Genomic DNA, 58,018 nt, shown 5'->3' on the forward strand with positions numbered 1-58,018 from the left:
ATCCTTAATCCACAAGAATGCTGTCAAACAATTCCTCAGCAGTAGACCTGTCCCAAGGAAACCATATCCTCCTCCTCTTCCTCCTCCTCCTGCTCCTCTTCCTCCTCCCCCTCCTCTTCCTCCCCCTCCTCTTCCCCCTCCTCCTCTTCCCCCTCCTCCTCCCCCTCCTCTTCCCCCTCCTCCTCTCCCTCCTCCTTATCTACTTCCTCTTCCTCCTCCTCTTTCTTCCAAAGACGTCTTATACAGCAAGAGGTTAGAGATATATTCAAGGCTGGCTATGCTCAGGATTCAGGAAGACCTGTCACTCCTTCTCTGTTGCTGCACACTTTAGACTCTTGTCTCTTGTCTCTTGTCTCTTGTCTCTTGTCTCTTGTCTCTTGTCTCTAGACTCTTGTTTCTTGTCTCTTGTCTCTTGTCTCTTGTCTCTTGTCTCTTGTCTCTAGACTCTTGTCTCTTGTCTCTAGACTCTAGACTCTAGACTCTTGTCTCTTGTCTCTTGTCTCTTGTCTCTTGTCTCTTGTCTCTTGTCTCTAGACTCTTGTCTCTTGTCTCTAGACTCTTGTCTCTTGTCTCTTGTCTCTAGACTCTTGTCTCTTGTCTCCAGAATCTTGTTTCTTGTCACTAAACTCTTGTCTCTTGTGTCTTGTCTCTTGTCTCTAGACTCTTGTCTCTTGTCTCTTGTCTCTAGACTCTTGTTTCTTGTTTCTAGACTCTTGTTTCTTGTCTCTAGACTCTTGTCTCTGGTTTCTTGTCTCTAGACTCTTGTCTCTTTTCTCTTGTCTCTTGTCTCTTGTCTCTTGTCTCTAGTTTCTTGTCTCCAGACTCTTGTTTCTTGTCTCTTGTCTCTAGACTCTTGTCTCTTGTCTCTTGTCTCTAGACTCTTGTCTCGAGACTCTTGATTCTCTTGTATCTTGTCTCTAGACTCTTGTCTCTTGTCTCTTGTCTCTAGACTCTTGTCTCTTGTCTCTTGTCTCTAGACTCTTGTCTCTTGTCTCCAGAATCTTGTTTCTTGTCACTAAACTCTTGTCTCTTGTGTCTTGTCTCTTGTCTCTTTTCTCTTGTCTCTTGTCTCTTGTCTCTTGTCTCTAGTTTCTTGTCTCCAGACTCTTGTTTCTTGTCTCTTGTCTCTAGACTCTTGTCTCTTGTCTCTTGTCTCTAGACTCTTGTCTCGAGACTCTTGATTCTCTTGTCTCTTGTCTCTTGTCTCTAGACTCTTGTCTCTTGTCTCTTGTCTCTTGTCTCTAGACTCTTGTCTCTTGTCTCTTGTCTCTTGTCTCTTGACAAAATGTTGGGTCTTTGTGCTGGCTAAGTATAACTAAATGAAGTTTTTTACTTTGCATACAGCATTCACATTTTAGTCATTTAGCAGACGCTCTTATCCAGAGCGACTTACATTTAGTGAGTGCATACTTTATTTTTTTCATTCCCCCGTGGGAATCGAACCCGCAACCCTGCCGTTGCAAACGCCATGCTCTACCAACTGAGCTACATCGCCGCCAGCCATTCCCTCCCCTACCCTGGACGACGCTGGGCCAATTGTGCGCCGCCCCATGGGTCTCCCGGTCGTGGCCGGCTACGACAGAGCCTGGATCCTACATCCTCTCTGCATACGCTTCCCCCATTTTTAATGATCCCACAATGACATAGTTTAGGGTTATAGGGTTAGGGTTGTAGGGTTATAAAGTTAGGGTTATAGGGTTATATGTAAACTTCTACTTTCTAGGATTTTTTGAGAGTTTTCTTTGGTGGGGGGAAGGGGGAAGAGGGGAGGGAGGCCACTTGTGGACAGGGTGTAGAGTTGGCTAATGAGATAGTAAATAATAATATGCCATTTAGCAGACATACATTTTTGTGTATGGGTGGTCCCGGGGATCGAACCCACTACCCTGGCGTTACAAGCGCCGTGCTCTACCAATTGAGCTACAGAGAACCACGAATCAGTGGTTTGAGGCAGGCTAACTCAGGGCTAACTCCATTTATCCCAAATGAATTGTTTGTTTGTGATGTTTTGTGATAGCATTTTTAACAAGGATGTATAGATTTTTGTAATAGATTTGAATTTGTATCCTTCAAAATGTATGGAATTTCAATTTCATATACAGTATATAAACTCAGCAAAAAAAGAAACGTCCTCTCACTGTCAACTGCGTTTATTTTCATCAAAGTTAACATGTGTAAATATTTGTATGAACATAACAAGATTCAACAACTGAGACATGAACTGAACAAGTTCCACAGACATGTGACTAACATAAATTGAATAATGTGTCCCTGAACAAAAGTAACAGTCAGTATCTGGTGTGGCCACCTGCTGCATTAAGTGCTGCAGTGCATCTCCTCCTCATGGACTGTCCCAGATTCGCCAGTTCTTGCTGTGAGATGTTACCCCACTCTTCCACCAAGAAACCTGAAAGTTCCCGGACATTTCTGGCCCTAGCTCTCACCCTCCGATCCAACAGGTCCCAGACGTGCTCAATGGGATTGAGATCCGGGCTCTTCGCTGGACATGGCAGAACACAGACATTCCTGTCTTGCAGGAAATCACGCACAGAACGAGCAGTATGGCTGGTGGCATTGTCATGTTGGAGGGTCATGTCAGGATGAGCCTGCAGGAAGGGTACCACATGAGGGAGGAGGATGTCTTCCCTGTAAGGCACAGCGTTGAGATTCCCTGCAATGACAACAAGCTCAGTCCGATGATGCTGTGACACGCTGCCCCAGACCATGACGGACCCTCCACCTCGATCCCGCTCCAGAGTACAGGCCTCGGTGTAACGCTCAATCCTTCGACGATAAACGCAAATCCGACCATCACCCCTGGTGAGACAAAACCGCGATTCGTCAGTGAAGAGCACGTTTTGCCAGTCCTGTCTGGTCCAGCGACGGTGGGTTTGTGCCCATAGGTGACATTGTTGCCTTACAACAGGCCTACAAGCCCTCAGTCCAGCCTCTCTCAGCCTTTTGCGGACAGTCTGAGCACTGATGGAAGGATTGTGCGTTCCTGGTGTAACTCGGGCAGTTGTTGTTGCCATCCTGTACCTGTCCCGCAGGTGTGATGTTCGGATGTACCGATCCTGTGCAGGTGTTGTTACACGTGGTCTGCCACTGTGAGGACGATCAGCTGTCCATCCTGTCTCCCTGTAGCTCTGTCTTAGGCGTCTCACAGTACGGACATAGCAATTTATTGCCCTGGCCACATCTGCAGTCCTCATGCCTCCTTGCAGCATGCCTAAGGCACGTTCACGCAGATGAGCAGGGACCCTGGGCATCTTTCTTTTGGTGTTTTTCATAGTCAGTAGAAAGGCCTCTTTAGTGTCCTAAGTTTTCATAACTGTGACCTTAATTGCCTACCGTCTGTAAGCTGTTAGTGTCTTAACGACCGTTCCACAGGTGCATGTTCATTAATTGTTTATGGTTCACTGAACAAGCATGGGAAACAGTGTTTAAACCCTTTACAATGAAGATCTGTGAAGTTATTTGGAATTTTACGAATTATCTTTGAAAGACAGGATCCTGAAAAAGGGATGTTTCTTTATTTGCAAGAGTTTATATATTAAGTATAATATTTTTTTTGTGTCTGAGCTCCAAGTTAAGGGCCATTGAAATCAAGTTCCCTCCCTCTTGGAAAGATTTCGTCATCATCCCCTTCATTCGAGGAAGACAACTGATTAGACCTTAATGAAAAAAAAAAATGGTGTTAAAAAATGGTAATGTTAAAACACCTATCACATTACACATTTAGTAATGACAGAATGCATTTGAGACTTCACGCACAATTACATTTGCGTGTGACTTAAAGCAGAAATTGCTCTGCCATTTCCTGGTTGCTAAAATTCGAATAGTTAGCCTAATTTCTGTTTATGTGACAAAACAAGCATAGAGAATGTAGAGAATCATTGTACCATCTAAACCTCTGTGAAATATATTTTCAATAACCCAAAATATTGTATTTTCTGCTGTTTGAAGCTGGTGTACAAAACTGAAAGTAAAATGCAAACATCTAGCAACCCAAAGGTTGCATGTTCAAATCTCATCACAGTCAACTTCAGTATTTTAGCAACTACTTAATACTTTTTAGCTACTTTGCATTTTTAGTCATTTAGCAGACGCTCTTATCCAGAGCAATCAGGGATAAGTGCCTTGCTCAAGGGCACATCGACAGATTTTTCACCTAGTCAGCTCAGGGATTAGAACCAGCGACCTTTCGGTTACTGGCACAATGTTCTTAACCACTAATCTACCTGCCGCCTGTTAGCACGTTAGCTAACCCTTCCCCTAACCTTAACTCTTTAACCTAACGCCTAACCCTAACCTTAACCCTAACCCTAACCCTAACCTTAACCCCTAACCTAGCTAACATTAGCCACCTAGCTATCGTTAGCCTTAGCCACATAGCTAACATGAGCCACAACAAATTGAAAATATGTAACATATCCTACATTTAGCAAATTCGTAACATATTGTACGAATTACAATTCAAGCATATTATACGAATTGTAATTCGTAACATATCATACCAAATGGATGATGGACATCTACAAATTAATACATACCGTACGAAATGTAATATATCATACTAATTGGAGTGTGCCGGATTTACCTTTACTATGTTACGTCTAGTCTGAGACCAGGTTGGATGTGTGTGCATCAGGGACGAGAGACAGATTCAGTTGCTCCCAGTATGTGTTTAGGAATTACACACATTGCAACTATGTACCTTTCCAACTTGAGATCCAGGGACCTTGTTTGATAAAGAGGCTGATTTCATTGTTGTTTTGACTGAATGAACGCGCCTTGACTGACAGATTGTTTATCACTCAATGTACTCAGACTACTAGATAGGAATGACTTTGGAAAAGGTAAAATAAAAACATAAATTATACTTGTGTGGGCTTGCATGACTATGCTCGTGGGTACCGGAAATCCCCAAAAGTCCCCACAAGGATAGTAAATCATATGGTGTGTATGTGTGAGTGTGTGATTGCCAAATTGATCGTTCAGATAAATGCAGTCCAAGAGTTTTGGAGTTTGGTTTTTTGTATTGCTTGTTTTGACCTGTAGTTGCTCACTATAATTCATTCTGTAACTTCAAGACATTCTCTCACTATGTCTTTTTCTCTCTCTCTCTCACTCTCTCTCTCTCTCTCTCTCTCTCTCTCTCTCTCTCTCTCTCTCTCTCTCTCTCTCTCGCTCTGTCTTTCTCTCTCTCTTTGTCTCTCTCCCTCTCTCTCTTTGTCTCTCTCCCTTCATCCCTCCCTCCTTCCCTCCCTCTCTCCCTCCCCCTCCTCCCCCCTCTCTCTCCCTCTCTCCCCCTCTCAGAGTTGCATTGGAGGAACAGTTCCAGTGTGTTCTGGGACCGGGGTGTGAGTGGGGGTTACCAGGCCCTTCTGCTGGATGAGGACCGTGGCTGGCTGCTGGTGGGAGGAAGAGACCACGTCTACCTGCTGCACTCTGACAACCTGGCTCTACCTACTCGAACGGTCAGCACCTTACTGGCACCTTTAAATCATCTGATGAAGTTCCTCCTTAACTGTTTTTTTTTTTTTTTATCTCATTCCCAACAAAAACATGAAGGAATTTCCTAAAATGATGAAAAGGCATATCCATCTCTAAGACAAGCCAAAACCCTCCCTCCCTCTTTTAGATCTACTGGCCAGCTGCAAAGGAACACGTTGAGCACTGCAGGCTGGCAGGGAAGAACCTGTCGGTAAGCAACAGCTTTCAAAGCCAGAACGGCTTTTAAAAGCCCCCATAGGGGCTCTGCTCAAAAGTACTGCACTGTATAGGGAGCCATTTTTGGAAACATCCATTGATGAACAACATGATGTATTTTCCCCACAAAGCTGTTTAAGTGATCAGAGGCCTTATTTAGTAATCCTCTGGAATGGAGAGCACATGCACGCTCATGGCATATAATTGGGGCAAGGCCAAACATAGTGTGTAATTGAAACAAGGCCTAAAGTTTGAAGTTCTCTACCTTTTTTTATGTTCTATTTGGGATTTGTTTTAGAGTTTATGAGACTCTCGGGAGACGGGTAGTTTCTCAACCCTCTTGTATGGGACCTGACTGACATCTCCTTTGCATTAACGCCTCGATCACACCGACAGCGTCATTGCAATTTTTGGTACACCAGAAGTACATAAATTTCCAATGGAACACTGCGTTTGCCTTGCCTTGCCGCATTGCGTTGCAGAGGCAGTTGCGGTGCGTTCTGTGTGGTGCATACATTGGATTTATCGAACGTACGCTGTCAAACTGTACAGCGTAGACGGCTTGACGGAAACGGTAGCAGAAGGTGAATGTTGAACTTTTGCTGCACACATATCCAGATGATGCTGCGTTCTATTTTGCGCGATGACGCTGTCGGTTCTCTGTGTGTAACACGCAAAAACAACCAGAGGTGTCAGCTGATTCTACCCTGACTATATATTCTTAGTTGATTTCTTCATAAATAATTGGCCTTTAGGCAAACTGTTAATCAGGCTGGTGGGTAAAATAAGCAGTATAGGATTTTGGATTATAACGTTTCATCTCTGTTAACTATGGCTGTGATGTAGATGTGTACGGATGTTTACAGTTAGTGTAAATCCTAATATTGTGTGTCGTTTCAGACTGACTGTGCCAACTACGTGCGTCTCCTACAGCCCTTCAATAAGACTCATGTGTACGTCTGTGGCACCGGGGCCTACCACCCACAATGCACCTACATAGACCTGGGACACAGCACTGAGGTGAGAAGGGAGAGGCTCTGTTCCGCTCTCTCTCTGTCTCTCTCTGTCTCTCTCTCTCTCTCTCTCTCTCTCTCTCTCTGTCTCTCTCTCTCTCTCTCTCTCTCTCTCTCTCTCTCTCTCTCTCTCTCTCTCTCTCTCTCTCTCTCTCTCTCTCTCTCTCTCTCTCACTAAACTAAACTAAACTCTGACTTGTCATCTGTCTTTTGTTGCCTTTCACGGATCCCAGAGAGAGAGAGAGACTCAATCCGCCTTTTGTTGGCTCTGATGGATCCACAGGTGGTTAGTGAAAAGTAGACTAAGCACATTATGAAAGTCCACATGATGAAAATCCAGCTGTCAACACACAACACAGCTACTATGTTAGAGATATCAACCCCCTGCTGTGTGATCTCAAAAGGCTCAAAAGATCTAATGTGGGCTCACTCATCACTGCCTCTTTGACTTGCTCCTCTTGGCATCCATTCACCTCACGGTTTTCTCTACTGGGGGTTTTACAGCTTATTGAGGCTCAGTGGAGGAGGGTTAATAATGTTATTGTGGAGATGGAATGATTACATTAATATAATATGCCATTTAGCAGACGTTTTTTTCCAAAGCGACTTACAGTCATGTGTGCATACATTTTTTATGTATGGGTGGTCCCGGGGATCAAACACACTACCTTGGCGTTACAAGCGCCGTGCTCTACCAATTGAGCTACAGAGGACCACATTGTGAAGGTTGAGATGGTTCTCTGTGGTTCTCTGCGGTTGAGGAGGGTTAATAATATTATAGTGGAGGTGACATGGTTCTCTGTGTGTCTCCTAGGAGCCGTCGTTCTGCCTGCTGAGCCATGCTGTGGAGTCTGGACGGGGGAAATGCCCCTTTAGTCCACGGGAACCATTCACCGCCAGGCTCACCGGTAAGTCATCTATGTAATATAGTAAAATATGGCCATGAAATAGACCCTTAAATCCAAAATGACTTCCACAACTGTCAATGCTGACTGTGACACATGCTGTGCCCTTACAAAAAAAAAAAAAACATGACATTTGCAGTTTCACACGTTGAGCTTAAATTTCACATGTGAAACTATATTTTAGAATGTATTTTAATTTAGCCGTTCACATGTTAACGCCACCTTTTCACATGTGAGGAGGATAACATGTTTTCACTTCACATGTGAATTGCAAGTTCACACAAGTGAAAAACAATCACATGTGAAAATCCCGTTTGCAGTTTCACATGTAAGAAAACTCCACAGGTGTAAATTTCACTTTCACATATGGAATTGTAAGTTCACGTGTGGGGATGAAATACTGTTATTCTCCTCACATGTGAAAAGGTGGTGTTAACATATAATAAATAATAATATAATTAACATGTTGCAGTAGCAATGTTTCCATATGTGGAATTACAAATTCTGTAATGCCATTCTCTAAAAAGGTTACTTAGCCTACCTGAGAATAATAATTCAATAATAAAAATAAAAATTCTAAGACATCCACTCCATTATTATTGAAGTCCTCCCTGGTGTTGCAATGATATACATCTACAGTGCATTTGAAAGTATTCAGGCCCCTTTGTCTTTTTCCATATTTTGTTACGTTACAGCCTTATTCCAAGATGGATTAAATTACTTTTTTCCATCATCAATCTACATACAATACCCCATAATGACAAAGCAAAAACAGGTTTTTATAAACTTTTGCAAATGTATAAAAATAAAAAAAACGTATTTAAATAAGTATTCAGACCCTTTGCTATGAGACTCGAAATTTAGTTCAGGTGCATCCTGTTTCCATTGATCATCCTTGAGATGTTTCTACAAATTGATTGGAGTCCACCTGTGGTAAATTCAATTGATTGGGCATGATTTGGAAAAGCACACACCTGTCTATATGAGGTCCCACAGTTGACAGTGCATGTCAGAGCAAACCCAAGCCATGAGGTCGAAGTAATTGTCCGTAGAGCTCCGAGACAGGATTGTGTCGAGGCACAGATCTGGGGAAGGCTACCAAAAAATGTCTGCAGCATTGAAGGTCCCCAAGAACACAGTGGCCTCCATCATTCTTAAATGGAAGAAGTTTGGAACCACCAAGACTCTTCCTAGAGCTGGCCGCCTGGCCAAACTGAACAATCGGGGGAGAAGGGCCTTGGTCAGGGAGGTGACCAAGAACCCGATGGTCACTCTGAAAGAGCTCCAGAGTTCCTCTGTGGAGATGGGAGAACCTTCCAGAAGGACAACCATCTCTGCAGCACTCCACCAATCAGGGCTTTATGGTAGAGTGGCCAGACGGAAGCCACTCCTCAGTAAAAGGCACATAACAGCCCGCTTGGAGTTTGCCAAAAGGCACCTAAACAAGATTCTCTGGTCTCCTGAATGCCAAGAGTCACATCTGGAGGAAACCTGGCACCATCCCTACGGTGAAGCATAGTGGTGGCAGCATCGTGCTGTGGGGATGTTTGTCAGTGGCAGGGACTGGGAGACTAGTCAGGATCGAGGCAAAGATGAACAGAGCAAAGTACAGAGAGATCCTTGATAAAAACCTGCTCCAGAGCGCTCAGGACCTGGTTGAGAGAATGCTAAGTGTGTGCAAAGCTGTCATCAAGGCAAAGGGTGGCTATTTGAAGAATCTGAAATATAAAATATATTTTTTATTTATTTTTTGGTTACTACATGATTCCATATGTGTTATTTAATAGTTTTAATGTCTTCACTATTATTCTACAATATAGAAAATAGTAAATATTAAGAAAAACCCTTGAATGAGAAGGTGTTCTAAAACTTTTGACCGGTAGTGTAGAACTAACAAATGATCTGTTTTGGCTCTAAAATTGTTTTATGTGAACATATGAACCACGGTAATTATACATATTTTAGAAGGTTTCTAATTGCTAACCTCTAGCTAGCTTAGTGATAGGCGATAGCTAGTTTTCCATCTCATCCTAGCTACCTATTGTTTACATTCTGTTATTGTTAGCTAGCTGTCCATTCCTTTATGTTACATTAAATACACGGGCCTAAAAGGGATTTTTTATGTTTTTGAAAATGTGTGAATGTGTTTGCTTTTAGAATGAATGTAAACCGATACTTTTCTATAAAGAGATTATTTTTGAATTAGGGCTGTCACAGCTAATCAGTTAACTCGAGTTTTTGTCATTTTAGTGCACACATATGTTTTTTATCGTGATTAATCGTATTGTCTGAAAGTGTTCTAATACACTGAAAACATCAAAAATACATAATTTATACAGCTAAAAACGACAATGTGATGTCAAAACAAGTTGACTTTGAGGATAAAGAAAGTGTGCTTTATCAATTTACCTGATTTTGCAAACCGTTAATTTGGAAAAAAAATTCTAGCTCAATTACAGCTCAACTTGGTAAAATTCTGAATTTGCGATTAATCATGATTACTCACAGCCTATCCTGAGATTATGTAGATAACATTTTTAAAACGTTTGACAGACCTATTTTGAACAGTCAATATTCTCACATTGAAAGAAAAGCCCAGTGTTGGTCCTCTTGGTCTAAGGGTCAAGACATTGGCTTCTCCTCCTGTGGGAAACCTGTGTTCTGATCCTGCCAGGTTAAAATAAAGCACATGTAAAACTTACAATATCACGTGTGAAATGTTGAGAAACCATGTGTCTGAGTCATGTGCTTGCAGCGCCAGGGTTGTGGGTTCGATTTCCCACGGGGGACCAGTAGGAAAATGTATGCACTCACTAAACTGTAAGTCGCTCTGGATAAGAGCGTCTGTAAAATGTGACAATTTTTTTTTTTTTTCTTTCATGTGATTTGTTTATATGTGTCCGAAAACCACGGTTTTTCTTACATGTGTGTTTTTCACATGATCTTTTCATGTTTGTTTTTTTGTAAGGGTACAGTGGGGAAAATAACGTTTGACCTGTGTCATTGCCAACAAAGGGTATATAACAAAGTATTGAGAAACTTTAGTTATTGACCAAATACTTATTTTCCACCATCATTTGCAAATAAATTCATTAAAAATCCTACAATGTGATTTTCTGGATTTTCTTTTCTCATTTTGTCTGTCATAGTTGACGTGTACATATGATGAAAATTACAGGCCTCTCTCATCTTTTTAAGTGGGAGAACTTGCACAATTGGTGGCTGACTAAATACTTTTCCCCCCCACAATATATTCAGTATATATGTTGCTCATACAGGAATCACACCTACCCTACCAGTCTTCAGAATAATTGTGAGACCCTTCAGAAATAGTGTGACCAGGAAAAGGAGCAAGAGAACCACATGATTTAGTTCTCACATAGTTTGAAGTGGATGTCAATCCCAGCGGACCTCAGTACATAGAACACATGGTTCATAATTACAGGCTGCCACAGGGAATTTAGGCCTTGCTCTGTGCTTTTTTAGGATTGTGATTGAAGATCCAAAAGCATCAGCTGAATTCAATACTCACTCAGGCTATATATTTGCCAGTATATCAACAATATACAGTCAAAAATATATGACAGACAATATATTTCATAACAATATATTTTGATAATGTTTGTCTGTTGCATTAGGATATAACTGCACACTGAGTACTGAGGTTATAGTTTCCAAAATAATGAAACCAACCCTAATTACTCTTAGCCCCGTAAACCAGACCGATCGCTGTGTTCAGCCGTTTACTTCAGCTTAGAAAAGTACATTATAAAGATGTAACAGAGATATGTATGTATGTGTGTTTTCTTAAGCCAACCCCCTCCCTATCTCACCCCTAGATGGGGATTTGTATGCGGGGACGTCGGTGGATTTCATGGGCACCAACGCAGCTATATTCCGTACCTCTGTCCACAGCAGCAAACAACACTATATACGCACCGAGGCCTACCAGGATCACTGGCTCAATGGTGAGACAGACAGACAGACAGACAGACAGACTGACTGACTGACTGACTGACTGACTGACTGACGGACTGAAGGACTGACTGACGGACTGACTGACGGACAGACAGACAGACAGACAGACAGATATATTCCGTACCTCTGTGCACAGCAGCAAACAACACTATATACACACTGAGACAAACCTCCAAGACTGCAGTGAGTTGGTGAGTTACGTCCTCATCATGATATCATGATATCCTTTGTTTCTCTGCACCGGTACCCCCCTGTATATACAGCCTCCCTACTGTTATTTTATTTTACTTCTGCTGTTTTTTTCTCAACACTTTTTTGTTGTTGTTTTATTTTACTTTTTTTAAATTAAAAATAAATGCACTGTTGGTTAAAGGGCTGAAGGTAAGCATTTCACTGTAATGTCTGCACCTGTTGTATTCGGCGCATGTGGCCAATAAAATTTGATTTGATTTGATTTGATTTGCAGAGCCAGAGTTTGTGGGTTCCTTCTCTATCCCAGACACCCACAGTGTGGACGATGACAAGGTCTACTTCTTCTTTAAGGAGACGGCTGTAGAGTCCAGCCAGTGGGACAAGAGGGTCCACAACAGAGTGGCACGCGTCTGCAAGGTGAAGGGGTTGACATGACGATACGGAGAACAGATACTGTAGCAACTTTAGCACAACACCTAGCGACCTCACCTAGAGGTTTCAGACTTCTTGCCGTAACAGTTAAGGTGTTGGCTTGACAGTCGCTGGTTCAAAGGCCCTGTTGGGGCTACATATCCCGGATATGGAGAACATATACAGTGGGGAAAATAAAGTATTTAGTCAGCCACCAATTGTGCAAGTTCTCCCACTTAAAAAGATGAGAGAGGCCTGTAATTTTCATCATAGGTACATGTCAACTATGACAGACAAAATGAGGAAAAAAAATCCAGAAAATCACATTGTAGGATTTTTAATGAATTTATTTGCAAATTATGGTGGAAAATAAGTATTTGGTCAATAACAAAAGTTTCTCAATACTTTGTTATATACCCCTTGTTGGCAATGACACAGGTCAAACGTTTTCTGTAAGTCTTCACAAGGTTTTCACACACTGTTGCTGGTATTTTGGCCCATTCCTCCAAGCAGATCTCCTCTAGAGCAGTGATGTTTTGGGGCTGTCGCTGGGCAACACGGACTTTCAACTCCCTCCAAAAAGTTTTTCTATGGGGTTGAGATCTGGAGACTGGCTAGGCCACTCCAGGACCTTGAAATGCTTCTTACGAAGCCACTCCTTCGTTGCCCGGGAGGTGTGTTTGGGATCATTGTCATGCTAAAAGACCCAGCCACGTTTCATCTTCAATGCCCTTGCTGATGGAAGGAGGTTTTCACTCAAAATCTCACGATACATGGCCCCATTCATTCTTTCCTTTACACGGATCAGTCGTCCTGGTCCCTTTGCAGAAAAACAGCCCCAAAGCATGAAGTTTCCACCCCCATGCTTCACAGTAGGTATGGTGTTCTTTGGATGCAACTCAGCATTCTTTGTCCTCCAAACACGATGAGTTGAGTTTTTACCAAAAAGTTATATTTTGGTTTCATCTGACCATATGACATTCTCCCAATCCTCTTTTGGATCATCCAAATGCACTCTAGCAAACTTCAGACGGGCCTGGACATGTACTGGCTTAAGCAGGGGGACACGTCTGGCAATGCAGGATTTGAGTCCCTGGCGGAGTAGTGTGTTACTGATGGTAGGCTTTGTTACTTTGGTCCCAGCTCTCTGCAGGTCATTCACTAGGTCCCCCCGTGTGGTTCTGGGATTTTTGCTCACCGTTCTTGTGATCATTTTGACCCCACGGGGTGAGATCTTGCGTGGAGCCCCAGATCGAGGGAGATTATCAGTGGTCTTGTATGTCTTCCATTTCCTAATAATTGCTCCCACAGTTGATTTCTTCAAACCAAGCTGCTTACCTATTGCAGATTCAGTCTTCCCAGCCTGGTGCAGGTCTACAATTTTGTTTCTGGTGTCCTTTGACAGCTCTTTGGTCTTGACCATAGTGGAGTTTGGAGTGTGACTGTTTGAGGTTGTGGACAGGTGTCTTTTATACTGATAACAAGTTCAAACAGGTGCCATTAATACAGGTAACGAGTGGAGGACAGAGAAGCCTCTTAAAGAAGAAGTTACAGGTCTGTGAGAGCCAGAAATCTTGCTTGTTTGTAGGTGACCAAATACTTATTTTCCACCATAATTTGCAAATAAATTCATTAAAAATCCTACAATGTGATTTTCTGGATTTTTTTTCCTCAATTTGTCTGTCATAGTTGACGTGTACCTATGATGAAAATGACAGGCCTCTCTCATCTTTTTAAGTGGGAGAACTTGCACAATTGGTGGCTGACTAAATACTTTTTTTCCCCACTGTATATACTGTAGCGAATTTGGCCCAACTCCTAGCGACCTCGTCAAGAGTTTTTGAACCTCTTGACGTAACGGTTGGGGCTACCCCCCGAATTCGCTACAATATTATTACAAAGGGCTTAACATAAGAGCCTACAGTAATATATTCTACAGTAACAGCAGATCCTACAGTAACGGCAGATCCCACAGTAACAGCAGATCCTACAGTAACAGCAGATCCTACAGTAACAGCAGATTCTACAGTAACAGCAGATCCTACAGTAACGGCAGATTCTACAGTAACAGCAGATCCTACAGTAACGGCAGATCCTACAGTAATAGATCCTACAGTAACAGCAAATTCTACAGTAACAGCAGATCCTACAGTAACAGCAGATCCTACAGTAACAGCAGATTCTACAGTAACGACAGATTCTACAGTAACAGCAGATTCTACAGTAACAGCAGATTCTACAGTAACGGCAGATCCTACAGTAATATATCCTACAGTAACAGCAGATTATACAGTAACAGCAGATTCTACAGTAACAGCATATCCTACAGTAACAGCAGAGCCTACAGTAACAGCATATTCTACAGTAACGGCAGATTCTACAGTAACGGCAGATTCTACAGTAACGGCATATCCTACAGTAACGACAGATCCTACAGTAACAGCAGATTCTACAGTAACAGTAGATTCTACAGTAACAGCAGATTCTACAGTAACAGCAGATCCTACAGTAACAGCATATCCTACAGTAACGACAGATCCTACAGTAACAGCAGATCCTACAGTAACAGCAGATCCTACAGTAACAGCAGAGCCTACAGTAACGGCAGATTCTACAGTAACAGCAGATCCTACAGTAACGACAGATCCTACAGTAACAGCAGATCCTACAGTGACTGATTTGACTGATATTAGTGAGACTAAAAGCACCTAATTGAAAGGGATGTAGACGTTGATTTCATGTCTGATCTCCTCTGTGTGTCTCCCATTAGAATGATGTTGGAGGGAAGAGGAGTCTGATTAACCGTTGGAGTACGTTCCTCAAGGCCCGTCTGGTGTGTTCTGTACCAGGACCTGGTGGACTGGACACACAATTCGACGAGCTAGGTATGGATAATTTACATACTGCCCGGCTGAGTTGATGTTGATGTTCCAACTTCATAAAAAACAAATGAGTGCACTCTGTTTGGCTGCAACGTTTCACTTTATCATTTTTAATTGGCAACATTTCAGTAGAATTACCACAGATTGACATGTGGACCTAATTACCTTGAAAGGAGTATAAATCATTATGTTTGGCTAATAAGGCCTTAGTTGTTTCAATGATCTCTGTTTCCCCACTGTGTGTTTATTTCAGAGGATATCTTCATGCTGGAGACCAAAGACCCCCAGAACCCCATCATCTATGGAGTGTTCTCCACCTCCAGGTGCGTTTGGGGTTTTAAACCCAACAAAACATCAAAATTACAGATTATGGTCGAATAAGACAAATGTGTTATATGATTCAATAACTGAGTGTTTGGTCTAACTAGAAAAATACACTCACTAAATCTCAGAGCTAGCGTTCATCTTGGAACAAGAAACAGCCGAAAAGACTATAGAAAGTTGAGAGGATGTTAAAAGGATGTTTTCCTGTTCCTTAACAAAACAACCAGCCAATTAGCATGACACGTGTACACTCCCACCCCCGGTACGTGCACACTCCTTTCCGGTGCTGCAGTGACCCCGAGGGGTCAGGGGTTATACAGGGGTCAGGGTTGTAGAGGCTCGGCTGGTTGTGTTATTGTAACCCACCGGATCCATGTTAACACTCACTTCCCTTCTCCACCCTCCTCTCTCTCTCTCTCTCTCTCTCTCTCCTCTCTTTTTTTTTATTTATTTCACCTTTATTTAACCAGGTAAGCCAGTTGAGAACAGGTTCTCATTTACAACTGCGACCTGGCCAAGATAAAGCAAAGTAGTGCAATAAAAACAACACAGAGTTACATATGGGGTAAAAAAAAACATAAAGTCAGAAATACAACAGAAAATATATATACAGTGTGTGCAAATGTAGCAAGTTATGGAGGTAAGGCAATAAATAGGCTATAGTGCAGAATAATTACAATAGTATTAACACTGGAATGCTAGATGTGCAAGAGATTATGTGCAAATAGAGATACTGGGGTGCAAAAGAGCAAAATAAATAACAATATAGGGATGAGGTAGTTGGGTGGGCTAATTTCAGATGGGCTGTGTACAGGTGCAGTGATCGGTAAGGTGCTCTGACAACTGATGCTTAAAGTTATTGAGGGAGATAAGAGTCTCCAGCTTCAGAGATTTTTGCAATTCGTTCCAGTCATTGGCAGCAGAGAACTGGAAGGAATGGCGGCCAAAGGAGGTGTTGGCTTTGGGAATGACCAGAGAGATATACCTGCTGGAGCGCAGACTACGGGTGGGTGCTGCTATGGTGACCAATGAGCTAAGATAAGGCGGGGATTTGCCTAGCAGTGATTTATAGATGGCCTGGAGCCAGTGGGTTTGACGACGAACATGTAGTGAGGACCAGCCAACAAGAGCGTACAGGTCACAGTGGTGGGTAGTGTATGGGGCTTTGGAGACAAAACGGATGGCACTGTGATAGACTACATCCAATTTGCTGAGTAGAGTGTTGGAGGCTATTTTGTAAATGACATCGCCGAAGTCAAGGATCGGTAGGATAGTCAGTTTTACGAGGGCATGTTTGGCAGCATGAGTGAAGGAGGCTTTGTTGCGAAATAGGAAGCCGATTCTAGATTTAACTTTGGATTGGAGATTCTTTATGTGAGTCTGGAAGTTGAGTTTACAGTCTAACCAGACACCTAGATATTTGTAGTTGTCCACATACTCTAGGTCAGACCCGTCGAGAGTGGTGATTCTAGTCGGGTGGGCGGGTGCTAGCAGCGTTCGATTGAAAAGCATGCATTTAGTTTTACTAGTGTTTAAGAGCAGTTGAAGGCTACTGAAGGATTGTTGTATGGCATTGAAGCTCGTTTGGAGGTTTGTTAACACAGTGTCCAATGAAGGGCCAGATGTATACAAAATGGTGTCGTCTGCGTAGAGGTGGATCTGAGAGTCACCAGCAGCAAGAGCGACATCATTGATATACACGGAGAAAAGTGTCGGCCCAAGAATTGAACCCTGTGGCACCCCCATAGAGACTGCCATAGGTCCAGACAACAGGCCCTCCGATTTGACACACTGAACTCTATCTGAGAAGTAGTTGGTGAACCAGGCGAGGCAGTCATTTGAGAAACCAAGGCTATTTAGTCTGCCAATAAGAATGCGGTGGTTGACAGAGTCGAAAGCCTTGGCCAGGTCGATGAAGACGGCTGCACAGTACTGTCTATTATCAATCGCGGTTATAATATCAAATCAAATCAAATCAAATTTTATTGGTCACATGCGCCGAATACAACAGGTGCAGACATTACAGTGAAATGCTTACTTACAGCCCTTAACCAACAGTGCATTTATTTTAAACAAAAAAGTAAGAATAAAACAACAACAAAAAAGTGTTGAGAAAAAAAGAGCAGAAGTAAAAATAAAGTGACAGTAGGGAGGCTATATATACAATAGAATAAAGTGACAGTAGGGAGGCTATATATACAGGGGGGTACCGTTGCATAGTCAATGTGCGGGGGCACCGGCTAGTTGAGGTAGTTGAGGTAATATGTACATGTGGGTAGAGTTAAAGTGACTATGCATAAATACTTAACAGAGTAGCAGCAGCGTAAAAAGTATGGGGTGGGGGGGCAGTGCAAATAGTCCGGGTAGCCATGATTAGCTGTTCAGGAGTCTTATGGCTTGGGGGTAGAAGCTGTTGAGAAGTCTTTTGGACCTAGACTTGGCACTCCGGTACCGCTTGCCGTGCGGTAGCAGAGAGAACAGTCTATGACTAGGGTGACTGGAGTCTTTGACAATTTTGAGGGCCTTCCTCTGACACCGCCTGGTATAGAGGTCCTGGATGGCAGGGAGCTTTGCCCCTGTGATGTACTGGGCCGTACGCACTACCCTCTGTAGTGCCTTGCGGTCAGAGGCCAAGCAGTTGCCATACCAGGCGGTGATGCAACCAGTCAGGATGCTCTCGATGGTGCAGCTGTAGAATTTTTTGAGGATCTGAGGACCCATGCCAAATCTTTTTAGTCTCCTGAGGGGGAATAGGCTTTGTCGTGCCCTCTTCACGACTGTCTTGGTGTGTTTGGACCATGATAGTTCGTTGGTGATGTGGACACCAAGGAACTTGAAGCTCTCAACCTGTTCCACTACAGCCCCGTCGATGAGAATGGGGGCGTGCTCAGTCCTCTTTTTTTTCCTGTAGTCCACAATCATCTCCTTTGTCTTGGTCACGTTGAGGGAGAGGTTGTTGTCCTGGCACCACACGGCCAGATCTCTGACCTCCTCCCTATAGGCTGTCTCATCGTTGTCGGTGATCAGGCCTACCACTGTTGTGTCGTCGGCAAACTTAATGATGGTGTTGGAGTCGTGCCTGGCCATGCAGTCATGGGTGAACAGAGAGTACAGGAGGGGACTGAGCACGCACCCCTGAGGGGCCCCCGTGTTGAGGATCAGTGTGGCAGATGTGTTGTTACCTACCCTTACCACCTGGGGGCGGCCCGTCAGGAAGTCCAGGATCCAGTTGCAGAGGGAGGTGTTTAGTCCCAGGATCCTTAGCTTATCGTTTAGGACCTTGAGCGTGGCTGAAGTGCACCCGTGACCAGCTCGGAAACCGGATTGCATAGCGGAGAAGGTACGGTGGTATTCGAAATGGTCGATGATCTGTTTGTTAACTTGGCTTTCGAATACTTTCGAAAGGCAGGGCAGGATGGATATAGGTCTGTAGCAGTTTGGATCTAGAGTGTCACCCCCTTTGAAGAGGGGGATGACCGCGGCAGCTTTCCAATCTCTGGGGATCTCAGACGTTATGAAAGAGAGGTTGAACAGACTAGTAATAGGGGTTGCGACAATTTCGGCGGCTAGTTTTAGAAAGAAAGGGTCCAGATTGTCTAGCCCAGCTGATTTGTAGGGGTCCAGATTTTGCAGCGCTTTCAAAACATCAGCTGTCTGAATTTGTGTGAAGGAGAAGCGGGGGGGGGCATGGGCAAGTTGCAGCAGAGGGTGCAGAGTTGGTGGCCGGGTTAGTGGTAGCCAGATGGAAAGCATGGCCAGCTGTAGCAAAATGCTTGTTGAAATTCTCGATTATTGTAGATTTATCGGTGGTGATAGTGTTTCCTAGCCTCAGTGCAGTGGGCAGCTGGGAGGAAGTGCTCTTATTCTCCATGGACTTTACAGTGTCCCAAAACTTTTTGGAGTTAGTGCTACAGGATGCAAATTTCTGTTTGAAAAAGTTAGCCTTTGCTTTCCTGACTGCTTGTGTATATTGGTTCCTAACTTCCCTGAAAAGTTGCATATCGCGGGGGCTATTTGATGCTAATGCTGTACGCCACAGGATGTTTTTGTGCTGGTCAAGGGCAGTCAAGTCTGAGGAGAACCAGGGGCTATATCGGTTCTTAGTTCTGTATTTTTTGAATGGGGCATGTTTATTTAAGATTGAGAGGAAATTACTTTTAAGGAACAACCAGGCATCCTCTACTGACGGAATGAGATCTATATCCATCCAGGATACCTGGGCCAGGTCAATTAGGAAGGCCTCCTCGCTAAAGTGTTTTAGGGAGCGTTTGACAGTGATGAGGGGTGGTCGTTTGACCGCGGACCCGTTACGGACGCAGGCAATAAGGCAGTGATCGCTGAGATCCTGGTTGAAGACAGCTGAGGTGTATTTAGAGGGTATGTTAGTCAGGATGATATCTATGAGGGTACCCATGTTTACGGATTTAGGGTTGTACCTGGTAGGTTCGTTGATAATTTGCGTGAGGTTGAGGGCATCTAGCTTGGATTGTAGGATGGCTGGGGTATTAAGCATATCCCAATTTAGGTCACCAAGCAGTACAAACTCTGAGGATAAATGGGGGGCAATCAATTCACATATGGTGTCCAGGGCACAGCTGGGGGCTGAGGGGGGTCTGTAGCAAGCGGCAACAGTGAGAGACTTATTTCTGGAAAGGTGGATTTTTAGAAGTAGAAGCTCAAACTGTTTGGGCACAGACCTGGATAGTATGATGGAGCTCTGCAGGCTATCTCTACAGTAGATTGCAACTCCACCCCCTTTGGCAGTTCTATCTAGACGGAAAATGTTATAGTTGGGGATGGAAATTTCAGAATTTTTTGTGGCCTTCCTGAGCCAGGATTCAGACACTGCTAGAACATCAGGGTTGGCAGAGTGTGCTAACGCAGTGAATAACTCAAACTTAGGAAGTAGACTTCTGATATTTATGTGCAAGAAACCAAGACTTTTGCGATTACAGAAGTCATCAAATGATAGCGCCTGGGGAGTAGGAGTGATACTGAGGGCTGCAGGGCCTGGGTTAGCCTCTACATCACCAGAGGAACAGAGGAGGACTAGAATAAGGATACGGCTAAAGGCTTTAAGAACTGGTCTTCTAGTGCGTTGGGTACATAGAATAAAGGGGGCAGATTTCCGGGTGTTATAGAAAAGATTCAGGGCATTATGTACAGACAAGGATATGGAAGGATATGAGTAAAGTGGAGGTAAACCTAAGCGTTGGGTAACAATGAAAGAGATAGTATCTCTAGAGGCATCAATTGAGTCGGTCTCTGAGTGTATGGGGGGAGGGACAAAGGAGCTATCTAAGGCAGGTTTAGCTAGGCTGGGGGGTCTACAGTGATATAGTACAATTAGAAATAACCGAAACAACAATAAACTAACCATGTTTGGGCTGAGGCTAAACATAAACAGGATGTAGTACCGTAAAAAGGAACAGTCCAGCAGATATCAGCTGTATAGCTGAGTTATCATAAGGTCCGGTGGTGAAGCACTTGTGAGTAAGAGGCCACGGATAGCGTGTGCTAGCGGGCCAGGGCTAGCAGATGGATGGAATCTTCGTGGTTAACGTCGTAACCACATCTGACGATTTCGTCGGCAGACCAGTCGTGTAGGATCGGCGGGGCTTCGTGTCAACACTAGGTGGTCCCGTCCGGTTGACAGAGAGGTAGATAGCCGGGAGATGGGCCTAGCTCAGGATGATTAGCCAGACCACAGCGTCCGTTTTGTTGTAGCCAGCTGGTAGCGATGAATCCGGAGTTAAAGGTCCAGTGATTCAGTGATTCCGGCGGAAAAACTGATATGATCTGGGTCGATCCAAAGTTCTGGGTGAAACACTGCTAGCTGTGGCTAATAGCAAGTAGCTAGTTCAGTAGCTAGTTCAGTTTAGTGAGTAAGAGGCCACGGATAGCGTGTGCTAGCGGGCCAGGGCTAGCCGATGGATGGAATCTTCGTGGTTAACGTCGTAACCACATCAGACGATTTCGTCGTCTCTCCTCTCTCCTCTCTCCTCTCTCCTCTCTCCTCTCTCCTCTCTCCTCTCTCCTCTCTCTCTCTCCTCTCTTCTCCTCTCCTCTCCTCTCCTCTCCTCTCCTCTCCTCTCCTCTCCTCTCTCTCCTCTTCTCTTCTCCTCTCAGATTCAGATTCATTTATTGCCACAAAACCAAAGGTTGGTGATATTTACTTTCGGTACAGCATTGTAACCTCTCTCTCTCTCTCTCTCTCTCTCTCTCTCTCTCTCTCTCTCTCTCTCTCTCTCTCTCTCTCTCTCTCTCTCTCTCTCTCTCTCTCTCTCTGTCTCTCTCTCTCTCTCTCTCTCTCTCTTCTCTCCCCTAGTTCTGTATTCATAGGGTCAGCAGTGTGTGTCTACTCCATGGCATCTATCAGGGCAGCCTTCAACGGTCCGTTCGCCCATAAGGAAGGGCCTGACTACCGCTGGGTGGAGTACAAGGGGCGGATCCCATATCCACGACCTGGCACTGTGAGTTCTCAGCAGGGACTGTCTGAGGGTTTGTTTAAGGAAGTGACAGACAGACAGACAGACAGACAGACAGACAGACAGACAGACAGACAGACAGACAGACAGACAGACAGACAGACAGACAGACAGACAGACGGATGGCTAGATAGAGAGGAAAGCAGTGTCAGACAGACGGGAAGATAGACAGACAGGCAGAAAGCCCTGTGTGGCTCAGTTGGTAGAGTGTGGCATTTGCAATGGCAGGATCATGGATTTGATTCCCACTGTCGCTTTGAATAAAAATGTAAACAGCTTATGTACAGTCTTTATTAAAAAGACAAACAGACAGATTGGTAGCCAGGCAGGCAGACAGACAGACAACATGTGTTGATTAAAATAAGCTGATAGAGCTGTTGGGAGCTAACCGCTGGCTGGTTGTCTTAACACCTCGGCTATGAGTTCTCCTGGGAAGCTGTAACTTGTCAGCCAAAGACTTCAGGGGAATGTTTAATATGTTTTAGTGCTCTGTCTGAAGTGGCTAGCTGGGCTCTCACTGTTATTCTAGTCCCCCTGTTAGAGAACACTACAGGCAGTGGAGCGGCTCCTTGGATGTGCTTGATTACCACACACACACACACACAGGCATTCACGCAAGCACACACACACACACACACACACACACACACACTTCCTTGTATGTGGTTGATTACCACTAGGGTCAGGGATGTCAGTGTTGTGGTTACATGATTAAAACTAAAGTGAAACAGCTTCACATCGTCCGGTGTAGTTATAACCCCTGATTAGAGTCACTGAACAGCACACAGAGAGCGAGAGAGAGAGAGAGAGAGACTCCTACACTCCCAACATCACTCTATTTTTTTCAGTATGATAGGTGGGAAATGTCATAAGCTCTGATAACTTAAAGGACCAATGCAGTCAAAAACTAGTTTTTTTCTGTGTTTTATATAGACTGAGTGAACAAAACATTAGCAACACGTTCCACAGGGATGCTGGCCCATGTTGACTCCAGCGCTTCCCACAGTTGTGTCAAGTTTGCTGGATGTCCTTTTGGGTGGTGGACCGTTCTTGATACACACGGGAAACTGTTGAGCGTGAAAAACCCAGCAGCTTTGCAGTTCTTGACACAAACCGGTGCGCCTGGCACCTACTACCATACCCCGTTCAAAGGCACTCAAATCTTTTATCTTGCCCACTCACCCTCTGAATGGCACAGATACACAATCCATGTCTCAATTGTCTCAAGGCTTAAAAATCCTTCTTTAACCTGTCTCCTCCCCTTCATCTACACTGATTGAAGTGGATTTAACAAGTGACATCAATAAGGGATCATAGCTTTCATCTGGATTCACCTGGTCAGTCTATGTCATGGAAAGAGCAGATGTTTATTATGTGTTGTACGCTCAGTGTATATTTACACACAAGATCCCAGAAATGTTCCATACGCACAAAAAGCTTAATTCTCTAAAATGTTGTGTACACATTTGTTTACATCCCTGTTAGTGAGCATTTCTCTTTTGCCAAGATAATCCATCCACCTGACAGGTGTGGTATATCAAGAAGCTGTTTAAACAGCATGATCATTACACAGCTACAACTTGTGCTGGGGACAATAAAAGGCCACTCTAAAATGTGCAGTTTTGTCACACAACACAATGCCACAGATGTGCCACAATTGGCACGCTGACTGCAGGAATGTCCACCAGAGCTGTTGCCAGATAATTTTATGATCATTTCTCTACCATAAGCCACCTCCAACGTCGTTTTAGAGAATTCGGCAGTATGTCCAACCGGCCTCACAACCGCAGACCACGTGTAACCACGCCAGTCCAGGACCTCCACATTCGGCTTCTTCACGTGCTGGATCGTCTGGGAGCCAGATCGTCTGAGAACAGTCACCGGGACAGCTGATGAAACTGACGATTACTTCTGTCTGTAATAAAGCCCTTTCGTGGGGAAAAACTCATTTTGATTGGCTGGGCCTCACTCCCCAGTGGGTGGGCCTATGCCCCTCCAGGCCCACCATGGCTAGTCATGTGATATCCATAGATTAGGGCCTAATTTATTTATTTAAATTGACTGATTTCCTTATATGAACTGTACCTCAGTGAAATCGTTGAAATTATTGCATGTTGCGTTTATATTTTTTTTGTTTAGTATAGTTAATAGACCAATAAGAAAGAGAGTTCCAAACCTCTCAGCCAATAACAGCAAATGTTCCGTTTTCCCCTCCTCACTCAAACCACTCCCAGAGTCCTAGCTAAATTCTTGCTTGAGAAATTGCTCTTTGCCAAGCAGTTTTTCTTTCTTTCTTTTTGACCATTTTAATTGAAAACAATCACAGTAAGGTACATTATGCTTATGTGCGAGTGAAGTGAGTTCGGAAAAAATGAAAGTATTCGTCTTAGAAATAGTTTTCACATACAACCTTTATATGTCCGGACTCAGAATCAAATAGGCTTCCCAAAAATAAGATGGTCGCTGTGGTAGAACGTTTATTTTGAGTTGCGATTTTTTGCATTTATCAAAGCCCCATCAGGTAGCCTGATTTCAGATGTGTCATGTAAACAAGATTATTAGGGAAATCTTTATTCTTGCACAACATGTAAACGTAACTATTATATCAATCTGACTATTCCTATTCGTCAGTCACCGGGATCTGCTCGTAACACCAGCCACACGACACAGTGAAGGCTCAACATGTCTGACACAGCCAGAACTTTTGTCGGAGCCTAGAACCGCACGTAGTGGTACTTAATCGGCAGACCTACACACTGTCACACTGAATGAGCCATGACGTCCGACAATCGTTAACGACTTGAGAATTAGACCACGACGTGAAAATCTTGTCTAGGAAGGCAAGATTGTGGCATAAGGCGGCTAAAATCGTAGTTCACTTCTCTTACTTCTCCTGCCTTGCATTGCCTGTCATGTAGTTTTTGATCAAACGTTCAAAACAGATCAGAAAACAGATCAGAAAACCGCAGCAGACATTTACCGTCACACTTGCATAGTTAAAGCGGCAATCAGCGGTTGAAACAATAACAAAACCTAATCCCCGCCCCTGTATCGGGGAAAAAGCTGAGGGATGGGGCTGTAGAAATGTAACCACTCAAATTCATAGACAGAGCGTTTGACCATGAACTGACCATTAAACAAACATGTTAGTTTAAAGGGACACTTTGGGATTTTGACAATGAAGCCCTTTATCTTCTTCCCCAGAGTCAGATGAACTTGTGGACACCATTTTTATGTCTCTGCATCCAGTATGAAGGAAGCAGTGGTGGAAAAAGTACCTAATTGTCATACTTGAGTAAAGTAAAGATACCTTAATAGAAAAGGACTCAAGTAAAAGTGAAAGTCACCCAGTAAAATACTACTTGAGTATTTGGTTTTAAATATACTTAAGTAGTAAAAGTAAATGTAATTGAAAATGTAACTCCCGAGTGGCGCACTGCATCGCAGTGCTAGCTGTGCCACTAGAGATCCTGGTTCGAATCCAGGCTCTGTCATAGCTGACCGGGAGACCCATGGGGCGGCGCACAATTCGTCCAGGGTAGGGGAGGGAATGGCCGGCAGGAATGTAGCTCAGTTGGTAGAGCATGGTGTTTGCAACACCAGGGTTGTGGGTTTGATTCCCACGGGGGGCCAGTATGAAAACAAAAAAAATGTATGTGCTCACTGTAAGTTGCTCTGGATAAGAGCGTCTGCTAAATGACTTAAATGTAATTGCTAAAATATACTTAAGTATCAAAAGTAAACGTATGAATCATTATAAATTCCTTATATTAAGCAAACCAGACGGCACCATTTTATTTTCTTATTTTTCTTTTTTTTACAGATGGCAAGGGGCACGCTCCAACACTCAGACATCATTTACAAATGAAGCATTTGTGTTTAGTGAGTCCGCCAGATCAGAGGCAGTAGGGATGACCAGGGATGTTCTCTTGATAAGTGCATGAATTTGACCATTTTCCTGTCCTGCCAAGCATTCAAAATGTAACGAGTACTTTTGGGTGTCAGGGAAAATTTATGGAGTAAAAAGTACATTATTTTATTTAGAAATGTAGTGAAGTAAAAGTAAAAATTTACAAAAATATAAATAAGAAAAAACTACTTAAGTAGTACTTTAAAGTATTTTTACATAAGTACTTTACACCACTGGAAGGAAGTTAGAGTTAGTTTTGCGAGCCAATGCTAATGTTTGTCTATGGAGATTTTATACACCTGTCAGCAATGGGTGTGGCTGAAATAGCCGAATCCACTATTTTGAAGGGGTGTCCACATACTTTTGATATATATAGTGTATCATTGATAACAACATTCAAAAAATGGATGTAGCAACTACAAATGGCACCTTTAACAAATGATGTAAAATGGTCTAAATAAAATAACAACCTGATGTGTCTGTATGTCCTCTCCCCAGTGTCCCAGTGTGACCTACGACCCCCTCCACAAGTCTACTCGTGACTTCCCTGATGACGTAGTGAGTTTCATGAGGGGTCATCACCTGATGTGGGAACCCGTCCTGCCCGTCACGCACCGCCCGGTCTTTACCCTTGTCAACGTGTCCTACACCCTACGAAGGGTGGTAGTGGATCGGGTGGACGCTGTGGATGGACAGTATGATGTACTACACCTGGGCACAGGTAAGAGAGTGTAATAATGATAGTATATAGTATTCAGTAAGAGAGTGTAATAATTATAGTATATAGTATTCAGTAAGAGAGTGTAATAATGATAGTATATTGTATTCAGGAAGAGAGTGTAATAATGATAGTATATAGTATTCAGGAAGAGAGTGTAATAATGATAGTATATAGTATTCAGGAAGAGAGTGTAATAATGATAGTATATAGTATTCAGGAAGAGAGTGTAATAATGATAGTATATAGTATTCAGGAAGAGAGTGTAATAATGATAGTATATAGTATTCAGTAAGAGAGTGTAATAATGATAGTATATTGTATTCAGGAAGAGAGTGTAATAATGATAGTATATAGTATTCAGGAAGAGAGTGTAATAATGATAGTATATAGTATTCAGGAAGAGAGTGTAATAATTATAGTATATAGTATTCAGGAAGAGAGTGTAATAATTATTGTATATAGTATTCAGGAAGAGAGTGTTATAATGATAGTATATAGTATTCAGGAAGAGAGTGTAATAATTATAGTATATAGTATTCAGGAAGAGAGTGTAATAATGATAGTATATTGTATTCAGTAAGAGAGTGTAATAATGATAGTATATAGTATTCAGTAAGAGAGTGTAATAATGATAGTATATAGTATTCAGTAAGAGAGTGTAATAATGATAGTATATAGTATTCAGTAAGAGAGTGTAATAATGATAGTATATAGTATTCAGGAAGAGAGTGTAATAATGATAGTATATTGTATTCAGGAAGAGAGTGTAATAATGATAGTATATAGTATTCAGGAAGAGAGTGTAATAATGATAGTATATAGTATTCAGGAAGAGAGTGTAATAATTATAGTATATAGTATTCAGGAAGAGAGTGTAATAATTATAGTATATAGTATTCAGGAAGAGAGTGTAATAATGATAGTATATAGTATTCAGTAAGAGAGTGTAATAATGATAGTATATAGTATTCAGGAAGAGAGTGTAATAATTATAGTATATAGTATTCAGGAAGAGAGTGTAATAATGATAGTATATAGTATTCAGGAAGAGAGTGTAATAATTATAGTATATAGTATTCAGGAAGAGAGTGTAATAATGATAGTATATAGTATTCAGTAAGAGAGTGTAATAATGATAGTATATAGTATTCAGTAAGAGAGTGTAATAATGATAGTATATAGTATTCAGTAAGAGAGTGTAATAATGATAGTATATAGTATTCAGGAAGAGAGTGTAATAATGATAGTATATAGTATTCAGGAAGAGAGTGTAATAATTATAGTATATAGTATTCAGGAAGAGAGTGTAATAATGATAGTATATAGTATTCAGGAAGAGAGTGTAATAATGATAGTATATAGTATTCAGGAAGAGAGTGTAATAATGATAGTATATAGTATTCAGGAAGAGAGTGTAATAATGATAGTATATAGTATTCAGGAAGAGAGTGTAATAATTATAGTATATAGTATTCAGTAAGAGAGTGTAATAATGATAGTATATAGTATTCAGTAAGAGAGTGTAATAATTATAGTATATAGTATTCAGGAAGAGAGTGTAATAATGATAGTATATTGTATTCAGGAAGAGAGTGTAATAATGATAGTATATAGTATTCAGGAAGAGAGTGTAATAATGATAGTATATAGTATTCAGGAAGAGAGTGTAATAATTATAGTATATAGTATTCAGTAAGAGAGTGTAATAATGATAGTATATAGTATTCAGTAAGAGAGTGTAATAATGATAGTATATAGTATTCAGTAAGAGAGTGTAATAATGATAGTATATAATATTCAGTAAGAGAGTGTAATAATGATAGTATATAGTATTCAGGAAGAGAGTGTAATAATTATAGTATATAGTATTCAGTAAGAGAGTGTAATAATGATAGTATATAGTATTCAGTAAAAGAGTGTAATAATTATAGTATATAGTATTCAGGAAGAGAGTGTAATAATGATAGTATATTGTATTCAGGAAGAGAGTGTAATAATGATAGTATATAGTATTCAGGAAGAGAGTGTAATAATGATAGTATATAGTATTCAGGAAGAGAGTGTAATAATTATAGTATATAGTATTCAGGAAGAGTGTAATAATTATAGTATATAGTATTCAGGAAGAGAGTGTAATAATGATAGTATATAGTATTCAGGAAGAGAGTGTAATAATGATAGTATATAGTATTCAGTAAGAGAGTGTAATAATGATAGTATATAGTATTCAGGAAGAGAGTGTAATAATGATAGTATATTGTATTCAGGAAGAGAGTGTAATAATGATAGTATATAGTATTCAGGAAGAGAGTGTAATAACGATAGTATATAGTATTCAGGAAGAGAGTGTAATAATTATAGTATATAGTATTCAGGAAGAGAGTGTAATAATTATAGTATATAGTATTCAGGAAGAGAGTGTAATAATTATAGTATATAGTATTCAGGAAGAGAGTGTAATAATGATAGTATATAGTATTCAGTAAGAGAGTGTAATAATGATAGTATATAGTATTCAGGAAGAGAGTGTAATAATTATAGTATATAGTATTCAGGAAGAGAGTGTAATAATGATAGTATATAGTATTCAGGAAGAGAGTGTAATAATGATAGTATATAGTATTCAGTAAGAGAGTGTAATAATGATAGTATATAGTATTCAGTAAGAGAGTGTAATAATGATAGTATATAGTATTCAGTAAGAGAGTGTAATAATGATAGTATATAGTATTCAGTAAGAGAGTGTAATAATGATAGTATATAGTATTCAGTAAGAGAGTGTAATAATGATAGTATATAGTATTCAGGAAGAGAGTGTAATAATTATAGTATATAGTATTCAGGAAGAGAGTGTAATAATGATAGTATATAGTATTCAGGAAGAGAGTGTAATAATGATAGTATATAGTATTCAGGAAGAGAGTGTAATAATGATAGTATATAGTATTCAGGAAGAGAGTGTAATAATGATAGTATATAGTATTCAGGAAGAGAGTGTAATAATTATAGTATATAGTATTCAGTAAGAGAGTGTAATAATGATAGTATATAGTATTCAGTAAGAGAGTGTAATAATTATAGTATATAGTATTCAGGAAGAGTGTAATAATTATAGTATATAGTATTCAGGAAGAGAGTGTAATAATGATAGTATATAGTATTCAGGAAGAGAGTGTAATAATGATAGTATATAGTATTCAGTAAGAGAGTGTAATAATGATAGTATATAGTATTCAGGAAGAGAGTGTAATAATGATAGTATATTGTATTCAGGAAGAGAGTGTAATAATGATAGTATATAGTATTCAGGAAGAGAGTGTAATAATGATAGTATATAGTATTCAGGAAGAGAGTGTAATAATTATAGTATATAGTATTCAGTAAGAGAGTGTAATAATTATAGTATATAGTATTCAGTAAGAGAGTGTAATAATTATAGTATATAGTATTCAGTAAGAGAGTGTAATAATGATAGTATATAGTATTCAGTAAGAGAGTGTAATAATGATAGTATATAGTATTCAGTAAGAGAGTGTAATAATGATAGTATATAGTATTCAGGAAGAGAGTGTAATAATTATAGTATATAGTATTCAGTAAGAGAGTGTAATAATGATAGTATATAGTATTCAGTAAGAGAGTGTAATAATTATAGTATATAGTATTCAGGAAGAGAGTGTAATAATGATAGTATATTGTATTCAGGAAGAGAGTGTAATAATGATAGTATATAGTATTCAGGAAGAGAGTGTAATAATGATAGTATATAGTATTCAGGAAGAGAGTGTAATAATTATAGTATATAGTATTCAGTAAGAGAGTGTAATAATGATAGTATATAGTATTCAGTAAGAGAGTGTAATAATGATAGTATATAGTATTCAGTAAGAGAGTGTAATAATGATAGTATATAGTATTCAGTAAGAGAGTGTAATAATTATAGTATATAGTATTCAGTAAGAGAGTGTAATAATGATAGTATATAGTATTCAGTAAGAGAGTGTAATAATTATAGTATATAGTATTCAGGAAGAGAGTGTAATAATGATAGTATATTGTATTCAGGAAGAGAGTGTAATAATGATAGTATATAGTATCCAGGAAGAGAGTGTAATAATGATAGTATATAGTATTCAGGAAGAGAGTGTAATAATTATAGTATATAGTATTCAGGAAGAGTGTAATAATTATAGTATATAGTATTCAGGAAGAGAGTGTAATAATGATAGTATATAGTATTCAGGAAGAGAGTGTAATAATGATAGTATATAGTATTCAGGAAGAGAGTGTAATAATTATAGTATATAGTATTCAGGAAGAGAGTGTAATAATGATAGTATATAGTATTCAGTAAGAGAGTGTAATAATGATAGTATATAGTATTCAGTAAGAGAGTGTAATAATTATAGTATATAGTATTCAGTAAGAGAGTGTAATAATGATAGTATATAGTATTCAGTAAGAGAGTGTAATAATGATAGTATATAGTATTCAGTAAAAGAGTGTATTAATTATAGTATATAGTATTCAGTAAGAGAGTGTAATAATGATAGTATATAGTATTCAGTAAGAGAGTGTAATAATGATAGTATATAGTATTCAGTAAGAGAGTGTAATAATGATAGTATATAGTATTCAGTAAGAGAGTGTAATAATGATAGTATATAGTATTCAGTAAGAGAGTGTAATAATGATAGTATATTGTATTCAGTAAGAGAGTGTAATAATTATAGTATATAGTATTCAGTAAGAGAGTGTAATAATGATAGTATATAGTATTCAGTAAGAGAGTGTAATAATTATAGTATATAATATTCAGTAAGAGAGTGTAATAATTATAGTATATAGTATTCAGTAAGAGAGTGTAATAATTATAGTATATAGTATTCAGTAAGAGAGTGTAATAATGATAGTATATAATATTCAGTAAGAGAGTGTAATAATTATAGTATATAGTATTCAGTAAGAGAGTGTACATTTACATTTACATTTTCGTCATTTAGCAGACGCTCTTATCCAGAGCGACTTACAAATTGGTGCATTCACCTTATAGCCAGTGGGATAACCACTTTACAATTTGTTTATTTTATTTTTTTAGGGGGGGGGGGGGGTGGTAAGGGGGTGGTAGAAGGATTACTTTATCCTATCCCAGGTATTCCTTAAAGAGGTGGGGTTTCAAGTGTCTCCGGAAGGTGGTGAGTGACACTCCGCTGTCCTGGCGTCATGAGGGAGCTTGTTCCACCATTGGGGAGCCAGAGCAGCGAACAGTTTTGACTGGGCTGAGCGGGAACTGTGCTTCCGCAGAGGTAGGGGGGCCAGCAGGCCAGAGGTGGATGAACGCAATGCCCTCGTTTGGGTGTAGGGACTGATCAGAGCCTGAAGGTACGGAGGTGCCGTTCCCCTCACAGCTCCATAGGCAAGCACCATGGTCTTGTAACAGATGCGAGCTTCAACTGGAAGCCAGTGGAGTGTGCGGAGGAGCGGGGTGACATGAGTGAACTTGGGAAGGTTGAACACCAGACGGGCTGCGGCATTCTGGATGAGTTGTAGGGGTTTAATGGCACAGGCAGGGAGCCCAGCCAACAGCGAGTTGCAGTAATCCAGACGGGAGATGACAAGTGCCTGGATTAGGACCTGTGCCGCTTCCTGTGTAAGGCAGGGTCGTACTCTCCGAATGTTGTAGAGCATGAACCTACAGGATCGGGTCACCGCCTTGATGTTAGCGGAGAACGACCAGGGTCACGCCAAGGCTCTTTGCACTCTGGGAGGAGGACACAACGGAGTTGTCAACCGTGATGGCAAGATCATGGAACGGGCAGTCCTTCCCCGGGAGGAAGAGCAGCTCCGTCTTGCCGAGGTTCAGCTTGAGGTGGTGATCCGTCATCCACACTGATATGTCTGCCAGACATGCAGAGATGCGATTCGCCACCTGGTAATCAGAAGGGGGAAAGGAGAAGATTAGTTGTGTGTCGTCTGCGTAGCAATGATAGGAGAGGCCATGTGAGGATATGACAGAGCCAAGTGACTTGGTGTATAGCGAGAATAGGAGAAGGCCTAGAACTGAGCCCTGGGGGACACCAGTGGTGAGAGCACGTGGTGCGGAGACAGATTCTCGCCACGCCACTTGGTAGGAGCGACCTGTCAGGTAGGACACAATCCAGGAGTGAGCCACGCCAGAGATGCCCAACTCGGAGAGGGTGGAGAGGAGGATCTGATGGTTCACAGTATCAAAGGCAGCAGACAGGTCTAGAAGGACAAGAGCAGAGGAGAGAGAGTTAGCTTTAGCAGTGCGGAGATCCTCCGTGACACAGAGAAGAGCAGTTTCAGTTGAATGACCAGTCTTGAAACCTGACTGGTTTGGATCAAGAAGGTCATTCTGAGAGAGATAGCAAGAGAGTTGGCTAAAGACGGCATGCTCAAGAGTTTTGGAGAGAAAAGATAGAAGGGATACTGGTCTGTAGTTGTTGACATCGGAGGGATCGAGTGTGCCGTCTGGTAGGCAGCTAGCTGGCGTAATACAGGTACTCTTAAGCGTGAAACAACTATCCACAGTTGCTAATAGTTACCAGAGGGTTAGCTAGCCTCGTGCTTCACCGGGCTCAGCCGAATATAATACCTACAATAATTACATACAATAACCTACGATAACTACAATAACCTACGATAACTACCTACAATACCTAACTACAATCTAAATACATAGTTTAAGCTTTACTCTACACCATATAAGCCATATAAGCCAAGCTTACCTCCCGCCAGATAGTATATAGTATTCAGTAAGAGAGTGTAATAATTATAGCATATAGTATTCAGTAAGAGAGTGTAATATTTATAGTATATAGTATTCAGTAAGAGAATGTAACAATTATAGTATATAGTATTCATTAAGAAAGTGTAATAATTATAGTATATAGTATTCATTAAGAAAGTGTAATAATTATAGTATATAGTATTCATTAAGAAAGTGTAATAATTATAGTATATAGTATTCAGTAAGTGAGTGTAATAATTATAGTATATAGTATTCAGTAAGAAAGTGTAATAATTATACTATATAGTATTCAGTAAGAGAGTGTAAAAATTATAGTATATAGTATTCAGTAAGAGAGTGTAATAATTATAGTATATAGTATTCAGTAAGAAAGTGTAACAATTATAGTATATAGTATTCAGTAAGAGAGTGTAACAATTATAGTATATAGTATTCATTAAGAACGTGTAATAATTATAGTATATAGTATTCAGTAAGAAAGTGTAATAATTATAGTATATAGTATTCAGTAAGATAGTGTAATAATAATAGTATATAGTATACAGTATTCAGTAAGAGAGTGGGTCAATGTGCCCTGCATCCTACGCAGGGTAGTAAACATGCCCTAAACCCTAAACCCTAAACCCTACGCAGCGTGGTAGTGGACAGAGTGGATGCAGAGGATGGACCTATCTAGGAACAGATACCAGATACCAGATACCAATACAGTATGATGTCCTCTATCTAGGAACAGATACCAGATACCAATACAGTATGATGTCCTCTATCTAGGAACAGATACCAGATACCAATACAGTATGATGTCCTCTATCTAGGAACAGATACCAGATACCAATACAGTATGATGTCCTCTATCTAGGAACAGATACCAGATACCAATACAGTATGATGTCCTCTATCTAGGAACAGATACCAGATACCAGATACCAATACAGTATGATGTCCTCTATCTAGGAACAGATACCAGATACCAATACAGTATGATGTCCTCTATCTAGGAACAGATACCAGATACCAATACAGTATGATGTCCTCTATATAGGAACAGATACCAGATACCAATACAGTATGATGTCCTCTATCTAGGAACAGATACCAGATCCCAATACAGTATGATGTCCTCTATCTAGGAACAGATACCAGATACCAATACAGTATGATGTCCTCTATCTAGGAACAGGTACCAGATCCCAATACAGTATGATGTCCTCTATCTAGGAACAGATACCAGATACCAATACAGTATGATGTCCTCTATCTAGGAACATATACCAGATACCAATACAGTATGATGTCCTCTATCTAGGAACAGATACCAGATACCAATACAGTATGATGTCCTCTATCTAGGAACAGATACCAGATACCAATACAGTATGATGTCCTCTATCTAGGAACAGATACCAGATACCAATACAGTATGATGTCCTCTATCTAGGAACAGATACCAATACAGTATGATGTCCTCTATCTAGTAACAGATACCAGATACCAATACAGTATGATGTCCTCTATCTAGGAACAGATACCAGATCCCAATACAGTATGATGTCCTCTATCTAGGAACAGATACCAATACAGTATGATGTCCTCTATCTAGTAACAGATACCAGATACCAATACAGTATGATGTCCTCTATCTAGGAACAGATACCAGATACCAATACAGTATGATGTCCTCTATCTAGGAACAGATACCAATACAGTATGATGTCCTCTATCTAGGAACAGATACCAGATACCAATACAGTATGATGTCCTCTATCTAGGAACAGATACCAGATACCAATACAGTATGATGTCCTCTATCTAGGAACAGATACCAGATACCAATACAGTATGATGTCCTCTATCTAGGAACAGATACCAGATCCCAATACAGTATGATGTCCTCTATCTAGGAACAGATACCAGATACCAATACAGTATGATGTCCTCTATCTAGGAACAGATACCAGATCCCAATACAGTATGATGTCCTCTATCTAGGAACAGATACCAGATACCAATACAGTATGATGTCCTCTATCTAGGAACAGATACCAGATACCAATACAGTATGATGTCCTCTATCTAGGAACAGATACCAGATACCAATACAGTATGATGTCCTCTATCTAGGAACAGATACCAGATACCAATACTGTATGATGTCCTCTATCTAGGAACAGATACCAGATACCAATACAGTATGATCTCCTCTATCTAGGAACAGGAACAGATCCCAATACAGTATGATGTCCTCTATCTAGGAACAGATACCAGATCCCAATACAGTATGATGTCCTCTGTCTAGGAACAGATACCAGATACCAATACAGTATGATGTCCTCTATCTAGGAACATATACCAGATACCAATACAGTATGATGTCCTCTATCTAGGAACAGATACCAGATACCAATACAGTATGATGTCCTCTATCTAGGAACAGATACCAGATACCAATACAGTATGATGTCCTCTATCTAGGAACATATACCAGATACCAATACAGTATGATGTCCTCTATCTAGGAACAGATACCAGATACCAATACAGTATGATGTCCTCTATCTAGGAACAGATACCAGATACCAATACAGTATGATGTCCTCTATCTAGGAACAGATACCAGATACCAATACAGTATGATGTCCTCTATCTAGGAACAGATACCAGATACCAATACAGTATGATGTCCTCTATCTAGGAACAGATACCAGATACCAATACAGTAGGATGTCCTCTATCTAGGAACATATACCAGATACCAATACAGTATGATGTCCTATATCTAGGAACAGATACCAGATACCAATACAGTATGATGTCCTCTATCTAGGAACAGATACCAGATACCAATACAGTATGATGTCCTCTATCTAGGAACAGATACCAGATACCAATACAGTATGATGTCCTCTATCTAGGAACAGATACCAGATACCAATACAGTATGATGTCCTCTATCTAGGAACAGATACCAGATACCAATACAGTATGATGTCCTCTATCTAGGAACAGATACCAGATACCAATACAGTAGGATGTCCTCTATCTAGGAACATATACCAGATACCAATACAGTATGATGTCCTATATCTAGGAACAGATACCAGATACCAATACAGTATGATGTCCTCTATCTAGGAACAGATACCAGATACCAATACAGTATGATGTCCTCTATCTAGGAACAGGAACAGATCCCAATACAGTATGATGTCCTCTATCTAGGAACAGATACCAGATACCAATACAGTATGATGTCCTCTATCTAGGAACAGATACCAGACACCAATACAGTATGATGTCCTCTATCTAGGAACAGATACCAGATACCAATACAGTATGATGTCCTCTATCTAGGAACAGATACCAGATACCAATACAGTATGATGTCCTCTATCTAGGAACAGATACCAATACAGTGTGATGTCCTCTATGTAGGAACAGGAACAGATCCCAATACAGTATGATGTCCTCTATCTAGGAACAGATACCAGATACCAATACAGTATGATGTCCTCTATCTAGGAACAGATACCAGATACCAATACAGTATGATGTCCTCTATCTAGGAACAGATACCAATACAGTATGATGTCCTCTATCTAGGAACAGCAACAGATACCAATGTGTAAGAGAATGTCTTATGCAGTTGGTCATGGGTTGCCGTGATACCTAACCACAACAACACAACTTCTCTACGAGAGAGACTCAGACTCTTCAGGCTACATTCTACCTCAGTTACTAGGTAACCCTGGATCAACCAGAGCCACTGGTAATGAACAACCCCTACTCTATAAAAGTGGGAGGAATCCAATAAGAAACCTGTTAAACAGCCCTTATATCAGTAGGATACATCTAATACGGATTTATAGAGGCTCACTGAGTGGCAACAGCAGCTGTTACACTGTCTCCCTGACACACACACACACACACACACACACACACACACACACACACACACTCACACACACACACACACACACACACACACCTTCTCTCTCTCTCTCTCTCTCGTTCTCTCTCTCTCTCTCTCTCTCGCTCTCTCTCTCTCTCTCTCTCTCTCTCTCAATTCAATTTCAATTTCAATTCAATTTAAGGGCTTTATTGGCATGGGAAACGTGTGTTAACATTGCCAAAGCAAGTGAAGTAGATAGTAAACAAAAGTGAAATAAACAATAAATATTAACAGTAAACATTACACTCAGAAGTTTCAAAAGAATAAAGACATTTCAAATGTCATATTATGTATATATACAGTGTTGTAACAATGTGCAAATAGTTAAAGTACAAATGGGAAAATAAATAAACATAAATATGGGTTGTATTTACAATGGTGTTTGTTCTTCACTGGTTGTCCTTTTCTTGTGGCAACAGGTCACAAATCTTGCAGCTGTGATGGCACACTGTGGTTTTTCACCCAGTAGATAAGGGAGTTTATCAAAATTGGGTTTGTTTTCGAATTCTTTGTGGATCGCTGTAATCTGAGGGAAATATGTGTCTCTAATATGGTCATACATTTGGCAGGAGGTTAGGAAGTGCAGCTCAGTTTCCACCTCATTTTGTGGGCAGTGTGCACATAGCCTGTCTTCTCTTGAGAGCCAGGTCTGCCTACGGCGGCCTTTCTCAATAGCAAGGCTATGCTCACTGAGTCTGTACATAGTCAAAGCTTTCCTTAAGTTTGGGTCAGTCACAGTGGTCAAGTATTCTGCCACTGTGTACTCTCTGTTTAGGGCCAAATAGCATTCTAGTTTGCTCTGTTTTTTTGTTTGTTCTTTCCAATGTGTCAAGTAATTCTCTTTTTGTTTTCTCATGATTTGGTTGGGTCTAGTTGTGTTGTTGTTGTTGTTGTCCTGGGGCTGTGTGGGGTCTGTTTGTGTTTGTGAACAGAGCCCCAGGACAAGCTTACTTAGGGGACTCTTCTCCAAGTTCATCTCTCTGTAGGTGATGGCTTTGTTATGGAAGGTTTGGGAATCGCTTCCTTTTAAGTGGTTATAGAATTTAACGGCTCTTTTCTGGATTTTGATAATTAGCGGGTATTGGCCTAATTCTGCTCTGCATGCATTATTTGGTGTTTTACGTTGTACACGGAGGATGTTTTTGCAGAATTCTGCATGCAGAGTCTCAATTTGGTGTTTGTCCCATTTTGTGAATTCTTGGTTGGTGAGCGGACCCCAATGGGTTCTATAACTGATTCAAGTATTTTTTAGCCAGATCCTAATTGGTATGTCAAATTTTATGTTCCTTTTGATGGCATAGAAGGCCCTTCTTGCCTTGTCTCTCAGATCGTTCACAGCTTTGTGGAAGTTACCTGTGGCGCTGATGTTTAGGCCGAGGTATGTATAGTTTTTTGTGTGCTCTAGGGCAACGGTGTCTAGATGGAATTTGTATTTGTGGTCCTGGCAACTGGACCTTTTTTGGAACACCATTATTTTTGTCTTACTGAGATTTACTGTCAGGGCCCAGGTCTGACAGAATCTGTGCAGAAGATCTAGGTGCTGCTGTAGGCCCTCCTTGGTTGGTGACAGAAGCACCAGATCGTCAGCAAACAGAAGACATTTGACTTCAGATTCTAGTAGGGTGAGGCCGGGTGCTGCAGACTGTTCTAGTGCCCTCGCCAATTCGTTGATATATATGTTGAAGAGGGTGGGGCTTAAACTGCATCCCTGTCTCACCCCACGGCCCTGTGGAAAGAAATGTGTGTGTTTTTTGCCAATTTTAACCGCACACTTGTTGTTTGTGTACATGGATTTTATAATGTCGTATGTTTTTCCCCCAACCCCACTTTCCATCAATTTGTATAGCAGACCCTCATGCCAAATTGAGTCAAAAGCTTTTTTGAAATCAACAAAGCATGAGAAGACTTTGCCTTTGTTTTGGTTTGTTTGTTTGTCAATTAGGGTGTGCAGGGTGAATACGTGGTCTGTCGTACGGTAATTTGGTAAAAAGCCAATTTGACATTTGCTCAGTACATTGTTTTCACTGAGGAAATGAACTAGTCTGCTGTTAATGATAATGCAGAGGATTTTCCCAAGGTTGCTGTTGATGCATATCCCACGGTAGTTATTGGGGTCAAATTTGTCTCCACTTTTGTGGATTGGGGTGATCAGTCCTTGGTTCCAGATGTTGGGGAAGATGCCAGAGCTAAGGATGATGTTAAAGAGTTTAAGTATAGCTAATTGAAATTTGTGGTCTGTATATTTTATCATTTCATTGAGGATACCATCAACACCACAGGACTTTTTGGGTTGGAGGGTTTGCATTTTATCCTGTAGTTCATTCAATGTAATTGGAGAATCCAGTGGGTTCTGGTAGTCTTTAATAGTTGATTCTAAGATTTGCATTTGATCATGTATATTTTTTTGCTGTTTGTTCTCTGTTATAGGGCCAAAAAGATTGGAGAAGTGGTTTACCCATACATCTCCGTTTTGGATAGACAGCTCTTCGTGTTGTTGTTTGTTTAGTGTTTTCCAATTTTCCCAGAAGTGGTTAGAGTCTATGGATTCTTCAATTACATTGAGCTGATTTCTGACATGCTGTTCCTTTTTTTCCGTAGTGTATTTCTGTATTGTTTTAGTGATTCACCATAGTGAAGGCGTAGGCTCAGGTTTTCTGGGTCTCTATGTTTTTGGTTGGATAGGTTTCTCAATTTCTTTCTTAGGTTTTTGCATTCTTCATCAAACCATTTATAACTGTTATTACTTTTCTTTGGTTTTCTGTTAGAGATTTTTAGATTTGATAGGGAAGCTGAGAGGTCAAATATACTGTTTAGGTTTTCTACTGCCAAGTTTACACCTTCACTATTACAGTGGAACGTTTTGTCCAGGAAGTTGTCTAGAATGGATTGAATTTGTTGTTTCCTAATTGTTTTTTGGTAGGTTTCAACACTACTTTCCTTCCATCTATAGCATTTCTTAATATTATTCAGTTCTTTTGGCTTTGATGCCTCATGATTGAGTATTGCTCTGTTCAAGTAGACTGTGATTTTGCTGTGGTCTGATAGGGGTGTCAGTGGGCTGACTGTGAACGCTCTGAGAGACTCTGGGTTGAGGTCAGTGATAAAGTAGTCTACAGTACTACTGCCAAGAGATGAGCTATAGGTGTACCTACCATAGGAGTCCCCTCGAAGCCTACCATTGACTATGTACATACCCAGTGTGCGACAGAGCTGCAGGAGTCGTGACCCATTTTTGTTGGTTATGTTGTCGTAGTTGTGCCTAGGGGGGCATATGGGGGAGGGAATGCTGTCACCTCCAGGTAGGTGTTTGTCCCCCTGTGTGCTGAGGGTGTCAGGTTCTTGTCCAGTTCTGGCATTTAGGTCGCCACAGACTAGTACATGTCCCTGGGTCTGGAAATTATTGATTTCCCCCTCCAGGATGGAGAAACTGTCTTCATTAAAGTATGGGGATTCTAGTGGGGGGATATAGGTAGCACACAGGAGGACATTTTTCTCAGTTGAGATAATTTCCTTTTGAATTTCTAACCAAATGTAAAATGTTCCTGTTTTGATTAATTTAATAGAGTGAGTTAGGTCTGCTCTATACCAAATTAGCATACCCCCTGAGTCCCTTCCCTGTTTCACACCTGGTAGTTTGGTGGATGGGACTACCAGCTCTCTGTAACCTAGAGGGCAACCAGTGGGTCCGTCTCCTCTATACCATGTTTCTTGTAGGATGACAATGTCTGTATTTCCGATTTCTTTGGTGAAGTCCAGATTCCTGCTCTTTAGGCCAAAGGCAGATGACCTCAGGCCTTGGATATTCCAGGATGAAATAGTGAAGGCTTTGTGTTCCATAAAGTGTCTAATGTTGTTGGTTGTGTGGTTTGGCCTCAGGCCAGTAATTGTGAGCAGAGCCTGCTGAGCATCTGGTACATGCCATTGGCTTGGGCTAGTGTAAGAGTGGGTGTTGGGCCTGTTTGCCTGCTCACGGCCTGGGCGTATGTGTGACTTTCATGTTGAGGCCCTCTTTGTGGGAGTGGGGGGCTTGGGGTGGGTAGGAGGGGCATAGGTCTGATTTGAGGGGGCCTAAATGGGGTGTGGGCATGGTTGACTTGGGGGGGAGTTAATTGGTTGGGGTGGGGGTGTAGATGTGGTTGATGGTGCTGTGGTCTGGATGTAGGTCCTCTCTGCGGGGGTCCTCTATGTGTAGGTCCTGGGGGGGGTCCCGCAGGTCTGGGAGAGTGTCTCGCTGGTCTGGGCGGGGTGTCTGTTGATCTGTTGCTCCTGTGTGAGGTGTTGGGTCTGCGGTTGAGGGCGATATCCTTTAGGGTCCGGGCGAAGGTGGGCACTGCTGCCTTGTATAGGTGGACCTGGTCGTAAAGGCTGTTCACGTCCAGGGTGGAGTGGTGGGCCAGGAAGACATTTGGTTTTGATGCACAGTCACGGGAAATACTTGCGTTTACCCGCTGTATGGTAGCAGGGTGGAAGTCTTTTCGTGGTAACAGGGTTGAGATAACCACTTGTGCGTTGGGGAAAGTAGAAGAAGCTTTTTCTATCACTCCCTTGAGTGCTGTGGCCACCCTTTCCTGCTGTGTTCTCAGGTCGTTTGTGCCTGTGTGTATTATTATGTGGCTGGGTGATCCTAGTCGGTCCTTAGACAGAAGGTCTAGGGCGCGCTGGGTATTTGGACACCAGAGTTTAGACACTGTGTGTTTTGGAAAAAGTTTATTTTCTTGTATGTATTTCCCGTTTGAGTCCATAAGGAGTACAATCTGTGGCTTGTGTATGTCCTCAGTGGGTGTGGGGGGGTCGTCATGAGGGCTATCAGGGTGTCTGACTGGGGGGTTGCTCAGAGGGGTTGGGGTCCCCAGGGCTTGGGGTTCTTCATTTGTTTGTCTGGGTGTGATGTCGAGGCTATGGTCAGGGTCTAGGGTGTACTGTTCTGCTGCGGTGTCGAGACTTTGGCCAGGATCTGAGGTGGGCTGTTCTCTAATGGGTTGTTCAATGTCACCCGTCATCGTTCTCACCTTCTCCTCCAGCACTCTGATCCTCTCCTCTAGTGCTCTGTTCTTCTCCTGCTCCTGCTCTTTCTCCTGTTGATGTTGTCTCACCACAGTCCAGAGTGCAGACATGTCTCTCTCCACCTGCAGCTCTCCAGGTCTAGTTAAGGGGGTGTTGTTGTGCTGGACTGTTGTCTGGGTCTGTGCTGACTGGAGTGTGTTCACCTGCTGTTCCAGCTCCACCTGCCTTACCTCCAGCTGGGTGAATTTATCCTTCATTTCAATGAGGGAGTAGTACTCTGTGCTGGGAAGTTGAGTTTCTGCTTGGGGTTGCTCTGTGGGGTTATTTAATGAAGAGGTCTGGTCTGACCCGCTCGGGGTAGGGGTATCTTTCTCAAGGGACAGCTTCTCCTGCTGAGCTATTTCTTTGATTGGGTGAAAGTCCAGCTGGAACTGTTTGGTGTTGCCTTGAACCAAAACGGTTCCAGATTTATAGAGATTAATATTAGACGACTCAGAGTCCTCGTTGTCCAGTATCCTGAGTTTCCACCCGTCGCTAACACCCCCCCTCTTAACAGAGAGGTAGTGTGCTAGTATAGCACTGTGCCATGCCAGGGGATGGTCTGTGTGGAAGATAAGGTTGCTTATGTTCCCATTTTTATACAAATCAGCAAAAAGTGTTTCGTGCTTCCCCAAAAGAAGTTTCAATTTGTACTCTTTTCGTGTCTTGTCGTTTTTTACATTCAGAGGGTACTGTATTTTAATGACCTCTGAACAGTGGGGGGGTGCTTCTAAGGCCTCTTCTAAGGCCTCTAGTTGGGGTAGACTGTACGACTCTCCTGCCATTGTTGGGCTCAAGGGCTTTGACACCTCTCACTTCACACGTCAGTGCTAATTGAAATTGTATCTCTTTGTAGCAAGCTTAAGCTTGGTAGCCTTAGAATTCAGTCCTTATAATATAAAATATATCATTGTAATGAATTTTTCTTCTTGGTTTTTGAAAGTGAAAAATAGCTTCATACTAAACATTACTGTCACGGTTTCGGCCGAGGCTGCTCCTCTTCCTTGTTCGGGCAGGCTTCGGCGGTCGTCGTCTCCGGAGTACTAGCTGCCACCGTTCTATGTTTCATGTTCATTTGGTTTTGTCTGTTCATAACACCTGTCCCTTATTTGTGTCTTAATTGTTTCCCTATTTAGTTTCGTGTGTTTGGGTCAGGTGTTATGCGTGATTGTTTATTGTCAGCCTGCCTCTGAGAAGTTTATTGCATCTCTCGTTGTTGTTACCCGAGAGCTCGCACTGCGTGCGCTTTTCTTGTTTAGACGCACTGTGTTTTGTGCGTAATTGTTTGCGCCACCCGGTTGGGTTAGCGACTCATTGTTCACGTGTTTTTGAACATTACTAAAGACGGTTGAAGTCATCCTGGTTCCTGCGCTTGATTCCTTCCACTCACCTACACACACCACTCTGACAGAATCACGCATCATCATGGACCAGCAGGAGAGACCACGCCGACAGCCGAGATGGCTGAACGTCTTCGTGGTCAGGAGGACCGCATCAATCAGGTCTGTCACGCCCTGGAGGGGGTGATGAATACCCTGCATCGATGGGAGACCAGCGGGGTTCCCACACCTCCACGAACCGACCCAGCTCCATCGGTCAGCCCTCCTGTCTCATCTCCGGAACCAAGTGGGATTCGGCTCTCGCTCCCGAGGGCGTACGACGGCTCCACTGCCGGGTGTCAAGGGTTCCTGCTGCAGGTGGAGCTCTACCTCGCCACCGTACACCCGGCGCCCTCGGGACACGAGAGCGTCTCAGCCCTCATCTCCTGTCTCACCGGCAAGGCGTTGGAGTGGGCCAACGCCGAGTGGAGGAGAATGGACGCCGCTACCACGAACTATGCGGAGTTCTCCCGCCGCTTCCGCGCTGTGTTCGACCATCCACCAGAGGGGAAGGCGGCGGGGGAGCGGCTATTCTACCTCCGACAGGGGATGAGGAGCGCCCAGGACTTTGCCTTGGAGTTTCGGACCCTAGCGGCTGATGCAGGGTGGAATGAGCGGGCCCATATCGACCATTTCCGCTGCAGCCTCCGGGAGGACGTCCAGCGAGAGTTGGCGTGCAGGGACACTTCGTTGACTTTCGACCAGCTTGTCGACATGGCCATCCGGCTGGATACCCTGCTCGCCACCCGTGGGCGTCCCGGGAGGGGGGGTTCGCCCATTCCACTCTCCAGCACCTCCGAGCCGAGCCCTATGGAGCTCGGAGGTGCTGGCGCTAGGGAACGCAGGAGGAGGAGCCCGAGGGGACCCGGCCCTTGCACCAACTGTGGTCGTGGAGGGCACACCGCGGCTAGGTGTTGGGGCGGGTTCTCCAGTGAGGGAGAAGGCAGGTCACGCATTGGGGGGTCCACCCAGGTGAGTAGGCGCCCTGCTTACCCAGAGCTTTCTGTCGTGCACCTAACCTTGCCTGTTTGTTTCCCACAGGTTGCACCTCGTTCCCAGCATAAGGCGCTGGTAGATTCAGGCGCAGCTGGGAATTTTGTAGATCGCCAGTTTTGTATAGAGTTAGGGATCCCCCTCCTTCCAGTGGAGAAGCCTTTCCCCGTCCATGCCCTAGATAGCCGTCCGTTGGGGTCTGGGTTGATTAGGGAAGTCACAGCACCCCTTCAGATGATGGCGCAGGAGGGTCATGAGGAGAGAATTCAGCTCTATCTGATTGACTCTCCTGCGTATCCGGTAGTGCTGGGTCTTCCCTGGTTGATGACTCATGACCCTATTATTAGGTGGCGAGAGAAAGCTCTTAAAGGGTGGTCTGCTCAATGTGAGGGGCGGTGTCTGGGTGTTTCCATAGGGGCGACCTCGGTGGAGAGTCCGAATCTAATGCCAGCACTGCAGATTCCCCCCGAGTATGAGGATTTGGCACTGGCGTTCAGTAAGACTAGGGCGGCGCAGCTGCCGCCTCATAGACAGGGGGATTGTGCGATAGATCTCCAGTCAGGAGCAGCTCTCCCGCGGAGCCATGTGTATCCCTTGTCTCAAGAGGAGAGAAAGGCTATGGAGACGTACATCTCTGAGTCTCTTAGACAGGGATACATACGGACCTCCGTTTCACCCGCTTCCTCAAGTTTCTTTTTTGTGAAGAAAAAGGATGGAGGTCTGCGCCCGTGTATTGATTACCGCGGTCTCAATCAGATCACAGTGAAGTACAGCTATCCACTTCCTCTGATTGCGACTATGACGGAGTCACTGCACGGTGCGCAGTTCTTTACAAAATTGGATCTTAGGAGCGCATATAACTTGGTGCGCATTCGAGAGGGCGATGAATGGAAGACAGCGTTTAGCACGACTTCCGGACACTACGAGTATCTAGTCATGCCATATGGGTTGATGAATGCTCCCTCAGTCTTCCAATCCTTCGTCGATGAGATTTTCCGGGACATGCAGGGACAGGGAGTAGTTGTGTACATCGACGACATTCTGGTGTATAGTCCTACCCGTGCTGAGCATGTAGCCCTGGTGCGCCGAGTATTGAGGAGGCTGTTGGAGCATGACCTATATGTCAAGGCAGAGAAATGTCTGTTTTTCCAGAAGTCGGTCTCCTTTCTGGGTTACCAGTTATCTGCGTCAGGGGTGAAGATGGAGGTAGACCGGGTGTCAGCTGTGCGTAATTGGCAGACCCCAACCACTGTGAAGGAGGTGCAACGGTTCTTGGGTTTTGCGAATTATTACCGGAGGTTTATCCGGGGTTTTGGACAGGTGGCAGCTCCCATAACGTCTCTGTTAAAGGGGGGTCCGGTGCGCTTGCGGTGGTCAGCTGAGGCGGACAGGGCATTTGGGAGACTGAAGGACCTGTTTACCTCGGCGCCGGTGTTGGCGCATCCGGATCCCTCTTTACCGTTCCAAGTAGAGGTGGACGCGTCAGAGGCCGGGATAGGGGCCGTTCTTTCCCAGCGTTCTGGCACTCCACCTAAACTCCGTCCCTGTGCGTTTTACAGTAAGAAGCTCAGTCCGGCGGAGCGGAATTATGACGTAGGAGACAGGGAGCTGTTAGCCGTGGTACAGGCCCTAAAGGTGTGGCGGCATTGGCTCGAGGGGGCTCAACACCCTTTCCTCATTCTAACTGACCATCGTAACCTGGAGTACATCCGGGCAGCTAGGAGACTGAATCCTCGCCAGGCTCGCTGGACTATGTTCCTAGCCCGGTTTGTGTTTAAAATCACATACATCCCTGGGTCCCAGAACGGGAAGGCAGATGCTCTGTCTCGGCGGTATGACGCAGAGGAGAGGTCAGTTGAGTCCACGCCCATACTACCGGAGTCCTGTCTGGTTGCTCCGGTGGTGTGGGAGGTTGATGGTGAGATCGAGCGGGCGTTACGCACCGACCCGAGTCCTCCACAGTGTCCTGTGGGTCGGACGTACGTTCCGCTCGAGGTACGCGATCGCCTCATTTGTTGGGCTCATACGTCCCCCTCCTCTGGCCATCCGGGTATCGGCCGGACAGTGCACTGCCTTAGCACGAAGTACTGGTGGCCAACGTTAGCTAGGGATGTGAGGATTTATGTCTCCTCCTGTTCGGTGTGTGCCCAGTGTAAGGCGCCCAGACATTTGCCCAGGGGTAAGTTACAACCCCTGCCTATTCCACAACGACCCTGGTCCCACCTCTCGGTGGATTTTGTTACCGACCTTCCCCCCTCACAGGGGAATACTACCATCCTGGTCGTTGTGGATCGGTTCTCTAAGGCCTGTCGTCTCCTTCCCATGCCGGGTCTACCCACGGCCCTACAGACCGCAGAGGCTCTGTTCACCCATGTCTTCCGGCACTACGGGGTACCCGAGGATATAGTGTCTGACCGAGGCCCCCAGTTCACCTCTAGAGTGTGGAGAGCATTTATGGAACGGTTGGGGGTTTCGGTAAGCCTTACCTCGGGTTACCACCCGGAGAGTAATGGGCAGGTTGAACGTGTCAACCAGGACGTGGGTAGGTTTCTGAGGTCATACTGTCAGGGCCGGCCGGAGGAGTGGGCGAGATATGTGCCCTGGGCCGAGATGGCACAGAACTCTCTTCGCCACTCCTCCACCCAACTAACCCCTTTTCAGTGTGTATTAGGGTACCAGCCGGTTCTGGCACCATGGCATGAGAGCCAGATCGAGGCCCCCGCTGTGGATGAGTGGGTGCGGCGCTCGGAAGAGACGTGGGACGCTGCACACGTCCATCTGCAGCGTGCCATACGTCGACAGAAGACGAGCGCCGACCTACACCGCAGTGAGGGGCCAGTGTACGCACCTGGAGATCGAGTCTGGCTCTCAACCAGAAACCTGCCCCTCCGCCTGCCCTGCCGGAAGCTGGGTCGGCGGTTTGTGGGGCCATTTAAAGTCCTGAGGAGATTGAACGAGGTGAGTTATAGGTTAGAACTACCTGTTGATTACAAAAATATTAACCCCTCGTTCCATGTGTCTCTCCTCAGGCCGGTGGTAGCTGGTCCACTCCAGGACTTTGAGATTGAGGAGACTCCTCCGCCCCCGTTGGACATCGAGGGGGCTCCGGCGTACACCGTGAGGTCCATCCTGGATTCTAGACGCCGGATGGGGGGTCTTCAATATCTCGTGGAGTGGGAGGGGTACGGTCCGGAGGAGCGGTGCTGGGTGCCAAGGAGGGACGTATTAGACCAGTCCCTACTGACCGATTTCCATCGGGGTCATCCTGCGCGCCCTGCTCCGCGTCGTCCGGGTCGTCCCCGAGCTCCGGGTCGGCGCACGGCTGGAGCCGCGCGTCAAGGGGGGGGTACTGTCACGGTTTCGGCCGAGGCTGCTCCTCTTCCTTGTTCGGGCAGGCTTCGGCGGTCGTCGTCTCCGGAGTACTAGCTGCCACCGTTCTATGTTTCATGTTCATTTGGTTTTGTCTGTTCATAACACCTGTCCCTTATTTGTGTCTTAATTGTTTCCCTATTTAGTTTCGTGTGTTTGGGTCAGGTGTTATGCGTGATTGTTTATTGTCAGCCTGCCTCTGAGAAGTTTATTGCATCTCTCGTTGTTGTTACCCGAGAGCTCGCACTGCGTGCGCTTTTCTTGTTTAGACGCACTGTGTTTTGTGCGTAATTGTTTGCGCCACCCGGTTGGGTTAGCGACTCATTGTTCACGTGTTTTTGAACATTACTAAAGACGGTTGAAGTCATCCTGGTTCCTGCGCTTGATTCCTTCCACTCACCTACACACACCACTCTGACAATTACTCACTCAGTTCCAGGTTGGATGGTGTTTTCAGGTTTCTGTTTGTTTTCCAGAGCATTTGCTGTATAGTTTGAGAATAGTAATCCTTGGTAGTAGAAAGCTTTCCAGGTAATTCCGTCCAAAATCAGGTTGTAGGTTTGGAGTTTTGGTTTGGAATAAAGGTTATGTTGTGGAGGGTAGCATCCTGTATATGTCCCTGCCAAAAAATCCTACTTTATCTAACTCTAAATCTATATTTTTTGTTAAAAATGCAGGAGCAATGTCTTTGAGCTCTCTCTCTCTCTCTCTCTCTCTCTCTCTCTCTCTCTCTCTCTCTCTCTCTCTCTCTCTCTCTCTCTCTCTCTCTCTCAATGTAAGAACTTTATTGGCATGGGAAACGTATGTTAACATTGCCAAAGCAAGTGAAGTAGATAGTAAATAAAAGTGAAATAAACAATAAATATTAACAGTAAACATTACACTCAGAAGTTTCAAAAGAATAAAGACATTTCAAATGTCATATTATGTATATATACAGTGTTGTAACAATGTGCAAATAGTTAAAGTACAAATGGGAAAATAAATAAACATAAATATGGGTTGTATTTACAATGGTGTTTGTTCTTCACTGGTTGCCCTTTTCTTGTGGCAACAGGTCACAAATCTTGCAGCTGTGATGGCACACTGTGGTTTTTCACCCAGTAGATAAGGGAGTTTATCAAAATTGGGTTTGTTTTCGAATTCTTTGTGGATCGCTGTAATCTGAGGGAAATATGTGTCTCTAATATGGTCATACATTTGGCAGGAGGTTAGGAAGTGCAGCTCAGTTTCCACCTCATTTTGTGGGCAGTGTGCACATAGCCTGTCTTCTCTTGAGAGCCAGGTCTGCCTACGGCGGCCTTTCTCAATAGCAAGGCTATGCTCACTGAGTCTGTACATAGTCAAAGCTTTCCTTAAGTTTGGGTCAGTCACAGTGGTCAAGTATTCTGCCACTGTGTACTCTCTGTTTAGGGCCAAATAGCATTCTAGTTTGCTCTGTTTTTTTGTTTGTTCTTTCCAATGTGTCAAGTAATTCTCTTTTTGTTTTCTCATGATTTGGTTGGGTCTAGTTGTGTTGTTGTTGTTGTTGTTGTTGTCCTGGGGCTGTGTGGGGTCTGTTTGTGTTTGTGAACAGAGCCCCAGGACAAGCTTACTTAGGGGACTCTTCTCCAAGTTCATCTCTCGGTAGGTGATCGCTTTCTCTCTCTCTCTCTCTCTCTCTCTCTAATACCCTGACACTGCAAAGCCCCACCCAATCTTGGTCACCTCTAAGTGCAGATAGCTATGTCCTCAGCACACGGAATAGAGAGAAATGTGTTTGCCAAGGGGTGTCTGTCTTAAAATGATTCACTTAATCAGGGTAGAGTTTAAGGGAAACACGCAGTCGCAAGCGCGCACACAAACACACACACACACAAACGCAAGCGTGGATGAGGGCGCATGCACAAACACTCACCACACGCACGCACGCTAGCTCTCACAGTACATACACACAACAAATTCCTGGAAGGGGTTGGCTCTTCTTGATAATGTCAGGATGGTCCTAGACCAGTGACCCTGGGAATGACCTCTGATCTAAAGGTTAACCCTCTGAGGTTATATATTCTAACATAAATGAATCACACGCTACCCACGCTATCCCTGTCAAGGAGATTAGGTTTGGGCCAACACACATAACTTAACTAGTTCAACTTGAAGAAGCACACACACACACACACACACACACACACACACACACACACACACACACACACACACACACACACACACACACACACAGACATGCAAAGCAGGGACTGTTGAAGCAACACAGACATAGACACAGACACATGCATACACACACACACACTACAACACACGTACTATACACACACACACACACACACACACACACACATGGATTTATGTTGTAGATATGTGGTTGTAGAGTAGGGGCCTGAGGGCACACACTTCATGTGTTGGGAAATCTGTTGTGAATGTATCGTAATGTTTTTATTTATTTTTATTGTATAAACTGCCTTAATTTTGCTGAACCCCAGGAAGAGTAGCTGCTGCCTTGGCGGGAAGTAACAGGGATCCATAATAAACCCCAGGAAGAGTAGCTGCTGCCTTGGCGGGAAGTAACAGGGATCCATGATAAACCCCAGGAAGAGTAGCTGCTGCCTTGGCGGGAAGTAACAGGGATCCATGATAAACCCCAGGAAGAGTAGCTGCTGCCTTGGCGGGAAGTAACAGGGATCCATAATAAACCCCAGGAAGAGTAGCTGCTGCCTTGGCGGGAAGTAACAGGGATCCATAATAAACCCCAGGAAGAGTAGCTGCTGCCTTGGTGGGAAGTAACAGGGATCCATAATAAACCCCAGGAAGAGTAGCTGCTGCCTTGGCGGGAAGTAACAGGGATCCATAATAAACCCCAGGAAGAGTAGCTGCTGCCTTGGCAGGAAGTAACAGGGATCCATGATAAACCCCAGGAAGAGTAGCTGCTGCCTTGGCGGGAAGTAACAGGGATCCATGATAAACCCCAGGAAGAGTAGCTGCTGCCTTGGCAGGAAGTAACAGGGATCCATGATAAACCCCAGGAAGAGTAGCTGCTGCCTTGGCGGGAAGTAACAGGGATCCATAATAAACCCCAGGAAGAGTAGCTGCTGCCTTGGCGGGAAGTAACAGGGATCCATAATAAACCCCAGGAAGAGTAGCTGCTGCCTTGGCAGGAAGTAACAGAGATCCATGATAAACCAGGAAGAGTAGCTGCTGCCTTGGCAGGAAGTAACAGGGATCCATGATAAACCCCAGGAAGAGTAGCTGCTGCCTTGGCAGGAAGTAACAGGGATCCATGATAAACCCCAGGAAGAGTAGCTGCTGCCTTGGCAGGAAGTAACAGGGATCCATGATAAACCCCAGGAAGAGTAGCTGCTGCCTTGGCAGGAAGTAACAGGGATCCATGATAAACCCCAGGAAGAGTAGCTGCTGCCTTGGCGGGAAGTAACAGGGATCCATAATAAACCCCAGGAAGAGTAGCTGCTGCCTTGGCAGGAAGTAACAGGGATCCATAATAAACCCCAGGAAGAGTAGCTGCTGCCTTGGCAGGAAGTAACAGGGATCCATGATAAATACTAATACAGAGCTAGTACGTAACGAGGACACCACAGCATCAATCGATCAACGCGTGACGCACACAGTCAGGCAGGGTGGTTGGTTGGTTTGTGACCTTTGGGGTCTTTTAACTCACCGTCTCCATTAAGATCACCAGCTGTACACTAGGAGACGTCAACCGCAATCGATTGTTATTACCTATGTGGGAATATATCCACACTCATCACGGGGGCGGCAGGTAGCTTAGTGGTTAAAGAGCGTTGTGCCAGTAACCGAAAGATCGCTGGTTCTAATCCCCGAGCCGACTAGGTGAAAAATCTGCCGATGTGCCCTTGAACAAGGCACTTAACCCTAATTGCTCATGTAAGTCGCTCTGGATAAGAGCGTCTGCTAAATGACGTAAATGTAATCACTCAGTAACTCTCTCCATTCCCACCTATTCCTCCTCTAGATGACGGCCAGGTGCTCAAGGTGGTGTCTATTCCCAAAGAGGACAGGGAGCCCGAGGAGATCATTCTGGAGCAGCTGACTGTGTTTCAGGTGAGCTTCAGCGTCACCATTACATCTTCTCTTACGTGTCCCACTACCAAGTCAGAGTTTCAACTTCAGGAGCAATAGGAAACTTCACCTGAATTGGGGGACCAGTGCAGAAAACGTTACACCCAACGGCCTGTACACTTCACTGACATTGAATAGTGAGCAATACGGTAGTAGCACCGTCTTGATACCATCTCTGATAGGCAAAGTGGAATATCTGCCATAGTAAAAGCCTAGATTTAATCAGATCAAGCGTTAACCTGGCGACAGCCGACAGTAGCTGATGTTGTGGTGGTGTCATCGGTGTAACTGCGTTGGAGCTGTCAAAATCGGTGAGCAGCTGCTCTTCAAATCAAATCGAATTTTTATTTGTCACATACACATGTTTAGCAGATGTTATTGCGGGTGTAGTGAAATGCTTGTGTTTCTAGCTCCAACAGTGCAGTATATCTAACAATTCAACAATACACACAATACACACAACCTAAAAATAAAATAATGGAATTAAGGAATATATAAATATTAGAAATATTAGGATGAGCAATGTTGGAGTGGCATTGACTAAAATACAGTAGAATAGAATACAGTATATACATATGAGATGAGTAAAACAGTATGTAAACATTATTAGAGTGACTAGTGTTCCATTATTAAAGTGGCCAGTGATTCCATGTCTATGTATACAGGGCAGCAGCCTCTATGGTGCAGGGTTGAGTAACCAGGTGGTACCCGGCTAGTGATGGCTATTGAACAGTCTGATGGCCTTGAGATAGAAGCTGTTTTTCAGTCTCTCAGTCCCAGCTTTGATGCACCTGTACTGACCTCGCCTTCTAGATGATAGCGGGGTGAACAGGCAGTGGCTCGGGTGGTTGTTGTCCTTGATGATCTTTTTGGCCTTCCTGTGACATCGGGTGCTGTAGGTGTCCTGGAGGGCAGGTAGTTTGCCCCCGGTGATGCGTTGGGCAGACCGCACCACCCTCTGGAGAGCCCTGCGGTTGTGGTTGGTGCAGTTGCCATACCAGGTGGTGATACAGCCCGACAGGATGCTCTCAATTGTGCATCTGTAAAAGTTTGTGAGGGTTTTAGGTGCCAAGACAAATTTCTTCAGCCTCCTGAGGTTGAAGAGGCGCTGTTGCGCCATCTTCACCAAACTGCGGGTGGACCATTTCAGATCATCAGTGATGTGTACGCCGAGGAACTTGAAGCTTTCCACCTTCTCCACTGCGGTCCCGTCGATGTGGATAGGGGCGTGCTCCCTCTGCTGTTTCCTGAAGTCCACGATCAGCTCCTTAGTTTTGTCAACATTGAGGGAGTTATTTTCCTGGCACCACACTCCCAGGGCCTTCACCTCCTCTCTGTAGGCTGTCTCGTCATTGTTGGTAATCAGACCTACTGCTGTTGTGTCGTCTGCAAACTTGATGATTGAGTTGGAGGCGTGCGTGGCCACGCAGTCATGGGTGAACAGGGAGTACAGGAGGGGGCTGAGCACGCACCCTTGTGGGGCCCCTGTGTTGAGGATCAGGTGTTGTTTCCTACCTCTCAAAGCACTTCATGATGACAGAAGTGAGTGCTATGGGGCAATAGTCATTTAGTTCAGTTACCTTTGCTTTCTTGGGTACAGGAACAATGGTGGACATCTTGAAGCAAGTGGGGACAGCAGACTGGGATAGGGAGAGATTGAATATGTCCGTAAACACTCGAGCCAGCTGGTCTGCGCATTCACTGAGGACACGGCTAGGGATACCGTCTGGACCGGCAGCTTTGCGAGGGTTAACACGCTTAAATGTCTTACTCACGTTGGCCACAGAGAAGGAGAGCCCACAGTCCTTGGTAGCGGGCCGCGTCGGTGGCATTGTGTTATCCTCAAAGCAGGCGAAGAAGGTGTTTAGCTTGTCCGGAAGCAAGACGTCGATGTCCGCGACTGGCTGGTTTTCCCTTTGTAGTCTGTGATTGTCTGTAGGCCCTGCCACATACATCTCGTTGAAATGCGACTCCACTTTGTCTCTATACTGAAGTTTTGCCTGTTTGATTGCCTTACAGAGGGAATAACTACACTGTTTGTATTCTGCCATATTCCCAGTCACCTTGCCATGGTTAAATGCGGTGGTTCGCACTTTCAGTTTTGCGCGAATGCTGCCATCTATCCACGGTTTCTGGTTAGGGTAGGTTTTAATAGTCACAGTGGGTACAACATCTCCTATACTCTTCCTAATAAACTCAGTCACCCTATCCGTGTATTCGTTAATGTTATTCTCGGAGGCTACCCAGAACATATCCCAGTCAGCGTGATCAAAACAATCTTGAAGCGTGGATTCCGATTGGTCAGACCAGCGTTGAATAGTCCTTAGCGCTGGTTTGAGTTTTTGCCTATAGAAAGGGAGGAGCAAAATGGAGTCGTGATCATATTTGCCGAAGGGAGGGCGGGGGAGGGCATGGTAGGCATCCCGGAAGTTGGAGTAGTAGTGGTCAAGTGTTTTAGCAGCGCGAGTACTACAGTCAATGTGCTGATAGAACTTCGGCAGCGTTTTCCTCAAATTTGCTTTGTTAAAATACCCAGCTACAATAAATGCGGCCTCAGGATATGAGGTTTCCAGTTTGCATAAAGTCCAGTGGAGTTCTTTGAGGGCCGTCGTGGTATCGGCTTGTGATCATTGTCACGAAGCCACACCCGTCCTACTCGTGTTAGAAGTTTAAAACGAGAAAGTGGGCTAGGGCATAGGGTCTAGGGTCTCTTTGGAATTAATCAGCCTGAATAGGATTACTTTTCTCAAGTGTCCCAGTACCATGTTGACCTGCCTGTCTGCAATGTGATCTGTTGACCTGCCTGTCTGCCATGTGATCTGTTGACCTACCTGTCTGCCATACCATCTGTTGACCTACCTGTCTGCCATACCATCTGTTGACCTGCCTGTCTGCCATACCATCTGTTGACCTTCCTGTCTGCCATGTGATCTGTTGACCTACCTGTCTGCCATACCATCTGTTGACCTGCCTGTCTGCCATACCATCTATTGACCTACCTGTCTGCCATGTGATCTTTTGACCTACCTGTCTGCCATACCATCTGTTGACCTTCCTGTCTGCCATACCATCTGTTGACCTTCCTGTCTGCCATGTGATCTGTTGACCTTCCTGTCTGCCATGTGATCTGTTGACCTACCTGTCTGCCATGTGATCTGTTGACCTACCTGTCTGCCATACCATCTGTTGACCTAACTGTCTGCCATACCATCTGTTGACCTGCCTGTCTGCCATACCATCTGTTGACCTGCCTGTCTGCCATACCATCTGTTGACCTGCCTGTCTGCCATACCATCTGTTGACCTTCCTGTCTGCCATACTATCTGTTGACCTACCTGTCTGCCATACCATCTGTTGACCTGCCTGTCTGCCATACCATCTGTTGACCTGCCTTTCTGCCATACCATCTGTTGACCTTCCTGTCTGCCATACTATCTGTTGACCTGCCTGTCTGCCATACCATCTGTTGACCTGCCTGTCTGCCATACTATCTGTTGACCTGCCTGTCTGCCATACTATCTGTTGACCTACCTGTCTGCCATACCATCTGTTGACCTGCCTGTCTGCCATACCATCTGTTGACCTTCCTGTCTGCCATACCATCTGTTGACCTGCCTGTCTGCCATACCATCTGTTGACCTTCCTGTCTGCCATACCATCTGTTGACCTGCCTGTCTGCCATACCATCTGTTGACCTGCCTGTCTGCCATACCATCTGTTGACCTGCCTGTCTGCCATACCATCTGTTGACCTTCCTGTCTGCCATACCATCTGTTGACCTGCCTGTCTGCCATACCATCTGTTGACCTGCCTGTCTGCCATACTATCTGTTGACCTGCCTGTCTGCCATACTATCTGTTGACCTGCCTGTCTGCCATACCATCTGTTGACCTGCCTGTCTGCCATACCATCTGTTGACCTTCCTGTCTGCCATACCATCTGTTGACCTACCTGTCTGCCATACCATCTGTTGACCTACCTGTCTGCCATACCATCTGTTGACCTGCCTGTCTGCCATACCATCTGTTGACCTACCTGTCTGCCATACTATATGTTGACCTGCCTGTCTGCCATACCATCTGTTGACCTGCCTGTCTGCCATACCATCTGTTGACCTGCCTGTCTGCCATACCATCTGTTGACCTGCCTGTCTGCCATACCATCTGTTGACCTGCCTGTCTGCCATACCATCTGTTGACCTGCCTGTCTGCCATACCATCTGTTGACCTGCCTGTCTGCCATACCATCTGTTGACCTGCCTGTCTGCCATACCATCTGTTGACCTGCCTGTCTGCCATACCATCGGTTGACCTGCCTGTCTGCCATACCATCTGTTGACCTGCCTGTCTGCCATACCATCTGTTGACCTGCCTGTCTGCCATACCATCTGTTGACCTGCCTGTCTGCCATACTATCTGTTGACCTACCTGTCTGCCATACCATCTGTTGACCTACCTGTCTGCCATACCATCTGTTGACCTGCCTGTCTGCCATACCATCTGTTGACCTGCCTGTCTGCCATACCATCTGTTGACCTGCCTGTCTGCCATACCATCTGTTGACCTGCCTGTCTGCCATACCATCTGTTGACCTGCCTGTCTGCCATACCATCTGTTGACCTGCCTGTCTGCCATATGATGTGAGCTAAGTGTTTCTGACATCAGCACTGGCTGTTGTTTCCATTGGGGCAATCACATACTTTACCAAACAAACTAACTAACTAATTAACTAACTAATTAACTAACTAATTAACCCCCCTAAGAGGAAAAACAGATACAGATGCTTCCCAAATAAACAGACAGACTAACTCCTCTTATGGAAGAAGAGGAGAGGAGAGGGGAGAGGGGAGAGAGAGAGGGAAGAGGAGGAGAGAGGAGGAGAGAGGGAAGAGGAGGAGAGAGAGGGAAGAGGAGGAGAGAGAGGGAAGAGGAGGAGAGAGAGGGAAGAGGAGGAGAGAGAGGGAAGTGGAGGAGAGAGAGGGAAGAGGAAGAGGGAAGAGGAGGAGAGAGGGAAGAGGAGGAGAGAGAGGAAAGAGGAGGAGAGAGGGGGAGAGAGGAGAGGAGGAGAGAGAGGGAAGAGGAGGAGAGAGAGTGAAGAGGAGGAGAGGAAGTAGAGGAGGAGAGAGAGAGAAGAGGGGGAGAGGGAAGGGAGAAGAGGAGAGAGAGAAGAGGGGAGAGGAGGAGAGAGAGGAAAAGGAGAGAGAGGGAAGAGAGGAGAGAGAGGGAAGAGGAGGAGAGGAGGAGAGAGAGGGAAGAGGAGGAGAGAGAAAAAAGTGGAGGAGAGGAAGGAGAGGAGCAGAGAGAGAGAGAAGAGGGGAGAGGAAGGAGTGGCGCAGTGGTCTAAGGCAGACCACTCCCGAGTGGCGCAGTGGTCTACGGCACTGCATTGCAGTGCTAGCTGTGCCACTAGATCCTGGTTCGAATCCAGGCTTTGTCGTAGCTGGCCGTGACCGGGAGACCCATAGGGCGGCGCACAATGGGTCCAGGGTAGGGGAGGAATGGCCGGCAGGGATGTAGCTCAGTTGGTAGAGCATGGTGTTTGCAACGCCAGGGTTGTGGGTTCGATTCCCACGGGGGGCCAGTATGCAAAAAAAAAAAAATTTAAAAATGTTTTACAAAAAATATTTATACAAAAAAATTATACAAATATATTATTAAAAAAAAGAGGAAGAACAAAAAAACAATTAATAATGTATGCACTCACTAACTGTAAGTCGCTCTGGATAAGAGCGTCTGCTAAATGACTAAAATGTAAAAAATTTAAAATGTGAGAGAGAGAGAAGAGGGGGAGGAGAGCAGAGGTGGAGAGGGAGGAGAGGAAAAGAAGAGAGAGAGAGGGAGAGAGAGAGAGAGGGGGAGAGGAAGGAGAGGAGAAGAGAGTAGAGA

At 43.8% G+C, this 58,018-nt stretch overlaps 1 protein-coding gene across 1 annotated transcript; it reads left to right on the top strand.

Annotated features, from left to right (window-relative positions):
* Positions 1 to 5,294: 5,294 nt before the first annotated feature.
* On the top strand, positions 5,295 to 52,115 carry LOC311116397 (semaphorin-3D-like; the record flags this gene model as incomplete). The annotated part of the gene is made up of 11 exons (XM_084191490.1): positions 5,295 to 5,480; positions 5,645 to 5,707; positions 6,613 to 6,732; positions 7,540 to 7,633; positions 11,470 to 11,598; positions 12,075 to 12,217; positions 14,982 to 15,096; positions 15,347 to 15,416; positions 21,746 to 21,890; positions 26,314 to 26,536; positions 52,027 to 52,115. Coding segments are annotated over 11 exons (1,377 nt in total), but the record flags the coding sequence as incomplete, so codon positions are not given.
* Between the last annotated feature and the right edge of the window lie 5,903 nt (positions 52,116 to 58,018).

The sequence above is a fragment of the Coregonus lavaretus genome (assembly GCF_964263955.1).
Source record: "Coregonus lavaretus genome assembly, contig: HAP1_SCAFFOLD_2234, whole genome shotgun sequence".
Taxonomy (NCBI): domain Eukaryota; kingdom Metazoa; phylum Chordata; class Actinopteri; order Salmoniformes; family Salmonidae; genus Coregonus; species Coregonus lavaretus.